This window comes from Homalodisca vitripennis, chromosome 1, assembly GCF_021130785.1.
Source record: "Homalodisca vitripennis isolate AUS2020 chromosome 1, UT_GWSS_2.1, whole genome shotgun sequence".
Classification (NCBI taxonomy): Eukaryota; Metazoa; Arthropoda; class Insecta; order Hemiptera; family Cicadellidae; genus Homalodisca; species Homalodisca vitripennis.
Window position 1 is genome coordinate 193,129,312 of NC_060207.1, and position 72,089 is coordinate 193,201,400.

At 33.7% G+C, this 72,089-nt stretch overlaps 1 protein-coding gene across 1 annotated transcript; it reads right to left on the minus strand.

The window, feature by feature from the left end:
• Positions 1-15,493: 15,493 nt before the first annotated feature.
• On the minus strand, positions 15,494-50,802 carry LOC124352962. The gene is made up of 2 exons (XM_046802719.1): positions 50,731-50,802; positions 15,494-17,440 (listed from the first exon to the last, which is right to left on the minus strand). The coding sequence occupies exon 2, from the start codon at positions 17,411-17,413 to the stop codon at positions 15,524-15,526; it is 1,890 nt and encodes a 629-aa protein (XP_046658675.1). The 5' UTR covers positions 17,414-17,440; positions 50,731-50,802; the 3' UTR covers positions 15,494-15,523.
• Positions 50,803-72,089: the final 21,287 nt, after the last annotated feature.

The window sequence follows — 72,089 nt, forward strand, 5'->3', positions numbered from 1 at the left end:
ATAATCTCTTTTATTTTATTAACTTGATACATAAGATTTCCATTTAAAGTTCTTTGTATAGTATGAACATTAAGGCATAACTGTAATGAAACAAGCCACCACAAGAATGTAACCGTATATTGCTCTTGTGGGTGTTAGGTGAAGCGTTAAGGTACATATTCATTAGTTTGGTACGTGTTCATTTACTTTTCAGAAGTCAGTTCTGAACATTATTTGACTGTATGATAGATCCTTCTACGATTTCATATGTTATTGTACCTCCTTAAGTATATACCCATTTATCTTATATATTTAACAACGCGATTTGAAATGTAGGGACTCAGAACTCTGATGCATTTGAAAATAAGATAGATTTTGTTACGAAGTGCCCCTAAGCAACTGATTTCATCATCGATATTTTTAGTAATCAATAACTAGATTATCGATACTTATTATGTAAAGTTGTTTTAAAATAATACAAATGTTTAATGTAATTTTTTAATTTTAATTGTCCAAAATTGCTTCAGTTAGTATAGATGAAAAACATTCTTTTAGTTAGGTGCAGAATGTTGGATTGGAGGTCTAAAACCCAATATTTTAACAAAGTGTTGATTTTATAAAAACTGGCAAAAGAGCAAACACGGTGTTATATCAGTGTAGAAGTACGAGTTTTTATAAGTACGAGTTTCTCGTTATTATTTTTAGCCAAGTTTATCTTTATTTATTTTAGTTTCTTGTTATTTGTTTAGGTTGAATTGTAGATTTGAAGCAATGCCAATAGATTATAATTTATTACAATTAGTTACGTGTTTTATAAATTTATAAAATCGGTGATTCTTATGTGTCAGTTTTTAGGTGAAGATCTAACTATAACTTCGTTTACTTAAATGCACCTCATATAAAAGTCTGCCACTGAAATCCTCGTATAGCTGTAATTGAAGCCTAGCAGGTACCAAACTACGTAATCAATTGCTGGGCAAAAGTACGTTTTTAAAAAAGATACTTTTTTTTATTTTTCATACTTAAATGAAAACTAAGATTACTGATTTTGTGGTGTTGCGTACATGCATCTACAAGTCTCAATTTGGAGATAATTTTCTTTAAAATTGCGAATAATCTACTTTTGTTGATAGTCTTTCCTGAGTTCACTAATTGGAGAAAACCATTTATGCGAATTGGTTTATAGTAATTTTATCTAATAAATTGTCCATTTCAATAATTGTTTCGGTTAGATAATTTTTCAGATTTATTTAAAACTACTTAAAAGACACAAAACTTAAACTTAAACACTTTAAGTATCTTTTTAAGTCACTATTCCTGCAGAGACTTTCAATAGTAGAATTTTAAAGTTGATTGTCGCATTGGACTCTAAAGATTTAATGGAAACATTCAACATGAAGAGATTTGCTAAAATATTCGCATTATTTTAAAAATAACAACATATTATTAACAACATTTTTTAATGTACTCGTAGTATTGTTACTGAACTCAGAACCAATCTCACCTTATTACGTTGTATTTAAAAAAAAAAAACATTATATTGTTATTTAAAGCAATATAAATCTAGTCTTTATTAATTATATATCAGAAATGACTTAATTAGGTTATTGTTCACATATATTGTGTTAATTTAAAAACGTCTAAAATGTGTCAGTATGGCTAGTTAATGATAAATCATTAACTATTTTAAAAAATCCCAGTGGAATTTTGCAATAGCATTCATGTTAATTCATTCATACAAACTTCTCACTGTGATAAGTTTAATTTCAGTTATTCGTTATTTTGGTTTAAAACAGTTACTGTATTTAGAAAGTAATAAACATTTTAATTTGATCATATAAATAACCAAATAACCAAATAACTATAGATAAATCAAATATTTGTAAAAAAAAAATTAAAGAATGCCTCAAGGTCAACACCAAAATTTGCGCTCTCATAGACGAACAAGGCAATAATTAGTCAAAGTAGTATGCAGAATTCCAAGCATCATGACTGGAACAAAAGCAAATGACTAGTTATGGGAGGGATATGGAATAATAAGAAATAAACGTGACTTCCGCGGTTCTAGCTATCTACTTGTTCCAACTTAGAAAATAATATATGTTTGGTACTTTTAGAAGATTGTCATAATGTTATCGAAAGTGATTTGACTTCAACTTACTCGTAGTCTATAGTAAAGTACTTAGTCCCACGCAATCCAAACAGGTATAAAGTAACAAGCTAAGCTGCATTCCAAGCTACAACATTTTTTTGCCTTAAACTAAATGGTTTTCATATATAATATGTCATATAGTTAACATGATCTTTGATAGTTATTTGTGATTAAGAAATACTGCTTAAAATATATAATAAAGAATAGCATAATTCGTGTAATTTGTTAAGGTTAACAAGACTTTACGCGTCTAAACGTCAACACTATGTTAAAATTTGTTCCTGTTTCCTAAACTTGTACTTCTGTTACTGTTGGTGTTTATTTGGAGCTTAGAGTTTCGGACTGTTTGCAGGGAGAATGTTCCAATTCTCAACTTTAAATATTTATTAAAGACTCTTCTCTGAGTTTTTTTTAAATCTTTGGAGTTTGTTGCTCTTGTGAACTCCTAAAATGCGTTTATTTTGCACTTAAACTTTTAAAACAAGCAACGGTTAAAAATATCAGCAGTCAAGAAAAGTTTCTAATTAAGTTATAATGTTTTATTTCATGCTTTTTATGCGATGGGGATTTTTTATAGCCACTCCTCATTGTTAAAACGTTTTAAATTCGTGATATGGTGTGAACAGATAAAAATGGAAATTTTGAAAGCAAACCCTTGAATAATAGGAGATTTTTTATCCCATGCTATTAAGAGGATGGGTATGTTTTACCTGCTATCTCTCGTTCTTCAAACCGGAAATTTCAATAAATTGTCGTGGTTAAATTTGGTTACAGTATGGTTAAAGTATCAAATATATAGGTATACTGATAGGATTAATAATAAAAGGTACAATGTTAAAAGATAACTATGAAGATTGTTATTGGATGGAGAAATGCTGAAGCAGTAAAATCAGAAAAAGGTATATTTTTTGATAACTGAAATAATAATAATTTATTCTCATGGGATTTACATGTACTCAATATACTGGTAGTTTTTCGGAATACAAAAACTCCGTATACGCATTCCAGAACAATTTTTATTTCTCCAGTACATCTGGAGTTTTTCCAGTCTATTACTTGTGACGTGTCATAAGAAATGTCTCCTTATGTAGTAATCCACCTTATTGTCTGTGTAAAGAACAATATGTTGAATGCATTTTTATGACACACATCACTATTTGGAGGCTCTTGCCTGTAGTATACATGGTTTGCAAATATACTGTTTTATCCAACTCCTGTCTTATTGTAACTTCTACAATATGTAAAGCTTGGGTAACATATACCATAATTGTGAATTTTGAATTATTGAATTTAAAACACGAGTCCTCCACAGCTAGAAGTCACTTTTTTCTCCCCCTTACGTTAAAACCGATTTTGAAAAGGTTGATTGATGGTACACTGCACAAAAGAGCACTTCAATATAGAAACGTGGAAGATGGATTATGAGGCGATCGTTACAATCATTTATGCGAAAAACGTTTAGCCGTACATGTGACAGCAAGTCACCAGTATTAGTACAACTCTGACTCCAATGTAAAGTATTATAGTTATTGGCTGAGCGTTAGCGAAGCCTATCATTGAAAGGGCTGGAAAATTTAATTTATGACAGTCTAACTGTTCGCACGACATTTAGAGAAGGAACTAACCTTTAGACTTGCCATTTGCGCTGAGCGTTACGGAAAATTTTTGTATTAGCCTTAACCATGATAACAACAAGAAAATAACAGGATAAATAAAATTGCACACAAGTTTTAATATGAGATACATTAGCACATGTAGTAACTTGGTGTGAATTTTATTAATGATTTAGTTTTAAACCCAAAAATGTGAATATATCATGTAGTAAAAAATTTCGAAAAAGCTATCATTCGTAGAATTAAAATTTTTCATAGAAATTAATTTATACATAGACAAGAATAAGTTATTTGATGGTGAATATTCATCCGTGGGATTTTGCTTGTGTGGTATTCTTATTATCTCATGTCACCTGCGCACCTGATGAGACAATGCAATGAGAACACCATCTATATACACTAGATGACTGCAGAGTAAACCAGATAGATCTCTTTGTATTGTAGTCTCTTATGTCAAAACCATGTAAATTTTGAGCTAATTAGTCGCCAACTATTTTTCGACCTCTTCAGACAATCACGACTCCAGATTCCAGGAGTCAATTATGTGACTGCGTCAGATTCCAGGCGCTGCATTAAGAGGAAGTTGATCTGGAGCTAAACTGAGGAGTTTGTTTTACTTGAAACTGTGGACTCTGAAGTATGGGATTACTGAAACGTTTATACTAATCTACTGTGAGGTTAGCTTTACGTTTATTTATTTCATTTAAATTTTAAAATTAGGATAAAGTTTATTTGAGTTTTCATGTCCCATAATACTCGACCCCTTACTACCATCACGATCGTAACATAGTTAAACTGAATCACTATGATTAAATGTTTTAGTCTTTGTCACTGTTACACCATACAATATCCATAAACGTCTCTCTACCATTTGGGTCATCTTTGGGTATCTTTATTTCTGGGTGGCTCGCAAGTATCGGTGTAAAACCATTTCGTACTCTTTTTTGTTAGTATCAAACAACTGTTCCTTCTCGAAAGTTGCAACAGCGATTAATAAAGCCACTATCATGAGGTTGGACCTACTACATCAGGTGATGACGCCACCACCATACATTTGGATCTACTGCATCACGGGGTGATACATAATGACGAAGAAGAACTTGCTTATTTTGAAATAACATTTAAAATAAAATAATGGAGATATGTTTTTAATTCTTTATCTATCATCAGATACAACATTAAAGTTTATATTTACTTAGTTTGAAGTATGGCACCAGACAGATGGCGTCCATTGTTGATATTACACTGCGCTAAATTAGACTGAAATTTCAGCTTCCTGCGTAATATCGACCGGTACATTGTCGATAGCGTGACGTATGTTGTTCTTCAGTAGAGCCAGGTTCTTGGAACGATCAGTATAGACCAGTGATTTCAAATAGCCCCTTTAACAAACAATCACATGGGACTAAATCAGGCGATAGTGCAAGCCAATGGAGGTCGCTCCTTATGGAGATAAGGCGTTCTGGGAAGTGTGGACAAAAAACAGCCATTGACAATCGGGTTTTGTGCGCTGTGACACCCCTTGTTGGAATCACACATCTCCCACATCCATCTCATTGAGTGATGAAATGAAAAATCTTTGAAGCATACGAATGTGATGGTCAGAATTCACAGAATCTGTCAGTTCGATTTCTTAAAAAGCTATGCACCAATTGTCCAATTCTTGATAGGGCACAGCCAATAGTAAAACATTGTGAATTTAAAGATCCTGATGAAGTTGGCTGAGGTTAGCCGAGCTCCAATAGAACATGTTCCATTTATTGACACTTCCTGACCTATAGAAGTGAGCCCTGTCACTAAAGAAATGAAACGTGCCTTGAAGCATGTCAAGAAGCGCCTAACATGAATTTTGTCGACCAAAAATCAAATAAATTATTTTTTTACACAAAGGCTAGTTTTTATTTCTTTATGATTAGCCTCACATAAAGAATTCACGGTGCCTAAATCAAATAAGCAAGTTCTTCTGTCCCCAAGGCAGAATTACCAGTCACAAACAACCTCCTTACATCTGTAACCTGACATGGCAACTCAAAAACTGTGATGTACTAATAATAAACCTAGCTAATTAGGTCCTCTAAGTGATAAATAAATTATATTACATCATTTTTTAATATAAATTTACACAATAAAATTAAATACTTTTTCTAAAAAGGAACCATAATAAAACAAAATGTCTTATCCTTTAAGGATATGTATTGTATCAAATACAAAAACGTGGCATCACATACAAATTTAATTGAAATTCCTTGATGAACGATTTAATATAAAGGTTGCAAGGAAAATACCTTTTAATATAATGCTTGTAAATTGTGTTTTAAAGGAGGAAGAAAGAAATATTACAATGCACTTGTGCAGGTTTAGTCAGAAGAGATAGTATTGCGTCCATTTACGAGAAAACTTTAAAGGATAAGAGGCTTTAAATGGATTAATGTAGCCAAGTTTGTGCTTTCAGTCTTAAGCTGAGTATCAATTTCAAGTAAGATTCATTTAAACTTACAAACCTTGGATTTTTAAATTACTTGAAAGCATTACATCATGGTTTATTATTCCACTGCATCTTATGGATAAAACATCCGATAGTTATTTATTATCTTATAAATATAAATAAATCGCTAAATGTATTGCTTAGCGCTAACCTCAAGAACGGCTGGACCAATTTGGTTAATTCTTGAAGTATTCTTTAAAGTCCATGGAAGGTTTATATGAAGAGAATGATCGTAAAATATTCTCCAAATACCTTAGAATGTGGAAATAGTGATAGTACTTATGTAACGTTACAAATGTTGCTGCCATTAAAATTGAAATTAAATTCTGTTGGCTCTTTTAAACTTTCTTTGATGTTCCAGCTGAAGTTTTACTGAGGCTGAAACATTAGTAAAAATTGTAATTTTATAAAACATTAAGTACACAATACTTAATGTGTCAAAACTAGACATTGTGATATTCATACGGTGGCTTAGAGACAAACAGAGAAGTGAACACTAATATAAATCAGCAAACTATTTAATACTTACCTGATGTATACTTACTGAAGTTTGGAACATATCATAGGACACCATCATATATATCTAATTAGGACTTAGATTTTTTTTAATGCTTGCAAAGTCCCGGGCAACAGCTACTTTCTTATAATTATAACTAGGTGTAGGTTTAACATATTTCTATTATTTGAATATCGTCTAACACCTTTTTACAAAGTAGAAACTGAAATGAAAAGTCAAAATAATAGTTTAACAACCTTTAGTGTCTGTAAATCTAATATTTTCAATAAATTTATAAATATTTAAATTATGTAAATAAAAATTGGGCACTTTCATGAAAATTATAATATTATTTATACTCTAACGTATCACTTTTTAATATCTTATTGCTAATTTTAATTTTAATCCAATGTTCAAGGACATAAATAAAACAGTCAACGGATTGCTTTTAAATGATTTGGATCTGAAGCAAACATTTGAATAAAAGTTTTTCAATCCCAAAAATACTCGAATTATACGAATATAACTCGAAAACCATATGATATGATATCGTATGTTCCTATATTAAATATAGTATTTAAAAGTACCTATATATTTTTAATCCCATATTCATTGAAACTATTCATCATGTATTCAAAATTATTAGCTTCTTGAATGAAGACTCCTATTACATTTCGTTACACAGTACCATGGCTAATTATCGATTAGGCAAATCTCTTAGCAAAGAAAGCCCTTTAAAATTTCGAATAGGTTTCTATAACCGTTTTAAAGTTATTGGCCACTGAGAATTTTTTAATGTGTTGAATATCAACCTTAAGCGATAGAACATCAGCATGGAAATCTCTCCCACATTTTGTATTTATTCCAACATTTTTAAAGTACTTTCACATTTTACACAGTAACTTTTGGGTTATTTACCTCTCATAGGTTAATTTTCAAAAGCTGGTTGAAAAGGTATGAACTACTTAAAGATTATTATTGAACTGACTAGAAAAATAATAGTTAAAATAACCTACAAATTGTTTAAGGTGTTTACAAGCTATAGACTATATAGTTAACAATATAATGGGCACTAAAGCACATGTGTGGAGAATGTGCAATGAGGTCTGGCACAGATTACAGTCATGTCTCGTTCAAGTTTCAGGCACATCTGCTCTACCTAATTGATACATGTATGACACAAAACACATTCAAATGAATTTATTCTCTAATTGGAGCGTGTGTTTCATGTCATATGTGGGTTATTTGTCGACGTGTCTGGACGAGGACAGTTTTTATTGTAGCGTACTTTATCTCATTTGTTGGGTCGTTCCATTTTGTCTACTCTATCTCATTCAAATATACTATGAAGAGAACATTTTTAAGTTAATGCTCTATTATGCATATAGAATCGTTTATATATTTGAACTCTTATACATAATACATGACGTTCCTTTAGTGTGTTGGCCTATTTTCTATCATGTTCAATCTGCATAGTAAAATTTTAACTCTAGAAACTGCTTAAAAATAGAATAGTTTTATTGAGAAAAGTATAAGGAACATACGAGTATATCTTGAAAAATTGTATGTTTTTAATTTGTGGCATCCCAAGAAAGGATGACTTCTGCCTGGTTTATATCTTCCAGAAGAACCTACACTGGGTACAGAAAAAAACCGATGTGTCACTTAAATCAGTAATATTGATGTCGAGGACCGAAATATCACGAATCGCAACTTTTGACATATTCTCCCCTTCTTCTAAGTAGACAAGACTGAGATTAATGTCTAAAAGTCACCCTCCTGAATCCAAAAGGAGGCAGCCCATACTCCCAATCTAGAATATCCACTCACTCCGTAAGCAGTGCAAAGATTCTTTGATTTCACGCGTAAATCAACCGAGTTTACTGAAATATTTCATGGACACCACCACTCCAGAAAAGGGAAAGGTAGCCTGATAACTAAGACAATGAAATTTCTTCAAGTCCATTTTCATACGAAATAACAGCAGGAAAGTCATACCTTTAACTTTGTCACTAGGCTTCAAAGCATGCTATACTGCTATGCTTATAGCCATTAAATTTAATTCTTTTTCTCAAAACCTTTTAAACTATAGACTTAGGGACAATCAACTCACGACCACGTTTCTGTACAGACCTTTTGGACTTTTTTAAATGTTCTCAATGGTTTCAGCTCCTTCTCTACCCTGTCTGTCCGAGTTTTGTCAAATAAACTGAATGTTTCTTTAAACTACTTATGTAATGCTGAGTCTCTTAGAGGGATCTTCATGAAACACAGCACACACGTTGTACTGCTAGCCACAAAATAAATTTAACTCTTATTTGTAAAGTTACCATGAAGACTTTTATCGTAAAAATGTTAAATGTAAAATAATTAGATGACAGGAACGAAAATATCGCCTAATTAAAACAAAACTTGATAAGTTGCTGTTTTAATTTACATCTGTTTCATAGACTTACGATAATTAATAACAGAGTAGCTATAAACAGTTAAAAATATGACATGACCTTGGGGACACTGTATTTTCCAGCTTACATCAAGGCCTCAGATGAAGCTGCATTCAGTTAAGACGACCGAAGGTAATACCATTTCCAATGATTCAGCTGGGTTAGGTGTCCCAGCTGCTATTGCAGCAAGGGGCGCTTCAGTATGAGTCACATTAGGTGTGCCAAATGTGCTTCTAATATTTATATATATACTATATATATATATATATATATATATATATATATATATATATATATATATATATATATATATGATTATTTAAATCCATTTGTTCACGATTTTTGTATTCAGACTTTTATGCATTAAAAAGTTTACTCTTTACTGTGTATAGTCAACATACGAAAGCGTAAATAGAATGTTTGAGGTTCAATATATTATAAACACTGTCTTAACAAATATCGCAAATAGGGTTTACACCCTAAAAATCAATCACTTTATAACCAAAAAACTTTGTTTCACAAATTTTGAATATGCGTATATATATATATATATATATATATATATATATATATCATACTGTGTGTATAAATACATTTCCTATCGGCATTCATGTGTTAACTCTTAAAATTTTGAAGTCAGGGGTTAATCTTTTTGATGCGGGCAGTTAAATATTCTAGTTAGCTGAGCATTAGCTAAGCCTTTCTTGCCAGAGACAGCAATTATCGATTTTTATGACGAGTCACATCACTCCACGTAATTTGGCTGAGCGTTAGATAACATTTATCCATTAATCTCATGGATAAATATGATTGCAACGAGAAAATAGAATAAATAAAAATTAAAGAAACTGAGTACAATTATGTGCCATTTTTATGTTTGACATAGTAACATGTAGCCTAATTGAAATTTTAATAGATTTTAAATTTTGCATGCGGCCTCAGAGAAGCCTGTTACATGGCATGTAGAGTTGTGTATTCCTCCTATCTTAATAAAATATACCATCGCATAATGTATTATTACTTTATACATCTAAATCTTCCTACAAGTGCCATATATTATTCAAATCTTTCAATCCCTTCAAAGCATAGTTAATGAATAGCTCATATGATAATTAGATAACAAACTTAACTACTTATTTAGCTCTTTACTGCTGGTTAATGACATAAGGGAGCAGCTAATGATGTTAGAGCTCATGTGACGAGAATTGGTCTGAGATGTATTCTCCACCTCGTTACTGCGTATTACGGCATCATATTCTTATATTGTATATTATTGGTTAGAAAACATATTGAGGTTAACTATCTATAAAAAATGCTAATAGAGGTTCAAGCAAAGTAGATTTGTATTTTGACAAATAAAAAGAAGATATAGAGTACGTGGTTTCTATAGATCAATTATTGATTCTAAAAAAGTACCAAGAAAAGGGAAAAAAAATCCGAGATATATTTATGTGGCCACACCAATGAAAACATGAGTGCCAATGCATAATAATAATTTACCATATAAGACCGAAAAAATTAACTTTATTTTTTTAGTCTTTCAAGGCCGATTTAATGGTTATGTACATTTTCAAGCCCAACGTCGGTATACTGACAGAAGAAGGTTTTCCAAATTAAGCCCAAAACTTTTCAAGAATTGTATAGTGTTAGCAATTATTCCTCATGAGGTGAATTGTAAAACTTAGACGTGAAATGAAGTAACCAAGGACTGCCTGTACAGTATGACAATGCAGTTAGACTACTTGTGTGTCCTTAAAGAAATACTTCAAAACAAATCAAGTGACAAGTTGACTCAATAAAAACTTATCAACGACACAGTGACGTTAGTTTTGTTCTATTCCTTGAGTAGGTCTCTTGAGAAGTTACAAACAACTTGCACTGAGAATCGGAAATTTCTACGATTTCTCGTTAATACAGTACGTACATTTTGGTTGTTACATGTATTTATTATTTGATTTTATATTCAAAATATTCTGCAGATGAAGAGAAACGTTTGAAATAATGTTGTGATTTTCTTTAATATCAACAGATTGGCGTCTGTTCAAAACAAGACAAATAATAAGAACACAACTATAGATATAAAAAATGTTCAGAATATCAACTATTTAGTAATTTTTAGCAGTTCCAAAGGTACTTTCATATACGAAATCTGTCATTGTATAAGTGTGTACGATCACTTTAGAGTATGATACACTCATGGTGTATACATGATATACAAGAAAAACACTCATTTGTATTTCATACATTAACAAATTCATTTTGCAACTGTGCCATATCTTCAAGGTAAACTCATATGCAAAACCTCAAGAGGTTTTTTTATGATACATAATGTCTCATGTAGATTAATAGAATAGTACACAAGTAAAATGTGGAAAGTTTAATTTTCATTCCACCCTTATCAAAAAGCGTCCATCCAGGTTTCTTTCTTGAAAATTATGTATGAAGGGTGCGGCTAATAGACACTAATGCATTACCCAGTGATTGTATAAGTATATGTGTATTTTCAGTTTCATTTAACTAAATCAATAATTAAAGAGGCCGTTTTGGTACGATGTATCTCTAAACTGTATATATATGTGTGTGTGTGTGTGTGTGTGTGTGTGTGTGTGTGTGTGTGTGTGTGTGTGTGTGTGTGTGTGTGTGTGTGTGTGTGTGTGTGTGTGTGTGTGTGTGTGTGTGTGTGTGTGTGTGTGTGTGTGTGTGTGTGTGTGTGTGTGTGTGTGTGTGTGTGTGTGTGTGTGTGTGTGTGTGTGTGTGTGTGTGTGTGTGTGTGTGTGTGTGTGTGTGTGTGTGTGTGTGTGTGTGTGTGTGTGTGTGTGTGTGTGTGTGTGTTTAGACTTAATGCCCAAAACAAAAACTCAAAAATTTACTTGAATAACATATAACAATACACATTTCATCGGCTGAGCTTTAACGATGCCTATAACTTGTGAGATTGGAAAGAATGTATTTGTCAGTTTATCTGTCTGTTTATCTGTATATCTGTCCTACAACGAACTAACCTACAAACTTAAAATTGTGCCATGAAGCTATTATGATGAACACTGTTAAATTTAACAGTGCTACATGGGAATTGGGTAAACGTTACCGAATATGTTTAGACTACATTGGTCATATGGGTAATCGTGATAGAAACGGGAAAATATTAACATAAATAAAAAAAAAAAAAACTCAATACACCTATAAGAGATTCAAATATGTAACATATTAACACATGTAACCTATATAATATGTGTTGAGATACCACACTGACATGAAACCCCATTAACTTAAAAAAAATTTGAATGTATTATCTGGAAGATAGGCCAAGAAAGATATTTTCATATGAAGCCTTGACATTTTGCATTAATGTTCATTTATACAAGAACGAGTTCTGTGTTAGGTAATTTTCGCGTCAAACTCTATTTTGTATGATTGTCTGTCTGTTTGTCCACAGCTTATCTTCAAAATGAAATGAGACATATATTTGACATTTTTTATGCAACCTCAGCGAATCCTGTTACTTGATCAAAATAATGTCAATAGATGAATTGAATCGAATAATAAGTTATCACGGTAAGTATATAAAAACGGAATCTCAGGTAAAACTATTTAATTACTGACACGCTAATAAAATGAAAATTAATAAAACTCAATTTTCTTTGGTTGTAATATGTAGTATTGCAAAACATATCATTTATGAAGTTGTAAAATAAAGCATACAGTTTCCTGGAGGTATCCTGCATGAAAAAGAAGTTGAAATGAATTATTATTATTACAGAATTTATCATATCACTAAAAGTTACTCACGGATTGCCTTGCAATTTCGTATGCTTTACATATGCTCGAGTACTACTTGTTCGAGTGAATTATATTTCCAACGCCGACGTAGCCTTGTTGGCACGAGAAAGAAAATCTGTCAAAATTGTAATATCGTAACATTAAATATGGCCATTGTAATTTAATGTTGCCTTAGCATTTTTTTCTTCCATAATTTTGTCTTCTATCCCGATCAAGAAAATATGTATACAGGGCAAGGAAAAGCTTATTTCTCTCAAGATAACTAAGATTGGTTTTATAACCGACTTTATTTAAGCTTATAGTAAGTTAGTTAGTGACTTTGTCCTTTATATTAGCGTCACAGTACTGACCAAGCACAGGATAATTAACATATTTTGCTAAAATTTAAAGTTTATTTTCACAAAAACTTGTATTATCTTATCTGGATATTTTCTTACTCAGTGCTAAACAGCGGTTGCAGAAAATGTAGAGATAAGTGATGCTACTATCAATCTCTCAGTATGTTTTCAAGACTATAAATGTAACAAAATTGAAAATATTGATTAAACTATATAGTTAACACACAAAATATTTTATTAAATTTAACAGGTCTTTGAATATATTTCCTTGCTATAATACAACTTCAGAGACCAATATGAAAGGACTAGCCTTGATAGTGAAAGAATTTATGATGTAATATGATGGAGCACTATAATATTTTTTCAAACAGGAATAGACGTATCAGGTACATATTATTTCAGTATCCAAGATTGAGATACTTTCACAGTTGAGAGGTATCAGCTGTTTGTTTGTTAATCCCGGTTTTTGCAAGCGTACCTTTAAAGTAGTCGTGCACCCTTCTACGTTGATGAATTAGTTGAAGAAGTACCTTTGGAATTGCTATAAGAATTGCAAATTAGTTAGCATCTTGTTAATGTTTCATAAGTGATGCAAAATAGCAACCTTTCAACTAACAAAATCAACCGCCGTCTCCAACTCGTTCCGAGCGGTAGAATTCTACCGGGATCCGTACCGATGTTATCTTTTATGCTGTCGTGTTTTTGTCAAACGCGATGTTTAGAATAATTTTCTTGATCGGAACAGAGTTGGTGTTGTTTAAACTGTTAACTATGAAAACCGACATGGAGTTTGCTTACGGTATGCATGCACCTATTTCTGTGTACCCGATCCGTCAGGATTGCTTGTTTTTTTTTCTTTCCTCAACCGGATGGTATATAAGCGGCGTGACCGTGGAATTATTTCTGTTACCATGGCAGAACTACTGAGGTTAGAAAGTCTGGTCTTCTGTCAATATGGCAGAACACATTTCTGAAAGCACAGCCGCAAACACTCTTACACGAGGCCAAATGTCCGACGAGACTCAGAGGAGGAGCGAAATGGACAACGGAGCTGATAGTCTGCCCGGGGCCGCCTCTGCCAAGCCGCCACCAGGTGCCCACCACGCCGAAAGAGGTGGAGGAGTGTTGGGACTGAGGATCGCGCACCACAAGAGCACAGTTACCAGTAAGCGTGGCAGAACTACTGACCTTCGATACTTTCGTGTTCTCTCAGTATGACAGAACAAATTTCTTCCGGCTCAGCCGCAAGCATATATACGAAGTATAGAAAAACTGGATACGACACCATTACCTGTTCGGTAATAAAGAACGTTTATTATCGAACAGGATGACGGGACAAAGAAAACTACCCGTCATGCCTTTTGTGCCGCTCGTATCGGAGAACATATATCAGATGCAGGGAAACACTATGCCAAAGAGCGCTAAGTGTTTTCTAGATCTGACCGGAGCACGCCCCAACTCCGTGTACGTGGTGGAGGTAGATTTCATAACACTACCTCGATAGAAGGGATTGTACTGTCAGAATGATTGGATATTATTAAACCGTGTTTTAAATAGTTCACTGTCTCGTTTTATTATATCTCCCTCGTTACCTTTTTGGGCATAAATTATTCTTACAGAGAAACCAATCTCAATACGACACTATAAGTTATCAGCTATCAGTGTTGCAGATTACCAGTATATTATAAACTATAGTGCACACGTATATGTACTACTTGTAGTAATAAAGAACATTTATTATTATACAGAACAAATGAGTAAAACTAAACATAAAATTATTCCATTTTATTACTCTGGAATGACCACTTCCACTACTCGAAAATACTCAGTAGTAGGTAGAGTTATACTGAGAATCTTGTAACATATTAATGGGTTCTCCTTACATTCTACTTCTTTGATATAATTTACGTTCAGCAATTTCTGTTCGTTGGCTACCTGGGATATATAAATCCATCCCCTCGATTAATGGGTTCATTCTATTTCTTTGGTATACTTTTCGTTCAGCAATTTCTGTCCATCGGTTACCCGTTCATCGGATATATAAATATATTCTCTTGCAGTGAAACCTTTCGTTATATGTGTGTATATCTCAGTTATTTTATGATTTAAAACATGAAATGTATTAATCAATATATTACGCGCATTTTTATAAAATATGGCATTCTAAGGAAGGAGTATAGCACACAGGTCAATGAAAAAGTAGTAGTTGTACAAAAGAATATTTATTAAACATACGTTAAAACTTAAGTGGTGCTCGTCCAAATTCTATCCCTTTGGGTTTTAACACTTCCGCCGAAGCTTCGACGGCGGCTTGCTGTTGGCCTTCTCGAAGAGTGTCCGTATGATGTTGTACAAATGTAACGGGAGTGGACACCTGTGCTGTCCCTATCTCTGCTCTCTGATCATACAGGCCAGGGGGTAGTTCCAACAGATGCATTGATTCTCCGAGTTGGAGTTGATTCGCCATCGCGTAGTTCGCGGCCATGATGCCGTTTCCCGCCAACGCCTCGTCCGTGGTGATGCCGAAGCACATCCACGTGAACAGTTCACTGGCATTCAGGGCCTGAGCCAAGAACTGCTGGTGCACTTTCATGAAATGGCCCATGTGCTTGGCGTACGTGTTGATGAATCTCATGCTTGACGAGACGATGTCGTCGGCGCCTTTGGCGTTGGCGTTGTTAATTGTGTTGGTCTTCTCGAAGAGAGTTTGGACGTTGTTGTACATCCGTAGAGAGGTGGACGCCTGCGTCTCCACGTCGGTCCACACTCTCATGGACGATGGCATAATGAGTGATTCGGCTTTCGTGTTGATCAAATCGGCCCCCGATTTCAGCTCGTAGCGGTCGTGCAACACTCGCACGTACTGCTCGCAACGACTGCCGTCCACGTACTGCTTGAGAGGAGACGTCTTGTCGACGGACGACTGGGTGAGGTACTTGCTCAAGTCGAGGCCGTTGCACTGGACCCTGTAGAATTCTCCCAATTTCTTTAGTAGTCTCAGCTCCAGATACCGGCCGCTGATGAACATGGGGTTCTCCAGTGACACCACCAGTGGTTCGGGATCGATCTCGTGCAGCTCCTCCGCGATCTCTTTCAGCGCCTTGCGGAACACCAGGTCCAGGGACATTTTCTGCGGATCCCGTTTGCAGCCGGGTTGCAATGCGTGAGTCAGTGACCTCTCGCGAAGATGTAGGTTGTGGTACAGCGTCTGGTAGTCGTAGCCGAACGATTGCGCTTTGCCACAGAACAGGTAGTTGTGGGGGTCGAAGGTCGGGTAGTCGGGACTCACGTAGATTATAGACCTGGTCGCCTCGACGAGCTCACAGTTTTTGACGGTATTCACCAATGTCTTCATGGCCATGATGGTCTTGGTGCACAGCTGCTTGCCTCGCAAGGTATCTAGCAGGCAACTCTCCAGATCGAGCGGCGGCCTCGGGCGCCTGTGAGTGGTGGTGGACACCGACGACATGTCGGAGACGAGCGATGCGGCTCTCGGGGCGGGATCCGGTCTGCGGTTCTGCATCGTCTCGAACAGCTCATTGGTCACAATGTCGGTCGCTTTCGGTGGATGCTGCGGGCGGGTCGGCGGTTGCTGTGGGCGGGTTCCTTTTGAAGTGGTCTGTTTCGGAGTGTTCGCACCGGTCCTTACAGCCTTGTCTCTGCAACGACGTTTGTCGGAAGACTCCCGGGGACGCGTCGGTGAGACTGCGGGAGACCGGGCCGAGGACCTCGACCGGCTCTTACATCTCTCGTGCGAACGCTGATTCTTCCGTTTGGGTGAGGGCGATCTCTCAGCCGACGACGACGAAGAGGAAGACAAAGAACGAGCTTTGGACGAACGCTTTTTCTTCTTTCCGTTTCTATCTTTCTCTCGATCGTCCGAAGGAGCGACCGGCGACTGGAACTCTTCTCCCTTGTCCGACTGTTCGTCGTCGTTGACGGTCGCGGGCGGGGGGTCGTTTCTAGAAATCCTTTTTGCGGAAACAGGCATCCGCTTCCCACCGTGTGGTCGTGGAGATGGTTTATCAAACTGGTGGCTCTGACTGGACGAGGACGGTTGTTGATAGTCTCCCGTTATGGTAAAGAGGTTTTGTTCCATGTCATCGTTTGTGAAACCCGAGGTCATGGCAACCACTCGAGGGATGTACTGCTCCTGCAAAAGAATACAATATTTTAATATACGGCAAAACAGTCTATATGCATTCAGGATAATTTCGTCTACAGTGTAATTCACGATACCGTGTTGTGACAAACAGTTAAATAAAAACCAGGCGCAACCTAAAATCAGGTGGCGAAACTAGTTTGATTGCAGCCCCAGATGCAAGTTCCTTTACCCTGGGATACTGCTTGTTCGCTACATACGGCCATTGTACAATCTCTCTCCAATTAGAGAAAGATATATGATATACTAGGTTAATGTAAGGTTAATCATCCTGTCTAAAATAGACGGAATTTTCTAATTTTTTAATGTTTTATAATCAATGGATTTATTTAATAACTTATGATGTTATGAACTTGTTTCACTGTTTGTTATTTTTCTTTGGTCATTATTAGTTTCAAACTTAGTAAAAATTGTCTAAAATCTAATCATTTTCAATCACCTGGTAATTGGTAAACTTACACACTAATGTATAAAATTTGGCAAAACGACCTGGTTAAATGTTAACACTAACCAATGATGACATCTTTTGGGTTTACATTTTACAATGTTTTGATTGTCAAATATTATGTACAAACAATTCAATTAGGGCTAACTACAAGATCTAGGCTCACATCTTACATACTTTCAATTAATTTATTGTTACTTTTTTAGGACGTTAAAATAAGACTCACTTCTTTATGTAACTTTTTTACATTTATTTTACCATTCTATTCAGTGGACATATAAATGATGTAAGAAGCTCCTTGGCTTGCTATAATGTTTAATTTTATGCTAAACATTGAAACCATATAGACATTTTTTTAATTGAGGGTACTTTAATTCCCTACTACCCACTTCCCTGACAAAGCCCGACGGCTCATTGTTTCCTAGAACCGACTAGCTAACCTTTATAACATCTAAAGACCGAGCTCTCTCATGTTTCAAATACTAATTACACTAAGGTCAACACATACTAGTAATTGGAACATAGCAATTTTCTTAAGTAGTCTCATAATTATTTTTAGTTTGGAAAAAGACCTTTCCACTTACGCCATTGCCACAGTTCCACGGGTAATAGTAAGAAACAATTATGAATGCAGTACATACGTTTGGCACACTTTGATGAAATAAAGCTTATAATTTCAATCAATAGATAATCAGCCCAGCATGGCTTGATTTGTGCTTTATTTTATTTATTCTTCTGATGTCGTCTTTTGACTATATATTCTAAAGCCAAATGACTTCCGTTAACTAAAGCATCGAGTTCCCGCATCAGATTCATATTTTTTACAAAAGTCAGAGGCTGACTGTACGAGTTTTGTTTCGTCCAGAAACCGTAAACCAAATTATCTGGGTTTAAAAAAAACTGAACGTGAGTCAGTTAATACATAAGACATAGAATTTTAAACCTTTCGTTTTAACATGTGAAAATTAAAATATCAACAGCTCTCACAAATAACCCCTAACTTTAAAAGCCAATGCCACAGGAATCACTAAACCTCATAGTCACTAGAAAAGTTCGTCAAAAAAAGTCCCTTTACTTTTACTTTTACGTTTGGAGGTCATTATGACGAATCATATATTCCACTTTAGCAGGCTAACCTCCTGGCTTTGATCTAGGACATCGTCGAATTCCTCCTCAGCAGAGAGGTCGTCACAGTAATTGGTAGGAACCCTTCTGAAGTGGAGATTCTTTTTGCATCGTCTAGATTAAACGTCGGGACCTCTTTTTTTTTTTTTTTTTTGTAGGGTTTTCGACCGTGATCTGGATTTCTTTTCTAAAAATTCAACCTTTTCAAACACTAACATCAAAACAAACTCCAAAAAGAAGTACATTTCCTTTATAAGACCAGAGTTGCTTCCTGCGAAATCATTGTTTCATTGCTTGAAGTCAAAATTATTTTTCGGATAGACCACTTCAGCACAGCGACAAAAATTTTACATTGGATTTGATAGTAAAGCTTCCGTACCTTGACGACCACCTAAGAAGGACAGCAGTTTTTTTATCAAGGTGTACACCTTGATAACACAGGAGTCGGTCAACTCTTTTAAAAACATTGCCATCTTGGTAGGCCATTGGCCGAAAAAATACATAAATACTGTTTATTTGTATCATAGAATTAGATGAATTCTTCTGAAATCCGATATCACACTGTCGTTTAAAACTAAATTTAAATTGTGGACCAAGCACAAATTGGACATACTCAGCGGTTAGGAGACTTTGATTTTATTTCTGGTCTGCAAGTCCTGTGTAAATTCCATTCATGACAGAAGGCGCCATCATAGCCTTGACCTCGCAACTTAGCCAAAGATATTTTCTTTTGCTTCTATAAATTTCATACTACAAGATCCTCTAGTCCTTCGGCTGACTGGTCTAGTACTTGCCCCAAAGCCTAAAAAGGCGAATTCCAATTTAATCTCAAGCTGATTTAGGTCTGGTTGTATAAAACCATATCTTAGCTTAAGAATTATTGGATAACTGATCAAATTTTCGAAATGTCTTGTGTAGTTATCTAAAATGAAGAAAAAAAATTGGAGGACTGTTTGAACATCAGTCAATTATTTTCACATACAAAATCTGATGAGATGTCAAATGAATAAGCTCGTTTTTGAATTGAAGGGCATAAGTTATTTTTACCCTACTACACAATCTTTCGTTTTTCCAGGTGATATTTCTTTAAAATGGGTCGTATCTAGAAAGGAGAATCAATAATATTCATGAAAATTTCCTTGACTCACTCCTTATACATTTTTTTTATGCTCTCAGATCGTGACCTCTAAGAGCTAAGAATTACAGGTTGACAATTGGTTATGATACACATCCAAAATTCTCTTTATTACTTCAAACCCAGTTTATCTTTCTCTTTGATCGATAGAAAAGAGGTTTTGATATCATCTATTATTTTTTCTTATTTCACATATGCGAATACATGCATTTAATATGGCACTTAACTCAACTTCGTGGTCCTTTTAATTTTTGTTGACAGAATTTCCTTCCAATCATTAATTATTACCCAGTAGAACCCATGTCATTGTTAAAGTTTTTTATCAAGTCCCTGTTAGCCAAACAGCCAACATGGTTTCCATCACAATACACGCCCATTTAAAGACGAGAGTAACAAAGCGCAAAAGCGGCTAAAAATTTATTTGACCAGTTTTCGTTTCGGAAACATAATAATCTTTCGAAAAAGGATCTATTTGTTTTTAATGTCCATTAGTGGTAATGGCCCTTATGCGGTACTAACACGGTTCGGAGTTCAAAAATCCGAGATTTCAAATTCATCATTGGTTAAATATCTTCTGAGAAAAAGAAGCTATGTCTGTACTCTCTACTCCAACCATCATTGCAGATTATACCAAAAGACAAATCAGTATTATCTGTACTGAGAAATACTTCCGCCAGTTGCTGAATGTAGAAGGAGGCGCAGTATATTGTAATATTTAAATCAGCAGACTTAACTCACATTTGGTGGACCGTTCTGAACGTTTGGTTTATCGGCAAGAACATTCAATTTCGAACGATTAATCATTCTGACGGTGGATATTTTACCCCCCAAGAGCCCCACATTCATGTCTCACCAACACTATCGGTCCACCTGATTGACTTCTTGAGAGGTATCATCAAAGCAAAATCCCGTTTTTTTTTTAAAATTCATTTTCTTCCTTCTTGTTTTCTTTTTCGGAACGTCGGCACCACTAGGTCCTTTTGTTTCCGTCCCATTTTCGTTCAATCACAAACGAATCATAACTAGAAATCCATTAAAAACGCACAAATTTATACGGTAAAAAACGGTCCACCTTGATTTAAATTGTATAACAAATACACAGACACAATACACACTACTGAAAACCGCACAATCGAACTAACCAAGGAACCCGACTGACAGTGACAAGCAGGTGTTGACCAAGTCGGTGTGAGTGCGCAGCGGCCACACCCTTCCCCCGCCGAGACTTGGACTAGCCCAGAGCACCCGGCACACGAGAGGGGATGGGGGGGGCCCCCCCCGGGGGGGGGGGGCCCGGCCTACTTACAATGCCGCATGAACCTTAGATGCGCATCCGGCGAGACTTGAGTGGACTAGGTTTACTCAATAATTTCATTTTTTCAAAATATACTCAACAATGAGAAAAATTTTAAATAGTGTATTAATAGTTCATATCTATTGTACTGTTAGAATAAACATAATACAACTCGGTGTCAAATGTTTTGTTACCCACAAATTTAGGCTTCCCAATATAAAAAAAAACACTTTTTTGCGCCCTATCTAGGGCCTGCGCCCCCCTGAATCCTGCGCCCCAATGCAAACCGCATATGGTTGCGATTGGCGTTAGTTACGCCACCAGCGTTAGACAGCCATTGTTGTTTAGCAAAGTTCTGGTAGTGAATGTGCCTAGGTTTAGTGAGTCAATGGGCTTATATATTTTGAGACACGGGATCGAATCATGCTCATTTTTCTCCCTCGCAAAGCAATCAAAAAGGAAAAAAATGGTTGAGAAGGTTTCTTAAAAAGTATCCCAAACATTCCGTAAAAGAAACCCTTCAGGAACACGATTGGCTAGAATAAAAGGATTTTTAGTCCAGAGATGTTAATTTGTTTTTTGAGCTATATGTGAAGCTTGAACCTTTCATTTTAAAATTATCAGCAATCCCATCATACTAAGTATAATGTTGAACCGGGAACTGGTAATTCAACGATGTGTGCGAACACAAGCGAGTTTAAAAAGTAATAACTCTAAAAGTTAAAAGAAATTTAGCAAACTTGAATTCCAACTGAATGGGCGACAACTGATTGCAGTTAATTGCCTGCAATGTTTCATGTATTCCCTCCTTTGATTCTTTGGCCAAGAAAAAAACGCAATAGATGAACGTGATGGAAATGACATTCACTTCTGGTTCAATTGCTGCTTCAAGGTTGGATTCAGAACCGACTATTTTTGGGTATGTAGTTAAATCACTATTGGAAATCAAACACTAAAACCGTCCTAAATGATGTCCTAATACTTCTTTTTGCTTGAACGGCCCAACAACTCCTGTACACAATGAAAGTGTATCATCCCGACACTTTTTTGTTTTTGTATATGACATGTTTAATCTTTAAAAAAATAATTGATTTTAGTTTTTAATTTTTATGTATTCATGTTTTTTTTATTATTATTTAAATTTGCAATAATACATTTTGAACCAAAATCAATACCATCTAAAATATTTACTAAACTCGGTAAAACATTAGGGGTCCTCATATTAGGGAACTCTTTTTCACAAGGCGTTTTTGACTTATTTTTAGAATATAATAAATAAAACATAAAGATCGGCTTAAATGTTTTTTAATCTAAAGAGGTTAGTATTATTTTTTTTAACAAAAAAATCTTTGGAAGATAATATATTAATTTAAACAAACTCACCAAATGAACATTAAAAGTTTTTTATATTTGTGAGGCCTTCGTACTCAATGAGTACATCATCGGACTCACACAAACTGAATAAAAGTAAATAAAACAATAGTAACCATAATGGGTAACGTTTTTGAAATATTTTTTTGTATATTATTTCGTTTCATACTTTAAGAAGAGATGAATTTGTACGGTCATTTCTTTCTAAATGAGCAATTCCGTATGGGACATTAATTTAAGAATTTGCTGTTTGATGAACTGCGTAGACCTCATGACTTGTTTGCGTGCGAAAGGGCACACAGGTGGTGAGGGGAAGTTCCGCTCCGCGATTTGGGCCAAATAGGTCGTATGCCTAGCAAACCGCAACCGTACTATTCAATGATGTTTTGTGTAACGGGGGCGCCACGGAAAGTCACTGCGCTAGCGCTGGTATACAACGCTCAGTAGCGTACTAGTTTAGTTTGTGAGAATTGGCGTCGGTGGCGTAAAAGAGGACAGACTGTGCATAGTGAAGCAAGAGAAGTGATAAGGAGGAGTGATAAAGTAAGTGTGAGACGAAGAAGCGAGAACTGGTAATTTGCAGCACATAATTAAACAGAGCAATTTGCGCTGAGTCAAGAATTACCAACTTGTGTTGTTTTTCGGTGAGGTGACAATTTCTAGCAATTAGATATGAAGGAGATTGCAGCCTGGCGAGACACCTTTAAACTACGCCTGGTTAAGAAAAAAGGCCGAGTACTCCGGAGGAGAAGAAATTTCATATGGATGATTTTGACAGAAAGAGTCCGTTCGAGAATGTGGTGGAGTGACTTTTATTTAGTGAGGAAGAAATTGCCCACTGTTTCCCTAAACTGTTAATTGCTTTTAAAAGAAAAAAAACTTGAACTTCCCTTGGGAAAGAAGAAACCCTTACGAAGACTCCTGCACTAAATGGGATTTTAAAGTGGAAACGGTGTAACCAAACTAAGAAAAATTCTATATCGAGCGGCTAGACATAGTTATAATTGGCGTGCTCCGTTATTTGAGAGATATCCAAACGGTTTCCGAACCATTAAAAAAGAACCAAATATTTTTACAATTGAATGAGACCATGGTGTGGACTAAGAATTTGAACATTCGGGAAGGTGCCTGGAGTAAGTGATGAAGTGCCTGGTGTGGTTTGACGAACACAAGTTCCATCCCCCCAACATGACTAACTGATTGTTGTAAACGCGGGTTTTCTTACAGATGGATTTCTTAAAGTGTGCTGCTTTAATTTTTAGGGCAGGTAAAAGCGACGGGGATTACTACGGACAAAATGAATGGTAATGAATTTTTGAGAAATGGCTGAAGAAACACTCCCTGCCTAACCTTCCAGAAAAAAAGTGTTTATTGTAATGGACAATGCACGACCCTATCATTGCCATCAAGAAAAATAAGAGCCAACAAAGTACGCTTGGAAAAAGGAAATGATTAGACCTGGCTGCAGAGTTAAACAACATACAATGCTCAGCAGGATATGAAGAAAGTTTCAGTGTACGAGCTGATAAAAAAGCACAAACCTAAAGGAAAAGATGTATCGCGAATCGACCGTGGCGTTTGAAGAGGCGAGGCCATGCGGTTCTCAGATTACCCACCCTACATGTGTGAATTTTAAACCCAATTGGAGGCTGTGCCTTGGGCTAAAATCAAGAGATAGTGGTGAAAGGAAACAACATAAGAGTAGACCTGTCACTAACGAAACTGGAAGAGGACAACACGAGAAAGCGCAAAGTTTTCTGTTAGCAAGATTCGACCTGGGAAGGCTTCACAAAAACCCCAAACACCTTGAAGCTAGAAAAAACACTTACTGGGGAACAGGACGGCTTGATTGGAAAGATGCCATCGACAAATTCCGTGAATTGAGTTTGGGGTCGGAATGGACAGCAGTGACAGTGAAGTGTCCAATGACAATGAGGAAAGAAACTATCTGACATGTGAACTGGCTCAAACCTCTTTCCAAGTACAAGTGATGATTAAAATTGTAAGTCGTAAAAATAGCACATTATTTATTTTCCTGTCTGGTTTTCCCATTGTTTTAATGTTTAGAAATCAAATAGAAATCAACTTCCCTGCAAATATCAACTTGTAACTTTTTAACATTAAAACAATGTATGTATTATTCGGCAAAATTACCGTACTGTAAAATTTACCACTTCTCTCACTTCAGTGTTTATAAAATATTTAACAAACATACTCTGGTTTATTATAGTTTTTTTTAATTATACATCCAACTATTATAATATATTAATCAACAATATTTATTATATAATGTATTATCAATATATTTCATGTATTTTCACCAACTTATTCTGGTTTTTATGTTTACAGAATAATAATAAAAGTGTCAATTATGAAATTGTGTTTTCCCTATTGCCAATTACCAAGTATCAAAGTGTTCATCATGAAGTTTTTACTCCAGAAATAAAACCTATTTATTTAAAAAAAAATAAAGTGTGTTGGAATAGGCTACAAATAGTGTAATAGTGAATAATATATTGAATAATTTGATTTCTTGCATATGAGAGGTATATTCAGAGGTTGGGCTGTCAATGTTGACAGAAACCGATGTTTTCGGTTGGGGTCCGTAGAACGGTGACGTGAGAAGCGCCCCAATCAAAGGGCTGCCGCAATTCCTCTCCGCGCCGCAACTCAATGCAGAGTGTCTTAGCAATACAATGGGCCCGCATTGAAACCATTTGAGAATGCACAGACAGTTACTGGAGTAAAACTGAGTTGTGGGACAGCGCGCTGCTCAGTAGTGTCCCCAACATTCAAACTGAAACCGTATCAGTCCCGGCCATAGTAACATCGCAGATAACCTAAGACTTGAGATGGACCTAGTTAATCATATTTTTCATTTCAAATATAACTCATCATCAAAAGAATATTTTATTATATAGTGGTATTAATAGTTCATATTTACCTATTGTACTGTTAGAATAACGAATACAACTCGGTGGTTCAAATGTTGTGTTACGCACAGAAATTTAGCTTCAATTAAAAAAAAACACTTTTGGTTGCCCTTCTAGGGCCTGCGCCCACCCTGAAGGCCCTGCGCCCTCAATGTAACCGCAATTGGTTGCATTGGCGTTAGTTACGCTACCGCCTAATAATACTGTCGGTTTGTATCGCATAACTCTTCCTCTAGATTTATACAACGCGTTGAAACTAATCGATGTCGTTTATTTCAGCGTGTCGAGACATAAAAAAGGACTTTTATGAACAGGCTTTTTGTAGTTGGTGAGTATGTTATGAACTATTCATATATTTTGCATGAGCATTACGTACACGAAATTAATTGTTAATTGATGTCTCAGAATAATTTTGAAAAAACCAGCTTGGGAAAAATATTTTTATAATATAATTTTGCTCTCCACGTCTTAAAGTTTGTATGCATATTGCATCCTATTTAAGTGTTTTTCAAATTAATATTAATATAAAATGGAAAAAATTTGCGCCCGCGAGTTATTAATGATTTATTACGAAGTCTATATGAGGAATAAGATGAGGATCTGAACTGATTAATAGTTCTTTTATGGTCATAAAACTTATTTTATTTGTCTTAAAATATGTCCAAGTTAGGTTGGCATCTTAAAATATGTTTCTAGAATAACAATTATATTTTCTATGTATTTTTACAGAATGGATTCTGACGATGAACACCGGAATAAGAGAAAGAAACTCTAGGGATACAGCCTTCACGATTTGGAGAATTTAAGAGAGAGCGAGGCTGACACGTTCTTGTTTAATATTACTGATGATATGGCCGAAAATTCTTTGCATGGAGGTGACAGCGAAGCAGATGATGAGATTGAATTTTCACGGCAACCATCCACAGTGAAATCTTCAACTTATACTGAAATATTATACTCAGTCAAGAGACATCTGTCTTCGAGAAAAACACGCAGATGACATGTATACTCTGAAAGATAAACACTGGTCTCTCAGAAAAGCTCAGTACTGCTGTGAGTTGCAATGTTTTATGCGTCCCATTACCTAAGTTGACGGTCGTGCATGCGTGTTGTGCGGATGTTACAGCTACTGTAGTTGTTTGTGTCGTAGTTACATGGGTGACCTTTATTCCCCGACAACCGTTTCGTTGACGCTGCACGGAATGAGCAGATACTGTTGCGAGCGGTGCTGTTGTCTGCTTAAAGAAGATGGTGACTTCGGAAATGGACAACGGAGCTGATAGTCTGCCCGGGGTCGCCTCCGCCAAGCCGCCACCAGGTGCCCACCACGCCGAAAGAGGTGGAGGAGTGTTGGGACTGAGGACCACAAGAGCACAGTTACCAGTGAGCGTAGCAGAACTACTTACATTAGATACTTTGGTTTTCTCTCAGTATGACAGAACACATTTCTTCCGGCTCAGCCGCAAGCATATACACAAAGAGAAGTGTCCAACGAAACTCCGATGAGCCTGCGCGTTTGCAGTCGCGACAAAAAACACGGTGTCGTAAAAGTCCCGCACGTAATTTATGTCCGCGTTCGTCGCGTACAAACATCGCAGTAACGTGTCAGCCTCCGCGTGTGGATCGTTGTACCGTTCCACACCGTTCGGTAGTCGTACTGCCGCCGGTCGCCGTGGCCGGACCGCCAGAGACGCTGCTAAAAAATCCCAACTTTTCCTTTTTCGACTGCGCTTGTGCCAAACGCTGATACTGGCCACCACTCCTCCCAACGCGACCAACGAGTAAGCATCGTGCACAGCTTCAACGCGCGACAATGCGTTCTTCAGAGCCAACTGCGAGTAGCCGTTCACGGAATGCGCTCCGCAACGTTCACAGCGTACAAACGACAGATTATTGTACGCCAAAATGACAGCGTTGAACAATTGAAATAAAAACTTCTCAGGTCTTGTGGTCAGCCAGTACGTGTGATAAAATAATTAAATTCATGGTTCAAGGTAATTAAGTACAACAATTAATTTAATAAACTAAATATAAATTGGTTGGTCAAGAAAAGGTATTTATACGAATTTATTAACCATTTCACAGACTATACATCAAACAAAATAAATCAAATTTCCCAAATAAATTGTTTTTATGTGCTTATGATTCTAGTTTGTGTAAATACTGATTACAATAGGGGAAATTGCATTCAATGAAGATGCAATTTAAAAAGGTCTAAAAAGTACTAAAATCCACAAAAGAATGTTGGAAGTGTACATGAATAATTATTACTATTTATTAGATGACTTTGAATAATGCTCCTCCAATAGCCATTTTGAAACTTTCATGATCATTCAGGCAAGCAAAGTAACTATATAAAATAGTAAACAAATTCTTCTTATAAGATATGTTGTAAACAACCAAAAGACTTTGTAGTATGAGTCATAAAATATTTATATTAATATTGTGAATTGGTTATGTATATTTTGATAAAAAATTACTGATCACTGGGAATCCTTAGAACAATGCCCCAAAAGATTTTCTTCTAAGTCTTTAAAAGTGTAATTTCAGTATTAACATCATACAAAACCATATTATGAGTCCAGAGTTAAAAACTACAATGTAAGTAAAAAATTGTGGTTATCAATTTATAGGTTTTTAAAGGTTAATGCAAAGATATAAAAGGATTAACAGTTTTCCTTATCCGAATTGTTAATTAAACTTAACAAAACTATAAGAAATAAATGCAAAAAATACCAAATACAAATTTCCTTATCCGAATTGTTAACCCTTTCGGTCATGCATTTTTGTTTTACATGAGCAATTTTTGAAACTTGGATAAATGAATAACCTATTTTTTAATGATTTTTAGTGCAATCAGAAAATGGTTATCCCTCATAGTTTTATATATAACATGTCCATTAAAATGATCAAAATTACGCAGGGGTATAAAATACTATGTAAAAACAATGTTATAATTTTTTTTATGTATAACTATGGGTTTACACTCATGTAATTAAGAACATTTATTTTTGTAAGTGAAATTCTTTAAAACATTTCTTATTTCGAGTTATGCATAAATGGACTTTGCATTTTCCACACAAAAAAGTGAGTCTTCTTATTGTATTTTTCATTCTTGCACCGTTTTCCATCTCGGTTGTCATCAAACTCTGGTATGAGGTTTTAATTTGCCCCGACGTACATGTATAAGTAAGTCACGTTAGTTCACCTCAGCAGTACATTTTATACTTAGCTATATAGAAATTATTATTGTAAGCATAACATTTCTTTATCAATATTTCACATTAACAATGGGTAAACAATAACCTTGATAAATAATACATGTATAGTCTATTATACTAAATTTACAATTTATTCTTTTAAATAATTTACTTGAAATTTATGCGTTATTACAAATTATTTCCTAATGCTTAATTCTAAACATTTTTTTAATTTTATAGAATTATTTATCAAGTGTGTTACTAATGTTGCAAAGTCTCACGGTCTTCTTTTTAATAGTAACATTATGTTACCTGAGGAAGGTACGAAATTGCGCCTGTTCAGGCGACTTGTGCCGAACGTACAAAATCCTCAGCTAGAGGCCGTGAGAAACGAGGCGGTCCCTGACCTTGAGCAGAGAAAGCAGTTAGAACCGGATTTTCAGTGGTGGGGACGGCAGACGCTTAGTTCGCTGCTATCTCTTTCGCAGTAAACATCGTGCCATACGCGCTTTACTAAAAACATTATTTTCTCGTGATATATACGGGTTGTGTGAAGTGCCAATTTCATAGTATTTAAGTACCGTAAGTTTAGTAAAACGTGTTACGTACCGTTATAACAGTGTGTATTTTACAATTTATATATACTTAGTAAATATTTTTTGTTATAAATTTGTGAATAGTGTCGAGATGGGTGACAACAGAAAAAGCAAGGTCGGTGGTAAAATTTTACACAGCCAAGCTAGAGAAATAATTTTTAAACTTGTACACTTTTATGAAAAGGGAAGCAGAACAAAGGGCCAATATTATTAAAACAAGTTCAACAGCGTGTAGCAGAGGCCACAGGAATTTCTAAAACTAGTGTAAAAAGAATTGTGAGTGAAGAAAGAACCGCGCCGAGAAATGGTCCACCTTTCTCAACTCCCAGAAAAACATGGTCGAAAAAAAATTAAAAAAACAGCTGTTGACGACTTTGACAAGACTGTTATACGGCGGACTGTTCATGAATTCCACAGAATAGACGGTCAGCGACCTACCCTAAAAAACTCTTCTTCCGGTATTAAAAGAAAAAATCGGGTTTAGAGGAGGAATAATGGACTCTGAGACAAGTTCTCAAGGAACTTCAGTTTAAATGGAGAAAATCTACAGATAACAGAAAAATTTTAATAGAAAAACACGAAATAAGAGAACACAGAGTTCGTTTTATTAGAGCTATAAAACGTTACAGAGAAGAGGGTCGACCAATTGTTTATACGGATGAGACTTATGTCCACGCTTCGCACACAAAGCCCCACTCATGGTCAGATGGCAGCAACAAAGGGCCTCTTAACACCTATTTCTAAGGGCGAATATGGAATAATTGTTCACGCAGGTAATGAGAACGGATTTATCGACAATGCATTGTTGGTGTTCAAATCAGGCCAAAAGTCAGGTGACTATCATGATTGTATGAATTTTTAAAAATTACAAAAAATATCTTGCAAGAAAAACTTATTCCAAATTTATCACCAAAAACCGTCCTTGTGATAGACAACGCATCATACCACAATAAACAACTAAACCCCGCACCTACCAGCAATTCCAAGAAAGCAGAGATAATTCAGTGGCTAGTTTTAACCATAACATCCCGTTCCATGACAAAATGCTTAAAACAGAACTCTATCAGATTGTGAAGCTTAATAAGAACCCGCACAAAATGTTTGAGATTGATTCCATACTTGCAGAACACGGTCCACTCCGCTTTGCGCCTCCCTCCTTATCATCCCGATCTTAACACGATAGAAATGTTATGGTCACTGATAAAAAAACCACGTTGCCCTGAAAAACACGACCTTCAAATTAAATGACTGCATCAAGCTAGTGAGAGAAAAAGTCCAAGATATTACAAAAGAGGAATGGGCGAAGAGATGCCAGCACGTTATAAATATTGAAAAAAAGTATATGGAACATGAAGTATCTATTGATGACATCACAGAATCTTTCATCATAAATCTAGAAGCCGGCAGTAGTGATGACGACAGTGGAAGTGACAGTGAACACAGTCTAGCCATAGAGAAGACAGTGGCGGTGAAATGAATGAGTGGAGTGGAAGTGCTTGAATAACATAAATGACAAGTAAGTGACGCAATTAATTTATTTGCTTATTAGATTTAATAAAGAATATTTTATTTTGCAATTCTAAGATAATGAAACGTCAATAGTAAGTATTGATAATAATAAATATATAGAAAAAATACAGCAAGTCTCTTTCATATTTTTATGATATAAAAAATAATGTACATTAACTTTTCATGACAATATAAACTAATAACATACAGTCAGACAGACAATATTATATATTTATGCTACTAGCTAACGTGTTGCTCAAAATCGAACAAAAGTGAAATGTGTAGTTAAATACTAAAAACCAAAAACATTTAGTAAACAGCTGTTAAATTGTAGTTAGTAGACATCGATATAAAAATTGAATTTAGTTTGATCCAATGTCGAAGGATAGCGTCACTGTAGACCTTTACTGTATTAAAGTGATACTGTGATACCCGTACTGTTTGTTTAAAGTTCTAAGAAGTATTAGCAAATCTAGGTAAGATACCTTTAATTTGACACCTCAAACGTTAATATCTATCAAGCCGTTATCGAATATTATGATTTCGAAGAAAAAACCCCTAGCGTATCAATACAACGCTCCTACTGGGCTAACTTTTCTTCCTAGAGTAGTACATCACTGGGCCGCTATCATACACTTCCCCTCCACTGGCGAGCTATCCCACCATTAACCCGCCTCTTCCCCTAACTCAGGGCTCAGCTCGTTACTCACGTCCTCTATGTTAAATTGAACTGGTGATAAAAGTGTGATCGTTCAGGCATCCCGGAAGACATCAAACATGAATATTTAAGGTTCAAAATAGCGGCTCACGTTAGAGAAACGCTTACTAGTCTCCGGCTTCGACGCTTTTCAATTTAAAAGACAAAGACTTCAATGTGAATTTTAGTAAGAATTGATCAAGGATAGAATTTGACTCGAGGCATCTTTCCCCCTTCTTAAGGACTAGCCCCCAGGAAGGATTGCCTGCAAGTGAGTAGCAACCGTCTTTTCCCCGATAAGAATACATTACCGACTTCCGCAAGATAACTCTACCGCATAACCATACTAACCAAGATACGGTCTGCTCTATTCCCATGCCCTAGGCGTGAGCAACGTTTAAGTGAGACTGAAGTGAAAAACCAGAACACTTTAATTAACATTGAAAGGTTCTTTATACATTTATTTTGCTAATTTGTCCCGATACCTAATGGAATTAATAATAGCAGCACTTTAATTTAGTGCTGGGTCCAGGGTTTTAATTTAGTGTTTTTGCCTGAACATTTAACTTGACGTGAATTTTGATTAATTGTACTTTTAAGTGTATTAATTAGGGCGTCGGAAGATAAATCAACATTATCACTGTTTGTTATTGTGTCCCAATTTTGATCTAACAATGAATTTTTCACTCCCTCCCAGTCAACTTTTGTGAGATATTCTTGGCTCTTATCTTTGATACAAGTTTAGGAGCCGTTATCTCTATGCCTATAGGATAATGTTCTGTAACAGATGTTTGTAAAACAAAGGAAATGACATTGGATGACTTTTTTGATTTTACAAAGCAATGATCTAGACAGGTTTTGCTCTCTAGCCGCGTGACTTTATCTATACAAGCCACGAACGCTTGAGTTCATCATTGAGTATATCTAAATAGTGTTCTGCAGATGAAGTGACAGCAACTTTTAATGTTTTAATAATGAAGTCCCCAGTTAAAATTTGAATTCCTTTACCCTTCATTCCCCCTTAATAAATTCAAAAAGCGCTTCGTTGAATGCGGGAAGACTAGAGTTCGGACTTTTATAAACTGCTAATAGACGGCCCAATCGAAGGTCGAAGATAAGGCAGTGGCCACACCGCCCAGGCTACAAGACGCTGATAACGAACTGTCTAAGTAAATGACAATACCGTCGTTCATATTTAGACTATTGTAAGATCTAAAAATGGTGTATCCATTAATGTTCATTAGATCACTATCATTTTGTAACCAAGCTTCTCTAAAAATTATACACTTAAACTTTTGTTTTAAACTACTTAAGATTATCAAACATTCATCCACGTTTCGGTTATAACTTCGTAATGGATAACCGAAAAAACATTTTCTTCTGGATTTAAACTATTAGCATCTAAGAAGTTATGAAAAGAACAAACGTCTACTACAGTACAATTAACTATTTTATTGTCTAGGGAATCCCACTCTTTATCAAGCATAATTTAAACGAACCTACCACCCGGCGCGGTCGCGTTGTATTTTAAACTACAATACAATATTCATTTAGTTTACAGATAATTAGTTATTTAATAATTCAAAAGGTATACTAATGACTTTTACCATAGACATACAAAAGTATAGAGTGATTTATACCGTTTAGGACATGAAAATCACATATAACTGTTTTTCAACGAAAATATAAACTTTGAAATGCAAGTGAAAATATAATACGGTATGTAGTTTGTAGCAAAAACCCTTAAATATATTAAGTTGTAAAACTTATATAAGCATTAGAAATGAAATGGAAAATAAATATACTAATAGTATCAAAATATGGCAGTTACAATTACCGTATATTAAATTAATCAACGTCTCTAATTTTATTAATAATGGAACATAAATAAAAATACATATTGTGGCAAATTAGGCACAAGTTATTGTATTTTTATTTTTAGTTTATATTAACATGATTAAGAGTAGAAAATTAAAGATGTATTTACATAAATCACCCTATGCATAATATGATTAAAAGTAATGTATGAAAAACCTACAATGATTGCACTCAAATAAACGTAAATATTTAACTTAGTTTAATCAGAAGCTGAAAATATATATAACGATAAAACAGTAATATTTCAACCAAATCTCCTAACCATTACTGTCCAGAATATTAGGAGTACATTATGTACCAAATAAACCAAATTACTATGTTATCAAGATATGTGTTACACAAAAATATATCAAGAAACACATACATAAAAAAGGAAAAACACTGGCAAAATAGCATTTTACAAATAAAATAAAGCTATACTTCAAATCTAACTTAAGAAGTGTAACACAGTTGATTTGTATTACTGTATGTTTTATCAAACATTTACAACTTAACCAAAGGTGCTTGTGTTTACCCTGTTGTTTTTTTTTTTTTTTTTTTGACAAATTAAAGGTACAGTAGAGTCCTGTTAATCCGACCTAATTGGGACCGAGCCCTATTCGGATTATGTGATTGTTCGGATTAGCCAGAATTACAGAAAAATACGGTTTTAAACTTGAGAATGGGCCTATTTTGTTATAGAATTATCAACATTGTTTATTAAAACATGTTTTCTGACTGTTGCATTGTATTTCTTGATAAATAAACGTGTTTGCGAATACTAAGCACATTTACCGTATTTAGTGTGAGAGTTATATTGTATGGCAATGTGAGCCATCCAATAAACTCTCTTCAATGCGACAGAAGACAATAACTGAACTTATGTCTTTTAACAATTAATATTGTACTCAATAATAATATCAGTACTGTACGTCCAATTTTTGTTTGATTTCACTTCTTAATACAGTAATTTAACTCATACTTAACCTATAAGTTTCAATTTGGTACTGTATTTAACTTATAATTTGTCTTAATAAAATACTGTATGTCTATTTAATTAAAGTTTTCTTTGTTTATGTACGAAATGATGCACCCATTTTCATTTTTTAAGTAATTAGTTCCTATAACTGTTCATTATCGTTATAAATAATTCCTCCTGGACCTGTTCGGATTAACCGACGTTCGGATTACACGTGTTCGGATTAGCGGGACTCCACTGTATTAAATATTTTACCTTACATTTTTTACTTTGTACCGTCATTGTATCAAGTAATAATGTTTAATAATTTTAACAAGTCTAAAAAATCTTAAAACGTCTAAAATTTTTGGATACGTGTTATTTAACAATTCTGAGTTAATGTTGTCTAACCCTGGAGATTTACAATTTTTTAAAGATTTTATCTCGCTTATTACATCTTATGGCAAAATTGGACCTAGAAACATGGACTTTGATGAAATATTTGGGTAAAATACTCGTCTATATTCTAACGAATCAAAATGTTTCGGCTTATTAGTTTTAATGTTTCATCTATATACTACAGACAAGATAAATTTATTCAATTCATCTGCCACTGCTGCAGATCCACCGATAGTATCCCCGTTAATTAGTAATTTTATTTCTGTATATTTCTTTGTTTTCTGCCCTGTGACTTCATTAACTACCTTCCATGTCCTTTTGGAATCTCCATTACAGTTGCCAAACAGTTTTGAGTAGCATGAATCTTTTAGCTGACGAATTTGTGTTTTTTAGCTATTATGTACTTTTTAAAATATTCTTTTAATTTGTATTGTCAGGATATTTTTTACTTTTAATAACAAATCATTTTTACCTTAATTTTCATGCATATATAATCATTCACCCAAGGTTTTAGTTTTTTTTTTAGATATGATCTGGATTTAATTATTTTTGTTCTACTTGAAGCAATGAAATTATAAGTTTACTAGTTATTACATAGTGTATTACATAGTATCTATAATAGTGAATTACAATAATAGAACTAGTGTAAGTTGCTTGTGCAGCGTAGTTAGGCAGAACGCTAGAAAAATACTTGGCACTTTTCTATATACCCACCCGATAAATACCTGGCACTCAAAGGGTTAAATAAAAAATGTTATTATAAAAATACAACTTGGGGTAACTAACACGTAAATAATTGGGTGTATATGTCCTTAAATGATGTATAAATGAATAATATCCTGTTCTTGTTGAATTCAGTTTCTGTGTATATTTAGTTATTGTGGGTAAATAAGACCCTGTTGATGAGCTTTGTTCTCACTCGGGCCTTAAAATTGTATGACAAGGTAATAAACTGTATAAACTATTAACTAAACAAAGAATGGTTTTCAATGTAGTAAGTACCATAGTTTTAAGCCTACTGTTCATATTTCATAACGTTTTAACAAGAATTAACCGTGAAAAACCAAACTTATCTATCAAGTGAACCGAAAGAAACACTAAAAATTAAACCTAATACACTCACGTTTGTAATCAGCGGAACGAGATCCATCGTGCAACGCAGACTCCAGTATCTAGGAGATTATGTGTTGGTGGTTGGTGGTCGACAACTAACTGACATTATTGTGAACGAACACCATTTTATAGTGCCGCAGAGGTTACCGGCAATGACCGGTTTTCCCGTTGTGGAGTAACGACTATTGCAGTGCAGTTAAACTATGTCGGTGCATTAGAAAGTATCGCAGTAGGTAACGCCTATCTTGGGTAACCAGGTTTCACAGTGTCGGTTACCTAAGATAAGCATTACCTGCTGCAATAGTTTTAAATGCACCAGTGGCCGGGAAAGGGAGACGCGCTTGCATTATCGGGTCGTCGGCAGAAAGCCGAGTATTAGAATAGTTAGCAATGTTTTATGGAGTGTTTACCCGATCCGGTTGGTACTTGTTTGTTCTATTGAACTTTCCTCAACCAGTTGGTGTATAAGTGGCGAGACCGTGGAATGATTTCAGTTACCATGGAAGGACTGACATTTGATACGCTTGTGTTCTGTCAGTATGACAGAAAACATGTCTGCAAACTTAGCCGAAAACACCTGCATGAGGCGAAGTGTCCAACCAGGCTCCTCGGGGGGGGGGGGGGGCTAAGTGGACAACCGAATTGTTGCCCATCCCGCCTCCACCCTCACGTCGCCCCTGATGGCGCACCACACGACCGCAGCGATCGTTGGGGTAAAATCAGCTGCATTACAGATTATAAGGTCGCTTTCCTCAGAACACGCAAGTACTGATGTTTCAAACGCAACTAGGACCTTAAGTCTTATTATTTCGATCACTAAGTCTTTTTCGATTTAAAAAGTTCTTACATAGTTTAGCATATGCTCGTTATACAGTTCATAAATTATTTTAGAACGATGGCCTGACTTATCTTGAATATGTACTATGGTCTAGTACAGAAAGCTGCTATACATATATGAAGCATTCGAGGTCGTGCAGGTCATATTCTTCAGCGATCTGAAAATTTACATAACTGTCTTAGAGGAAAGAGACCTTGCATACGATCAGCCAAAACAAGATATATTCCTGGCCAGCTACTGGCAGCGTGGGAGTTCATGTTTCTTGCACCAAATAACCTCTTATGACTGTATATACACACTTTCATGGTCAACTTATATGTTGCACTATTTCCTGCTTCATAAGGATCGAGCTTCTGTTAACAAAGCCTATTAGGGCCTTGTCGTCCCTTTTCAAAGGTTCCTTTCTGTTAATTTTTCATTATCTTTTTCCTTATGGAACAGCTGCAGAGTAAACTAATTATCCATTGTGTTGTTAAGAGAGTGACCTTTCCTATAGAGCTACAAAATCTTCATGTCTTGCTTCACATGCACTGAAACCGTACATCGCCGCTCGCACACCCACAGCAAACCATCAGGGAAGCGAGCGCCCATGGTGGCGAACGGGATGCCGGATCAAAACAAAACTAGGTAAAAAAAGAACACCGTGGTCAGTATACTCAGGTTCATTTACTAAGACACAGCATAGGCCTATCCAGTCAATATAAAATATATATATATATATGTACTATAAACAAAAAAAAATTAAAAAAAAGTGCCTGCAGTAGTATATACCTCAAACAATTATTCTTGCCAGGTGCACCTGCATACAAAAATTAGAAACGCCATAATTTGAAACAAGAAATGCCAATTCCACCCGGTATCCTTCAGCTAAGGGCGGGCTCCTAATGAAATCCAAGAAATAACTAAATAATATCTAAAACTAACTTAAAATTAAATAACAAAATATAAACTATTAGTCCAGGAGAAATAGCAGTTAAAAATGGTCAAATAAATAAATGTTTTCTTACAGCAAACTAATGGCACAATTTAGTCAAATACATCATAAATAAATTAAAAAAACCATTCCGAACCAAAATCGTCTATTAGGGGGTATAGGAGGGGTGGTTTTTAGGGGTGAAAATGGTTTTTTGCAATTTGTGAGTAAACAATGCATCCTATTGAAAAAAGTCAAATGTAAAAGTTGTTGGAAATGAAAAAATCTACAACTTATGTACTAATCATTTTTGCCCTAACCTCAAAAATTTCCCCAAAAATTCAAAAAACCGTATTTTTGGTTTTTAATTTTTTTCTTTTACAAAAATGGTTCGATTGAGCTGAAAGTTTGATGAAATATACTTTCATTTATTCTATAAATACTGTAATTTTTCCATTAAGAAATATTCAGCCGTTATAATAAAATTTCACTTTAAAAAAATATTTTGATAATTTTCAATCACCATTTTGTAACATTTTTTTTAATCAAAAAAGGTTCTCTGACGGCTCATTATTTTCGTTTTTTTGTCTATTTTGAAGAAATGAAATAAAAAATGTGTAGTTTAATTGAAAAAACTGCAGAAAAATTGAAAATAAACAAAATATTGACATTTTTCATTATACATTGTATTAATTTACATGGAAAAACTGTTATTATTTATTTAAATTATAATTTTAATAAATATAATTATTTATTATATTTATAACTCCCACTGAACTACCCTTACTAGAACCAAAACAAGAAAGGAAAAAAATTAAAGCTTCCAAGTACAAAGACCTTCAAGAACTTCTACCCTATGTTCCTCCTATCCATCATGAGTTTTACAAAAAACTGGACTATGAAGGAAACCCCCGTGCTAAAACCAGGAGTCAAACTATACAAGTTGAAGTGCCACAGCCTCAAGTATCAGAGCCAAACGATGAAGGAGCAGACTCTATAGAAAATGGTGGGAATTGTTATGAAACAGACTCTGACTAAGTAAAAAAACACTCTGGTTGTTATATATCGTGACTATTCAGAAGAAGAAAACAAAATAAATTATTACTTTGTATCAATAAAACAAAACTTTCTTACTTACACTAGTTTTATTCATTCCATGCTCTTTAAACCATCTATTTAGTTTGTGGTCAAGGGGTACAAGTCATGACTTAAACTTTTATTTTAATAATAACTTTACACCCAAAGCATTTAAAAATGTAAACAAGCATGAATAAACTTTTCAGTTACATAATCAAACACTAAAAAATATTTTTGTAGATCTAATACAATGGTAATAATTTTTTTTTTAACACTGACTTTAACCATGATTTTCTCAGAAACAAGTTTTTTGGACTTGTACCCCTTGGCTTATAAGCCCTTCAATTCCTCTCCTGGACCCTGAAACAAGGTTTCAGCCTAGTACCCTTTTAAAGTTAATAATAATTAATAAATAGTTGCCAAACAATATAGATTTTAATAAAAGTAAAGTTGCCAAAAGTTATCTATCAAGAATTTTAAGTTAAGTTAAATTACCAAAATTTCAAAATATCACAGACCAATCAATTACTGATAAAAATTAAAATAAACCTTAATATAGAAGCTGGTAACATTAGAAAACAATAAATAAACAAGATATTCCATTTAAAAGACTAAAGCAATAAGTTATAAAGAAATTTATTTGAGGTATACGCAGTAGCCTACCATACGTAACAATTTGGTTAAAACATTTTTAAAGTAGGCATTTATTGACAGAATTGGCTCAAAATTGGTGAAAAGCAGGGGAAGGGCATCCTGCACTTAAAATAAAATTCCCAACTCAAAACAACAACCCCAAAGAAAGTTAGTATGAAAATCCCCTCTGTCACAGAACAAAAAATTTAAGCGTTTTACTCTTGGTAAAAAAAAATTTAATTAGTAGAAAAAAAACTGATGGCCATAAGTAGCAGCCTATTAACAGGAATCTAAATTTAAAAGTTGATGGCAGAAGGCCTTAAATTAACCAAGTAGGCTATAAGGGGGAGTAATGGGCTAAAAGACCCGAAGAACATTACATCTCTCAGAAAGGCTTAAACATTTAGTAAAATGAACCTTCAGCAGTCTCTCTGGGTTTGTTTACAAAAACTACATAACAAGTGACACATTACAAACAATATTGGCTGCAGAATAAAAATGAACTGTAACATATAGCCTAGGACTGGTCCTCACTGAGAGACAGAAAATTAATTTAAGCCGAATAGAAAGGGTGAAAACTAATAAAAGTGTAAGAGAATTAATTTGAAAGCCAATTTAAAAATTTAGTTAACAGCCAGAAGTACTAAAATTTAATAAAAAGCAAAACTACAATTTGGAAAACCATGTGCTCTTAACCTTCACAGTTTGAAAAATAAAAATAATCACTAAAATTTAAAAGAAAGCAAAACTTACTCATCAGTGAGGGGCCGTAAACTTAGCCGCACATGTTAGAAGGAAAACAGCTCAGCAAAACTAACAAACACTTAATTAAACAAAACTTTAAACTGGAGCTACTCCTAACTTGTACACCACGGCTCGGAGTCTTGACGCCACTCTGCCGGAAAGGCCAAACGCCTTCAAATGGTCAGTGGCCTCTTCAGCCAATAAACCACACACACATACACTATATAAAACACACATGAGCCGGGGAGATATAGGTATTGAACCTGCTCAGCACGCAATATTTTTATGTATTCAATAGTCATCGTACGATGCGGAAATAAAATTTGGGACAGGATGTGCTTGAAATAATTTTAAAACACTGCAGTTTAAAATATTTTTCATTATTGAATGACTGAACGTAATGATATATGAATATACAGACGCAACTTTTATTTACAGTGCCCGAAGTAGCATATACTACTTGGTAATGTACTAGTGTATCACTAAATCTAGTAATATTTTCTCGTAAATTAAATTATATTAAACACGAGATTGTATCTTTTCAACTAGTTTAGTTCAACAGCAAAACAGATTAGCGCCAATTTGAACGGTCCCGGGCGACTAACTATCGGTCACAGCTTAGTTAGTTGATCCATGTCCCGGCTTAATAAGGTTTACACAGTTAACTCCAAACTACCAGCCTTCAAATAAAATTATATAGTTCAATCACAAACTCTATTACTCGTTTAGTAGCTTGACTATAACAGTAAACTGAAATATCTAATGTTGCTAGAAATTCTCACATATCCCACAAAATAAGTCCATGTTTATATAATGTTCAGACGTTTTTACAATCATGGTTTCAACACAAACAGCTTTGATTCTCTTCTCTTATCATACGTTTCTAAATTTCAGGAACACAACCTGCAAATTCTGTGTATTCAGAACAATATGTGCAATATACAGCTGTTATGTATTTTAGTTATTTTATGCGAGCCATGTTCTTCATTTACTTTTCTATATTAAATGAAATGTATTTCTTTATTAGGTCAGTTTCCTATTCCCAGGAGGGGTGATATTATACCTTCCAGTTGAACCTACACTGATTACAGCAACCATTTATCACTTAAATCTGGGAAACCTTACTGATGTCGAGGGCATGCACATCACTTAATAGGGATCTCAATGTCGAGCTAAGGGGAGGCAAGGAGAAATGAAATAAAATGAAGTTACATTAAAGATGTATCTTTGAACACAGAGAAAAACATATTCAATTGGCGATGTTAGGACTATTAAGTCCTCTCTTACACTTAACCATAAGGATAGATAGGTGTTCAAGAATAGATAGGTAGGGTTAGTTTACTGCGGGTGATTACTGCTGGAGTTGGTTTGGCCCCCTAAGTGTTAAAGCCAGTTGATATCCTGAACATCTAGACGTGTCACCCCCTACCCACTTTGACTGTAGAGGCTGGTACAAAGCTGGCATACCCTTCTTCCAAAGAGACATGACTGCGATTAACTCTCAAAATCCTTTCTCATGGATCACGAGGCGGCCTCTACCCCCATACTTACCCATCTAGAATGTCCTGTAACAACAGAGGTAGCGCAAAGGTCCTTTTAGGACCAAGTTCAATTTCTAAGTTTATTCTTCTAAGAGGACAACATTTTCTCATATTGGATCAAAAGTCTTCATATATGTAAATTTTTGAATCAATATTTCCGGTTTATTATATAAGCTTTTAATTTTTAATAATATTTTATATATCACCCACTATCATATCATTACATAAAAGAATGGTATTGAAGGAAATAGTAAATAAAATAATTCACTTTGCATGTAAGTATAAAATACTAGTATATGTTAGTTTGATTTATTTCAAATTATTATTTTTATTTTTACTTCATAGACACAATTCCTTATTTTATTTAACTGCAGGTTTCACTTTACTATTAATCAATATATCACAATTTATCTGGCCAATAATTTAATTTTCATTGGCAGTAAAATACAAAATTTAATGTAAAACTGAATTTAGGGAAGTAGTATTTTACTTGTCTATATTATCTATAAACGCATCAATGTATGGCCGGTTTGTGAGAGACAATTGTGTTTAGAAATTATCACCCATCATGTCAACTGCAGACCTAATTATTTGGCCCTCTGAGGCTCGGCATAATACATGTTTATTAAAACTGGCTTTTTATTGTTTAGAATGAATCGTCACCCCCTCAGAACCAGGCGTTTAAATACTAAAATGCTCTATTACAATAACTTAGGCATAAAAAATCAAATCCATCTATAGGCTACTACAGTCACATTTAACCCTCCAACTGGCGGTCATTTTTTCCTGTAGTGGCGGCATGTTTTCGAGCCTCGTGCAAGGGTTTTTTAAAAAATTTATTAAAAATATAAATTAAAAGTAATATATAGAAGTATATATTTTTGTGTTCAGAATTAAACATATAATAATATTAGTATTTAAATTTGGCCTTAAGAAAATGTTTACTAAAATTTTTTTCCCATGAAATTCAAAATTTACATTTTTTTTTTTTATTTGGGGGGGACCATACCTAGCAAACCAAGTTATAGTAAGAAAACTATAATAGTGAGAGTACCATTTTGTGTCAAATTTATTCTAGTTTCAGAAACACATAAGCATTATACAAATTTATGAAACTATAATAACACTATATAACAAAAAGCAGCGATGCGCATAAATTGTGAAAATAGGGTGTATATGTAAGAGTTTGCTAATAAAAGTTTTACTAATACAGTTTTACTTCAATACATGTTACAGTCGACTCTCGATAATTCGAAATTGGCGGGACATGCAAAAAAATTCGAATTAGTGAGAGTTTTGAATTACCGAGAGTTTCGATTTATTGAGAGGAAAAGAAAACTATTCGAATTACCAAGAGTTTTTTTATTAAACACACAATGTCATACGGCAAACTAACAAAACTTAAAGAACATTAAATTCTAATGATTAATTGAAAAAATCTGTTATCTTTGATTGCTTTTTCTTGTTGATTCGTGCCTCATCGACGACCTTGTTTAACACAAATAGTGCGTCGAACATAACCAACACTGCAAAGAGTATGCTCTGGGACACAGGATGCAAAGTTTCTTGTTATGACAGGAATAAGTTGAAATGCGTGTTTCCCACCGGCCGACTCTCAATTCGAATTACAAAGAGTTCTGTCGAGTGAACTTCAATTACTGCGTGTTCTGTATCGGCCTAACCTCAATTCGTTTACGTCATTTCGAATTATAGAGAGTTCCGCCGACAAGACTTCGAATTACTGCGTGTTCAAAATTAGTCTGTCTTCTGCGGTAAGTTCGAAATACAGAGTGCAGCTCAACTGACCTTTAGCTCCTCTTATCAGTACGAAAGATAGCTCAGTGGTATAGCTGTGTACTTCCAATCTCAAGTGTTCAGGATCAAATCCAACACAGGGCATAACTTTTTGCTTTCTTGACTATTCATAAATTAAATGAAACGAGCGATTGTTGTGTGAAATTGGTTGTTTATTGTTTAATATAAAACTTTTTTTTCTTTTCTCTCTCTTTCTTTATGTGATTAAAAATGACTGGACATTCTAAATTATTATGTATTTAGTTTTTTACAAACTAACAAGAAAATAGTGTTTGTTTAAGTAAAAAGTACGCTTAAGAAATATTTATGTATAAACAACTCTACATTAATATGCCTATGATTATGACCAAAACAAATTGAAAAAAAAATAAATAAATAAATAAAAACTACCTGATAAATTGAGAATTACTAGAAAGTTACTTATCACTAAAAATGGACACTGAAAAAAATGACAGTAAAATACCTAAAGGCTGGATAAGAGAAGAGATAGTCAGGAAGAAAGGTGTAAATAAAGGCAAAATAGATGTGTACATAAAATCCCCTAAGGGCAAAATATTTAGATCAAAGAAAGAGCTGGCTACATACGAGTATATTGAAGATAATAAACTACCTTACAAAATTGACATCTTTAACTTTTCTACAAGAAAGTGTAATGTGACATTAGAGGACACCTTCGACAAAACCACTGTTAGTACAAATACCTCAGAATCAGCACAAACTGAGACTGATGATAGTCTGAATTATAAAACTCATATCTCGCTTCCTCAGTATTCCTCCACATCGGCACAAACAGATGAGAGTTACAACTCCATTATGACAACAAATGAACTACTTGGTAAAAACTGGGTATCAGACTCAACTCTTTATCAATATTTTGATATCATTAATAATAAATTTTTAGAATCCAAGTCAGGACTAATACTGAATCCTGTTATAAGTCATGGCATAAAATGTTTGGATGATTTTGACCATTTAATAAACCCATTACATTTATCAACATACAAGTATCTGTTCATCCCAGTAAATGATGCAATAACTCTATATGAAGAGGGAGGTTCACACTGGAGCTTCCTACTCTTCAGTAGAGAGGACAGTAATCTCTTTTACTATGACTCTTTTAAGGGGAAAAATTATCCCTCTGCTGAACTTATTGCAAATAAGCTATGTGCACATCTGAGCGGTAACCATAAACCTGTGATCAAGATGATCAATGGACCCCAACAAACAAACTGTTATGATTGTGGTATTTTTACCTGCTATGTGATAGACTGGATTGTATACAATATTATTAACGATGGAACCCCAAGTCTTAACAAAATCAAAGAAAACATGTTAAGTGAGGCTGATCTTATACAAAAACGCTCTATCATGGCTTATATAATAAAAAACAATGTCATAATTGAAAACAGGACACTTTGGTCAATTATTTTTAAAGTATATGAACATGTGAAATCATCAGTTCCTCCTACTGCCAATCCCAGTTCACACAAAGCATTACCACATTCAACAGAGGAGAAACTGAATCAACAGACTGAAGGTAGTGTTCTAAATAACAACGAGTGGACTCAAGTTAAACATAGTAAAACCACGCCTAGAAGTAAACATATCAATGATAAATACACTATTCAGAGAGAGGTTGGCATGTCAAACAAATATATTCTGGGTCAAAGTAATAACGTTCCAAAATATTTTAAGAATGAAAATAAAACTCCAAGCAAGATTAATAATGGAAAAGATAACAAATTAAATAACAAAACATCAAGAAATAGGAATATTTATACTAAAGTGAATAAACTCAAGAACAGAATAAATGCAGAATTCTACTCAGATAGTCAAGGAAGAGGTATAATCGAAATAATTAATAATTTTAGTAAAGGAAAAATAAACTTGGATGGATTAGTTACTCCAGGAGCCACTATTAAAACTGTTCTGAATAATGCTGCAAAATCTCATTGTAAGCCACTTATAATAATAGCAGGAACTAATGACATGTTGCAGAAATCTACTACAACATTCTACAACAAACTAGAAAATGAACTACACATTCTTAGTAAGATGAGAGCCGTGTGCATCACAACGATCCCTCAGCGCTACGATGCACACAAGAATAACCCTATACATGATGACATAGCCTTGGTAAACAATTATATAAGAGAAATAACAATACGAATGAAGAATGTACACCTTATTGATTTGGATGTATTGAGACGATGTCATTTCACAACGCATGGACTGCATTTAAATTATCGAGGGAAGAAAAAGCTGTCCTATATGATTATTGATGCACTCGAGAATATTAATGAAAGCACTTGTCACTTGGAATCCGCTGATACAACTACTCAACCTATTTCAAAACCTGCTGATCACCTTCCCAACTACACTTCAGTTCAATCTCAGACAGCTAACTCTTCAGAGGGAAATATACAAATTATTGAAGACAATTTTAAAAATGTGATACCACAGTTCTTGTATAATGAGCAGGTTGCTTTTGCTCACTGCATTTCAGCGGATCTTGACAGTAAGAAGAATATGAGTGCAGGTGTGGCAACGATTTTTAAGGAACAGTTTGGAAAGCCTTTGTGCTGCCTTTCCCATCACTTATCACGTCAAAAGTTACAAAATGGTGCTACAATATATGGACTGATCACTAAACCTAAGTATTACAATAAACCTACTATAGAAGACTATAGTTTAGCATTTCAACATCTGACAGAAGACTTCATCAGAAGAGGATTGAAATACCTTATATACCCACCTATGGGTTGTACTAGAGACAAAATTTCGCCAAGTGTTTTTGCTGCAAACATAATAAAATTTCAACAACTTACTGGAGCTTCTATTCGAATAATCACATATAATGAACATTCTAAACAAGAACTAAGAAACGGACTTCCATACCTTGACTTTGTGAAGACTCTGAACAATTTCATTCCTCACAACTTACAGAGTAAGATACCTGCCGGCATTGTTGACCAGCCAGCCAACTTCTCATCCATGATGGAGTTTCCACCCTTACTTCCCTCGAAGGAAATGTCTACCAGCTACAACCAGAGTGTGAAATCAAGTTTCAGTGAGAGTGTCAATGTGAGTGAGGTGGTTAATCAGAGCCAGAGTGAAGTTGTGCCTCATTTTTTATTCCAAACCCCTCCGCAAAGGAATCATGTATAGACTTAACAACAACCCAAGAATCGTTTCCAGAGAGCATTTTGCACAATGCTACATGTTGTAATAAGCTAAACAATGTTACTGGTACTGAGATCAGTGTTAAGAATACTCCTATTGCCTTAAAATTATTCCACCAAAACATAAATTTTTTATCCGCAAAAATTGACCCGTTGGAAGTTACTCTAGATGATATAAAACCAGACATACTAATCGTTACAGAACATAAAATGAAAAAAGATGAAATTACCAGGCTTAATATTCTAAATTATAGCACTCACTCCTACTATGCTAGGTGCAGTATGAATGGTGGAGGTGTAATTATTTTGGCAAAAAACACCATTAAAATTAAAGAAATAATGTTTCCTGCAATAAAAAATTTATTATGTGATCAAATTTTTGAGCTATGTTTGGTTGAGGTTTATTGGGGTAATTTAAAAATATTATTAGGCGGTATCTACAGGTCTCCAATCAATGTAAATGTGAATATATTCCTGGAAAATCTGAATTCGGTTTTTAGCATTCTAACCAATAGGTACAAGTATATAGTGATATGTGGAGATATTAACATCAACACCTTGACAAATAATTCTTATGTGAAAAATCTAAAACACCTATTAAAACAATACAATATGAAATACTTAATAGACTTCCCCACTAGATCAACCAGCACTACTCAGTCAGCAATAGACAATATTATAACCAATCTCAAACAATCACAAATTCAAGTTGAGTGTGTGAATGCAATGTCGTCAGATCATGATGGCCAGTTAGTTACAATATTCGATTATGTATCTAACTCAGTGCAACAACAAAATTATTCATTCAAGTATTCCAGGGTATTTTCTGATGAAAATATGAGAGATTTTAATCTAGCATTAAGTTTAGAAACATGGACACAGCTTTATAAAGCTCCAGATCATTTAAAATATGACACCTTTATCCAAATCTTTTTATATTACTTTAATACTTATTTTCCAATAGTAAAGGTCAGAAATTACTTAGGTAAAAAACCTTGGGTTAGCGAAGATCTAAAACTAGAAAAAAAGAAACTAATTACTGAAAGTAATGCTGCCCGAAGAACAAAATCGCAAAGAGACATTGACAACGTAAAACTTAAATATAATACTTTTAAAAATAAAATTATTCAAGAAAAACAAAATTACTATGCTAACAAAATTAAAAGATCTAAAAATTGTCAAAGAGACACTTGGAAAATCATTAACTATGAAACAGGTATTACTAAACCAAATACAAAAAATATATACATCAGGCACAATAATAAAATAGTATCAGATCCTGGTAAAGTTAGTGACATTTTTAATAATTACTATGTAACTTCAATTGAGGATAAAGCAAAATTTAACACATCTCAAAAAAATCTTAGTTTTAATGCTTTTAATAATTTTTCAGATATTAATTTTCAATGCAAACTAATTGATAGAGATGATATTATTAGAATCATCAGAAGTCTAAAAAGTAGTTATAGCACTGGATATGATGACATACCAGTGCCAATATTAAAATATGCAATGGAATTTCTAACTGACCCACTGCTTCATATAGTCAATTCATCTTTCCTCTCTGGGCAATTCCCTGAAAAACTAAAAATTACAAAAATAAAACCTCTATTTAAAAAAGGCGATCAGTTTGATGCAGCAAATTATCGGCCACTTGCAATGCTCCCAGTTATATCCAAAATATATGAACGTGCAATGTCTAACCAGCTGGTTGACTATTTAGAAAGAAACAAATTACTTGATAGCATACAACATGGGTTTAGAAAAAGTAAATCTGTAGTTACAGCTGCCACTGATTTCATTGAGTCAGTGATTGATTCTGTGGATAGAGGGGAAAAGGTAATAGGAGTATTTATGGATCTCCATAAAGCATTTGACAGTGTTAGTCATGCTAAGTTACTAACTAAGTTATCGCAGTTCGGTATCCATGGGAAGGAGTACAACTGGCTAAAATCATATATACAAAACAGACAGCAGTTTGTGGAAATACATAATCTGAATAACAAGAACAATTTAACTAGTAAATATAATTCTATTTTAAAACAAACTTCTTATGGTGTTCCTCAAGGATCCATCTTGGGGCCACTTCTATTCCTCTGCTACCTAAAAGGAATTCCAGAGCTAGATAAATTATGCTTATACGCTGATGATGCCACTCTAAGAATTACTGCTTCATCTAAAGAAGAAATAGAGGAGTTTGCTTTTCTCAGCGTATCAAAAGTAAATCAGTTTTTCAAAGAAAACAACTTAATTTTAAATCCAACAAAAACAAGCTTATATGGAATTTTGTACCAACCAATGCAGAAATAAAATTAATCCTCATATAGAAATAGATGAAGTGGCTATAGTTAAAGAAGAAGAAGTAAAGTTTTTGGGTTTAACGTTAGACAGTTCGCTGACATGGAATAAACATTCAGAAAAAATAGTTTCAAAAATTAACTCTGGTTTATATGCTCTTCGCAGAATGTCAAAATTATGCTCACAAGAAATTCTAAAAATGATTTATTTTTCACATATCCATTCACATATTATATTTGGTATCTCATTATATGGATCCACATCAATAAAAAATTTAAATTCAATTTTAGTGATACAAAAAAAAACAATTCGTGTCATTTTAAAACTTAAATGGAATGAAAGTGTGAAGGATCACTTTCCTCAACTGGGTATCATGACGGTTTACAGTGCATATATATATATGAAACTATAATGTCAGTGATGAACCGTACTCATAGCTTAGGCAAGAGTGGTGAGACCCATAATTATAATACAAGGAATAGAAATAATATGGCAGTAGCTCAACATAACTTACACTTTTTCTGTAAAAAACCAATATACATAGGAGCTAAATTTTTTAATTTGCTACCAAGCAATATAAAATTAATAGAAAATAATAAATTATTTAAAAATAAACTTAAAAGCTATCTGACTGAAATGCCGTTGTACTCCTTTTCTGAATTTTATACAATTCACAATAGTTTTTACAATCATTAAAATTACATTGTATTATATTTGGTTAGATACTAATGTAAATCATATTTAGTAAACTTAACCATTTACTTTATTAATCATGTGACGCCATTCATGTACACCATGTGTAACATTCGAATAAAGATTTTTCTGATTCTGAGTGTATAAAAATGCATTGAAAAATTTCGAAATAGCGAGAGTTTTTCAAGGGACCGGCCATTTCGTTCGAATTACCAAGAGTTTTGAATTATCGAATGTTTGAATTATCGAGAGTCGGCTGTATATTGCATATTTTATTACTCAGAATGAAGTAAACTATACAGCAGTAGTAAAATAAATTCCATAACTTTTTTTTGAAGAGTCGAAAAAAGTTTCATTTTGTCATTAAGTTACTCAAAACTTTTGCGAAAAATGTTCAAACAGCAAAGTATAAAATGTGTTTCAAAGCTTGTATTATATCCAAATTTATAAATCTATGGTTTCCATCTGATGGAAAATGTTATGTAGTTTTAGAAAACCATAAACTGTGTCTAAATATATTACATATATTTTGATTCCACAACTACATGTATTACTAATATAACAGTATATAGCCTACGCGACTAACAATGACCCTGGAATGGTCCAAACAGTTATCATACATAACCAAAGAAATTACGGTAAATATATATTTGGTTGTGAAAATTGTTATTTCAGAACTAAAAGAGTGCCTACAATAACGTTTAGTGAGTGAAAAACAATAACAAACTACGTGAAATGAATTTTAGCAAAGTCATTTTGCAATAGCCTACACAGATTCGATAATTCATCAAACATATTTCAGTAAAAAGAAATTTATTTATTCTAAAATATATTTATTTGCACTACTGCAATATTTAACAATTTACCACACACTAAACACAACACTAAAACACAAATAAACCTACTAAAACTTACTAATAAACAAGACGCGTCACATCAACAACACTCAGAAGGCATCGACAACATGGCGGTCACAATGAATTGCATCATCTTCTTTTACGTTCCAAACTACGAACTTGGTACGTTGCAACTACAATACAAAGAGGAATAAAACTATAGTATTCCTTAGGCTTTTTTTCCCCAAATCCAATGGTGCATGAATCGAATCGATACGTTGCCGGAATATACTGTAATGAGTGATTATGCAAGGGAATGTTTGTTTATCAAAATTTTGATGAACAACAATCCGCTAAGGGTTATGTTTATCAAAATTTTGATAAACAACAGTTGGAGGGTTAAGGAATTGAGCTATTTCAAACTTTTGAACCATTAACTCTATATTAAAACTCCTTTACCTGTAGTACCGCTATAATATGATAATGTGTATATTTCAACTGGATTTCAACTATAGCAAATGGACTTACCAAGATTAAATAAAGTTTTCTTCATTCTGCACAAATAACATCTGTTTTTTATACTTAAGTTGGCCCATAAATATAATATTTTCTTCCGTGACCTCACAATAGAGATTTTTAAAATTAACTCTAACTACAAAATTTTATTTAAAACATAATTTTAAAATTATTTAAAATAAACGATAATAACAATGCATTGTGACAATTATTATAACAATTATGAAATAATACCCTTCATGTTTAGATATTATGCATAGCCACGAGCCGCTGTTAATGTCATCGGCATAATTAGAAGTTACATTAAATTAATTAGAATAACTCGGCAAAGTAAAGAAGTTAAACAGTTATAACTAGATGATAGCATATGTACTTTGAAACGAAGAATAACCATTGAAATACACAAGCCTACAATCAAAGTTTTTCAGAGCATTTACCTCAAACTGTGTTCTTGTTTCTACTAAGCCTTCGCTTTATTTGAAAAACACGATTGCATACAGAAAATAACAAATCTTGCTCCGAGTGATGAAAAATTCTAATTTGCAGCAATCTACAAGGTTTAAAGCAAATGCTAAACCGATCTATATATTAAAATAGCAGTTCTGGATTTTATTTATTACTCCGTAAGTAGTTCATCAGGATAAAACATTGATATATTCTGTCACATTCACTGTCACCTCATAATGTTCCAAACATGACTTGACCATTAATTGTTTAATTACTTTAATTAAGTTCAGTATTGCTAGGTCCAATTATTCTAAATTGATCAAAATATCTTGAAATGATGAATTTATGCTATCAGGAGAAATACAGTTGTGAAAAATGAGTAAGGTACGCAAACAAATATTACTACTGAATAAAAAGGCCTTGAATGTAATGTACTATGAAATATTACGGGGAATCCAGCATTAATACGAATATATTGGTTTTATTTACTTTCATTAGTCATTTACTACAATTACGATCATATAATCTCTTTATCCCTTTGACGTCGGCGCTATTTGACGTGCACTGTGCCTGAGTGGCGGTGCGCGCGAGACCTGCCTGCCATCGCTGGGCGGAGGTATTTCACTCAAATCTCACGTCCCGCGAATCGTTCTAGTTATTTGCCTCTAACTTTCTTGTTTTTTATTCAATTGGATCAAAGTAAAGTTTTTATTTTGTAAAACTTAATTACCTTTATTTTGAGTTAATCTTACGAATTTTCCGACGATTAATATATGTGTTTTACATTAATTTAGTTTGAAAAACTTGTGTTTCATTACATTTTAAACGTGTTTTGTGGTAAAAATACCTAGAATGAAGCTGTTTTCAAATACTTATCATTGAAATTAGTTTTAATATCAAATTATTTTTAGTCGAAAGTCACTAAGGGGCTTCTTTGTTCCATTTTCAGGTTTGTAGAGAATATAGCTGTTAAATACAGTGGTATTCAAAATATGAAAGAATAGTTTCTTTGCATGTAAACGTTCCAAAACAAAGTCAATAATTTCGATTTGTTTTTTGTAAAAAATACAAACTTTTAAGAAACAAAAAAAAACATTTGGCATGAAAAGGTTAGTTTGTTTAGGAGATACAAAATAAAGAACAAAGCACTAGAGCGCGGGACAGGAGGTGTCCCGCTCGCTACTCAGCCACCCAAGTATGCCAGGACAGACGCTGTCCCGGGCGCTGCTCAGCCACTCATCACGAGTGGGACAGACGCTGTCCCGGCCGACCTCAAAGGTTTAAAATTCTCGTTTCTGAGATTGAGGAGTGCAAACTGCAACGTGTTCCACCTTTTACTTCAAACCATTTCTACATCCTTCCTGTAATTATTGTAGCTTCCTGGTCAATGGTATGCCACGAGTATAAAAAGAATATCTACGAACTGAAGAACACGAACGTATTATGTTTACAACTTGAGGCAAAAAGATTATAGGTATCACTACATATCACATTCGATCAATCGATGTGGAAATTAGAAGAAGACTGGCCCGTCAACATTCATGATTTGATTAAACTCTACGAAATTGCAACGGCAATCGATTCAACCTGTAAAGTGAAGAAACGAGGTGGTTCAGAATATTATTCCTTGGAAATATAAATTAAGGCCAACTTTGAAAATTTGCAATACGTTCTCGTACGCTATGGTCATTTCATAATCATTTGATAATAAAAGAGATCGCTTAAAGGTTTTATTACTTTCAATAGCATTTTCTACTTTTAACATTATTTTATAAATCAAACAATATTTGACTTATAATTTATACTAGCTTGAAAAACCCCAGCTGGTACTCTGTTTGATTTTTATAGAAATGTTCTCTTAAAATATTCTGATATAGCAAAATACATATTTATTCATCCACTAAATGTGAGACTGTTATCCGTAATTCCAATATTTGACGAACCAATACAGAGCTCTCTCGTAACACAAGTGTGGTTTGAAATACTGACTCAAGTTGTTTCCGCGAATACATTTTCACAAAGGACGGGAATCAATAAGAATACCAGTTCATTAAAACAAGTCAGCCATTCAAGACGCTTTGAATCAAATTATGTGAAAGCTTCTTGAAGTACAGGAAAAGTTGAAGATTTGTATAACATGCTTCTCGAAAGTGTAAGATTGTTACATACCAATCAGTAAAAAGCTTAACATGTATATACATGCACATTATTATACACATCCATATATAGATATTGCAATTCCTAGTATTAGAACTAATACTTTCAGAGGAGAGATGGAGTTTTACATAAGTTTGTATACGAGTGACATTAAATATAAAAATTATACAATTTTCACAACTAACATTTTAATAGTTTTTTTTCCAATAATATTAATAAAGGTGTAGGCATGTTTTTGCTGGTATTTATTATAATTACCATATATCTTTCACTTTTCTGTTCATAGTACCTTTCGTCTACTTAATTAGTAACTAGAAATTAAATCGGTTGCTATGATCAGATGGACTTTTAGTTAGTTTCTTATTTGAAGGTTTGTAACAAGTTTCAAGAACCTTTATTTAAAATTAAATCCGTAGAGTGTTGATGCAAACTCTACGGAGTTTAACACAGAGTAAACGTGTTCCAGTTCTTATCCAAAAATGATAACATATAATTTGTATCAACAAAAGGGAGAGAGTATTTGCATCCTCCTGACGCGCCTTCCACGGAATCGGCTGTAGTGTTGAGCTACAGTTCATAACAATATTCACTAGCTGGCATCTAGTGGGGACAAGTGAGGAGAGAGAGAATGAACTGAAGTAAGCATATTTTACGTATGTTAAGATAAATTGTTCTTGGATCATATTTTTGTCTTTGCCCGTGTAGAAATATTACTGATTCGAAAGAACTATATTTCCGACGCCACGATTTGCTTTGTTATATTGATCAGTAAAATATGTCAAAAAGTGTATGTTTACAACCATTTAAATTTAGATCAAGAATATATATAAATATGCAAGTCTGAGAAGTCTACCTCTGTCAAAACAACTATTGAAAGTTTTACAACTTTCTTCAAATAAATATACACCTAATGTTTGATACTAATTGTGTATTCGATATCTGCATTACACTGTTGGTCAAGTATTGTATGCTTAATATTAGTTAAAAGCATACTTTATTGAACTTCTAATTTTTTAACTGGGTATACTCTGTTTTTGCATAAAGATTGCATAAGAATTGTTTTTACCATCAAGCTTACTCTGTACTTTCAAGGCTATAAATGTAAACAAATTTAAAGTAGTAGAATACATAGAAAGGTTTATTACATTGTGACAGGTTCTTTAATTTAATAAAATGTGTATACTGCAATGCATTTCTTATGGAGTGTTTGCGGCTTTAGAGGCCATAAACCTATATTATAAATATCATGTCTGTCTTTCATGGTTTTAGCTGGGCGTTGATGAATCAGGTAGTCAGAAGATTTCCTTCTATACATATAGATTAGATTGAAATCAGCGAACGACGTTAATTTTTTCACAACAAATAATAAGTTTGGGTTGTCTAATTGTGCTAGTTAAAAATGTAATAGGTTTTATTTACCCTGTATAATAATTCCACGAATAAACTATATAAGTCAGTATTCGGATCTGTCTGGAGAAAATTAAAGTATTCTTTCTTGAAAATAATTATTCATCGTTAACGTTTTCAGCAGTAACTGGAGGAGCAGTGATGGAGTGTTGTGGAGGATAATATAAAGGATCTCTATGCATCCTAAATAATACTGCAAGATAACACTTGTACTGTCTTTAAAACTAACACACAGCTGGATTATTTAACTAAAGGAGCATAACTGTGTGCAAATTTCCGGCGAACTAACAATTTCTACTAAAACATAATTTAGCTGATTAGATAAAATTATTTGTTCTTGATATACTGAGAAAATAGGGTAAAATCAAGTACAAAGTTTTTGTAACAAGGTTCATATAATTTTCAAACACAAATAGATTTCCACTGAAATGATATTGCAGGTAATCGGAATAACTGACGCAATCATCTTTCAATTAATGGAATATTTGGCCGCAATATCTGTTGGAATTTACATTCATAGAGCCTTTGGTAGTCAAAGGAATCCAATCTAACTCTTCTTCGTATTACTACCAGTATATAATAATGAGTATTAAACGAGCTTTCAATCGATATATACTTTGATATTTATATTTAAAGAAAGAAAAAATTAAGCATTTGGTCTTTATACACAAGTGGTCACAACTGATCATGATTTCTGTCTGTGATAGAATAATATGTCTCGATTTCAAATTATTACTACATATTCAAATTCAATTATATGACAGTTAACACTGTTTTCTTTCACAAATAAAAGCTACGAGAAAAAGTACAGTCACTATACTGTACAACGGATCTGGTAAAAATTGAATACAATCCTTTCCATCGGTATATGACAATGCAGGGGATAGCGAGCGATGATAAATGAGTCCAAATTTTACCGGTCAAAATTTTCTTAAATGGTTGTCAGTTTTTTTCTTGATTGGGGTAGTTACTATGATGGATTTCCTTAAAGTTGGCAATACTGAGAACATTTGTACGTTGACTTATGGCATATTGTTAGATGTAAAACAACGTTTTTGCACTATGTGTTATTTTCCGTCATGTTTCAAACATTGGGGTTTTGTTATGAGGGACTTGAGGTATGTATCCTTTTTTATATTCTACTCAGCTTCTGATGAATTACATGAATAAAGTATTTTCAGGCAATGCACCCTCTGAGGAAACAAATTCTGAAATTAAAATTAGCTTTTTTGTTTTTCTACATTTACTTTTGCTTGTATTATTCAATCAAACTTAATTTAACACCTGTGGCTTTATGTTTGATACAAATTGAACAAACAAACCCTAAATATCATGCTTCTAATAATACACATAAAAATTGAAATTTTCTTGATTTTCCAGCAAAGTTTAAGAATAAATAATAAGACTTTTACTCTTCCTTTCAAGAGTGGGCGCGTTTGCTCTCTGGTTTTTAAATCCCATAAAAATACAAATCTGTCTCCAAAGGTTCTCGCCTAAAACAAATATGAACCGTCCCATCAATATGCAATTGTGTAGAGAATGGGGAAGAGATGAAAATTATTACAAAACCGAGGTGGTAGTGAGGTAATAAGTATTTACACGATTTTAAAGTTTTATTGAGTGGAAATAATTTGTCTTATGTAAATATTGATTGTCGATTTTCAAATAATAACTATAAATTTGTTTTTGTAATTTTTACAATTTGTTGGAATACGTAGGTACTGATTAGTATGTTACGCAACTTTAAAACATTGAAAAATCAATTTAATTATTTATAAAATAAATAACATTATTTTTTGCCAATGTACTTGCTGTCGTAGATCAAAATTTGCCACAATGAAAATTAGAATTTTCAAATATTCGTGAAACTCAATTTTAAAACCCTTACTCAGTACCTAATTACCATTCCTTTTTATAAAATACCTAAATTGAATTTGTATTCATTGTGCGCGATAATTCCCTGGTTTTAATAGGCTATGCGCCAATTATTAAAAATTATGTTAAAAATAAATTAGCACTTCTGAGGGTTTAACACTTTTTTATACAAACAGAATTATTCATGTGACATCAGTAGGAAAAGCTGACGCCGGTGTTCGTGCGGAACATTGTGTGGGCGACGGAGGGTGCGGCAGAGTAGCGGACTCCCAGCAGGGATATGGTGGAAGCTACTGAATCACTTTGCTGCTGACGTTGCTGCTGAAGTGGTTGCTGTTGCAGTGGTGTCTGTTTCTGAAGTTGCTGCTGGAGGGACAACTGTGGTTGCTGAAGCTGTTGCAGGGACAACTGTGGTTGCTGAAGCTGCTGCTGTTGAAGTTGCTGATGTTGGTACAGTTGCTGCTGCTGAGAACTGCTCAGGTACTGCTGCTGCTGATTCAACAACTGAGCGTAGTTTTGGTAGTGCTGCTGAAGAAAGGCTTGCTGCTGCTCAGGAGTGAACAGTGACGGTTGCTGCTGCTGCTGCTGAGTGCGTGATGAGCTATCCCTGAAGTACTGATCCTCCCTGGACGGTTCTTCCGTCACTGGTGCGAACTGCTGAGGACCCCGCTCTTGTACACTGTAGCCGCGGTCTACGGGGTATCCAAATATTTGCTTGGGTCTAACATCCTCCGCCTTGGCCGACCCAGACTGACTCTGGACTTGTCCAACTGCGAGAGTGACTACAGCAAAAAGGAAGACCTAAAACAAATATTCAGTTGGTATCAAAACCAAAATAAATACTTTTACTTTTATTTGACAAAACTATATATTAGTATGTTAATAATGTTTACAAATAAATGTTAAAGTTCCATTTAAAACTGTAACATATTAAAGTTTATATGCCTTAATTTTTAATTTCAATTGTTTCGGCAAACTGAAGCTAAAATAAGGTTTGGAATTATCGACGAATATATAAAAATATTCATCATCAATAGGTTGATTCTATAGCCGGATATGACTGGAAGTATACATTAAAGTTACGTATTGTACGAAAATAATTAGGTTATAATTTAAAAACTAGAGGTGTATTTTTAAATTGTTTTAAGTTGCATAACTATAAACTTTGAGTATTGCTCATTCACATCGTGTTTTACGGTTAGGATTTTTAATAAATAAGATAAAATTATCTGAATAATCTCAGGAGCTTCTTACAATATTCTAAAGCAGGTTTTACGTTCAATTTACTTGATGTAAATGAAGGATCTATATTTTTATTTAATAAATCTGTTCCAATAAGAAAACACGTTCAGTCTTTAGGTTGTTAGAAAATTTCATTCAAATACATAAAGTAAGGACAACAAATTATGTGGTGGATTTCATATCACAACTAAAAAATATTTGAAAGCAGTTTTAATACAAACTGATACATCCTGAAATCCGTTTATTTAGCGGGTAGTTTATTATTTATCAGAGTTCTGATAATCATGCAATCAATGTTATACTCATACTCAAAGAGCTAACTCTTAATAGCCTTTCATAAAACTAGATAAAGAACTTGACTGCTTATTGAGCTGTAAACTGTCAGTTAGGCTAACAGCCTAAAGCAGAAATTAATGAAGCTAAAGCTCCTACGACAACTATCGGGTAACTGAGCTTTCAACTATTTTCGTTACTGTGACGCATATACTGTCGTATTGTCCTTCAGTACACAATATCTTTGAAATTTTTGCTAATTAAAACAGCTGTTTACTTTATAAAATGTGCGTAATTTGGTATTATCTAGAGGCAAAAATTTATTATTCTTTGCCATGGCGTTTCTTAACGGGAACCCACAAAAAACAACGTTATTAGAAATATCTTTATTTTTATGACTGTGAAAATGATATGTCATTATCGCGATCTGTTCTGGTATTTTTTCAAAACTAAGGTATGTCGGCGAGAATTAGGCCACTCTGTCCCTCTCTATGAATTTGTATTACACTATATAATTAGGTTTGTATTAGGTTATCAGAAATATAATACTAGTAGTACCAAAGATAACTTTTACGAGCCTTAACGTGATCTGAGTTTCAATATGGGTACTATCTCGAGGAATGTTTTTCTTCTCTTCCAGAAGTGCTGTATGCCGCCGAAGGCACCAAAAAAGCTCGCACTGATGTTCAGGGACATTTCCGATCGGTCCTTTCTCGATCTCATACCACGTTACAGATCATCTGCATTATTTGCATTATGAAACGTTTTTCAAATATCGCTATCTGATGTTACCTTAAATATGCTATGATTACCTTAAAATCTTATTTCTTAAAACCACTTGGTTCCTAATGAATAGCTGATAGGCCCAAAATAATGTGCAAGGTATTATTAGATACATAAATATACGTATATATAAAGTAGAGAAAACGATGGAAAACTACTAATGAAAAACTATGGTAAGTACTGTATTACAAATTTGAAATGAAAAAGATAACTTAAATGTGATGCTATGTACTTAACAACCAATGCTTTATTTATAATAATAATACTGTGTAAAGTAAATCAGTCAAAAATTTATGATACAGACTCTGCGTTAGATAAAATTAAGTTCATCGAGGACAGGATTAACCTTATGGAAGGAATTGCCCTCTTGAGGATTTATCAATGCCGAATAAATTTATATTTCGGGGAAAAACGTTTTTAAATTCAAGTAATATGTCACTAAGGTCAACAGCAAATGAGAATGGAGACTGCCAATCAAAACTGGGCTCTAAACTCGATTATACGACGGTACTGTGTCAATCTAACCTCCATCAATTACCATCGGTCAATTTGGTTGTGACATATGTTCTCGTATTAGTAACACTATAGTATACAATATACACGGGTAATATTCTGAGTCTAGACAACTGTGTTTATTGTTTAAATTAACGCATCTTATTGGGCAGAATAGTTTTGTGGATAATTATTTTACAACTATAAACATGTGTCCGAGGCTCCAAATGTTCCTGGTTAACAATTGAATTTAATTGGTTGAACGTTAGCGAATCCTATTACTTATGGCTGGGACAATTTAATTTCTCCCAGTCTGTCTGAGAGAAAATAGCAGAATAAAGAACTTTTTAAGTAAACTGAGTCTAGTCGTATGAGATGTGAACATGCAACCCAGGTATTAGAAGAAAAAAATTGATTAAAATTTGTGACAAGACTGGATTGCAGCGCACTTTTGCGTTACAGTACCATCCCTAGCGTTGTATTATTTAAACACTCTTTTTATGAAATACGCCTTAATGAACAAACATGTAAATATGTCATGTGGCAATAAATACCGAGAAACATATAATTTTTTGACATAACACTTTGGCAAGAATATTCCTTTTCACGTAGACAAGAACGATTTATATGATTGTGCATGTCCAACCATGGACTTTGGGTGAGTGTCATTGAAACCTCAGTAGGCTGAAAATTTGTTTTTTTCTCTCTGGGATGTATACATTTCTGAGTGAGTGTCTATCTGTCCCAGGACATCTCGAGAGTGAAATGAAGTAAAGACTTGAAATCCTGCATACAATCCTGGATTTTTAGTGAAATCCTGCATACAAACCTCAGCGAAGACTGTTACGCGAGAGGTGTAATATTACACACTCCTATCTTGCTTATTTTGTAAGAATCTACTAAAGTTAGTAAAAACATAAGTCATTAAATTAAGATTGTACACGATTGTACGATTGTTAACATGGAAAATGTGAAAATTTACTTAAAAGCATTGAGCCAAATGAAGTAAGTCATTTAATCAGTTGCTTGATTGGTTTTAAAATGGAAATTTAAGATATTGTCTCAGAACTTGAGTAAAAGTTTCAAAATGTTGTTATATGTTACTTAAATGGACTCATCTGTAAAGAATATCCAACAAATTTCTTTAAATTTAATAAAAACGAAAGATAGTTTTATTGATGATTCTCCTCTTATATAGTATTTTATAATCATAATTTTCACAAATCACTAACGAGGAACTTTCACAACTCCAGGACATCTTTTCAACCCCTACGCCAGCGACATTAACGTGCCCTGGTAGTGTATATACATATATGTATGTATGTATGTATATAAACGAGATCACAATCACAATATAAATCAAAATGAAGCTGCAAAAGCTTGATCGTTAACTGTCAAAGCGATTCAGTGCTTATGGGATGTTTATAATCAGAAGGCTAGGTTTTTGAGTAAGTTCTAGAAACATATATAATGGGCTCGAGCATGTCTAGTAATTGAGATTGAAATGTAAACCAGAGATATATATAGGGATCAAGGGAATACGAATTGAAACTAGGACATTAAGCCTGGGATAGTGACATACCAATTTAGATTCCTACCCTCCCCCTACCCAAACCCCTCCATCCACCATGCTGCCTACTATGTTATTAATCTTTGTCCACTAGTAAGCTATTGTACCAACACTCCCTTATACTGATGTGCTACCTAACCCCAAACTTATAACAGTGACGCCCTGATTTATAAAGAAAATATTTGACAAATTTTACTCATTCAAAAATAATGAAACATGTGCGATTGCTATACTTTTTAAAAAGAAATTCTCCGTCTTCCTTGATATGGCTGTCACTCAAAAATACGCGGTAAAGAAAGTGAAATGCATAGTGCCTTTGCACATTTTGAAAGTGAAACCGTTTAACATTTGACTGCAGTACTTCAATGGTGTAGTAAACTATATTAGCTAACATTACTTCTCTAACTGTAGTAAAAGATGTAACTAATAGTGCTTCACGAGCTGAAGAAAACGATAAAAGTCCCTAAAGCACTAAATACCAAACTATTATAGAATAACCAGAAAGAATTATAAACTCTAGGTTGTTTGAATATAGCGTAATTAGTGTTAACATTCAACCCACATGGTTTACAAAAGTATAAATTGAGGAAGAAATACCTATAAGTATGTATTTTATCATAATATGAAATATATTCTGAAATACTTAAATTAAGAAATTATATTCTGACGCTCTGATTGAGAAAATTATAAATGTGTGTTAATAAAACTATTTTGCGGATCTAATTTAGAAATAATTTTGTGAGTGATTGGACGATGATATTGGAAGATAATTAATTATCTATACTATAAAGCAATTTATTTGAGTTTTGATCCAAAATAAATACACAATCATATGTGTGCAGATGTACGTAATTGACTATATATTATTTATTTTCCAATTTGAGCCCTCTCCAAATAATTTACATTTATCTCTTAATTTCAGTGTTGACAAATATAACTCGGCATGTAAAACAATACTCATTAAATTTATAGTATGCTATAGTGGATTACAATAGTTATACATGAATGAGCCAAAAGTGTTGATTATAAATTGTTTATCGACTTGCACTTATCGCGTGGACTTCAAAAAGCGGCATTTCAAACCTCTTTTTCGGAGTAAACCGAAACTCAGAAATGTTGTAGACGATATTTTTTATTGTGTACAGTACTCTGCTAGCTGTTACCCGCAGTTTGCCCACAATCTCGTGTAAAAAAACAGGTATTTCACACGCATATATATTTTAAATGGTATAATAAACTCATGAGATAAGTAATAGTCACTGGAAGATATTTGAATCTCCTCATGCACTTCAGAATAATAGGTCTTTAAGTTCAAAAGGCGATATTTTGGGACCCTGAAGTTGAAGAGTGAAAAAATCTATATGATTACCAACGAAATACGCAAATTTCTCCACAACACGCCATACTATTTGATTGAATGGCTACAAAACTTTTAGTATCAGTTAAACTTTTATAAATCAGCTAGGATGAACACTTAATCCATCGTAGTCTTAGTAAAAGTATTTATGGTGAAATATAATTGGATTCTAAATCACTTATAAATGGAAAATAGGCACATAAAAAGTGTATATTATTTCACTGGTCATGTTTAAGAGTTTCAAACATTAAGCAAACTTTTCACTGGTTCTTATCGTAGGTTTAGTGTGTGAAGTAGCATTTCTGATTTGAATCAGTTATTTTTGACACGCCATAAAAGAGTTTGTTTTGGTTACTACGATCAAAATAATATATTCATCTCGGCTTGAGTAGTCTTTATCAGTCAAAAAGTTTCCACTACCGGCTCTTGTAATTTACTTTTATTCTAAGTTATTATCAGTAGTATTTACCTTTGTGCTCCGCTAAAGAAAACATATAAATACCTTGATATGTTTACTTCTGTCAAAAACGACTAATTTCAATCGAGTATTTCCCTTGCTGGTAGTAGTGTTTCTCCAATCAAGAAAATGTGTACATACATAGATCAGAATATTAAAATTTGATCAAGAAGTGATAGGTTTCGGCCAATGGAATTTACTGCCGGCCTAAGATATTCCCGGTGCGGGTAGTCTGTTAGTATTGTGAATACACGTGTTTGTCAAATTTCATCTCTCTAGGAACGCGGGAAATTTAAAAACACATTTAAAGCTATTCTAGGGATTGCAAACCTATTAAAACCCGTGTGGGTGGTTGATCTGCATGAACAACCTATTTTGTGTTGACAGCATGAGTCATATTTAAAAACAAAAAGATAGTGCTTCTTGGACCTGCAACCCCATTTTAACCCCCTGGGGTGGTTGATTTTCATAAGACATTTCGTATTATAAGACTAAATATATATCTTAAGGAGAGCCTTGATAGTAAAGACTTTCACCTTTTCTCTTTATTATTACAGTTACAAGCTCATTTTTACAAAAATTCCATTGATTAATAATTCCCATTAACAGTAAAACCTAGTAAGGTGATATAAAAATGTGATAAGAACAAAGTCCAGCAGCAAAAAGTATTAACAATTTTGAAACTTAAGTTTAAAAAAGCCACTATGATTGTAGAAGAAGCTATTTCACGAGAACATGAATACATTCAGTTCCTTGGGTTGCATTTTGCTCGAGAACTAACTTAAAAAGATTAAATCGACTTTCTGCTCAATCATCTATCTACGTCATCTATTTATATCTCATGTAATATGGTAAAAGTTGCATTGTTATCGTATAATACTTGACTTGAAATATTTATTTTGTATCAGTAATGTTTATATGTTTTATTAGAAATTGAGGCTACTAATGTAATTGTGGTTTTGTGCACAAAATAATATATTATTATATTATCTCATATAGCCATTTATTAATTCAGTAATGGGAAATGTACGAATAGAAATACACACCTTATAATAATTGTTATATGATTTATGACTATAATTTAAAAAAGAATTTAATTAAACTTTTGTCTTCAGTAAAAGATTTTAATTCTTTTCGGATACTGCTTAGTAATAAATAATATAATATATGTTAAACTACACACTATGTATGTTTCCAGAAAGTCAAAATAGACCTGTAATTTTCAGTATGCTTAAACATCTAGTTGTCCTTTATACAAGTTGTAAAAATCTAAAAGCTAGAATTAATAAATTTGTATATCATAAAACTAATATATGTGTGTGTGTGTGTTTTTTTTTATAAAAAGCAGATATATTTAAAATGCGATATGAAGGAGTACAATATATTTAATTCCCACTGCTGCAGAACAGAATCTGAACAAGAAGTACTAGTGGGAGAAATACGTGTTCTTCATTTATCAAAGTTACAAAATCAAAAATCTAGTAACTGATGAGTTTTGAATTTGTTTGAACGCTTTCAATATGAACATATTACAAAGTTTATGTGTGTATGTTGCTGTGTTTAACTTCCCCATGTAACCCTTAGGGATTGTAAGTCTACACATGGTAGAATTAACAGATTACCTACCGTAATGCGGTGTAAACAATTAACTGTCTGTTATGGTAAGGGAACAGAATGCCTCAAGGGAACATCTTCATGGACTGTGCTACTTAGCAATATTAACCAGACATACCTACCACTGTACTACTTGTATCTTCATTATTTTATAACTGTTAAGAAAATATCTTTCAGATAGAGTTCCATGTCAATTTTTATACATTTGTCATAAGGTCGAAAACAAATGTACAGTACAGTTATTGTAGGGGCTGTTCTTAAATTGCGTGACGCCCCAGGGGGATTTTCAGCAGCGTTACGCAACCGATACAGGGGAGAGGCGAGTTCAACGCAGCGTTACGTAACTATTAAACCTCAAATATTAATTACTTTAATTCTTTTCCTGGTTACAACAAAGATTTTTAGTTATTGTATTTTCTCCCATAAAACCGAACTAAAAAAAATCTGAATCCCCTATGCAAATGCCTCTTTAATGCTAAGCATTTAGTTTAAGTTTCTTTTTGTTAAGCATTTTTGACTGATTATGAGATTGTAACGTTTGCTTACAGAGTTCGATAAAAACTTTAAAGAAACTATAGTTTCTCCCTCACTCACGCGCTCGGTTGTAAGAGCCATACTATTCGGACCGAAAAACCGCGAACGATAGTCAACAGCAGAAACGCTTGGCTACCAGGACCTACGTTACCTTACGGTGTATGCTATATTAACAAACATGTCGTGCCGGCAGACGAGGCAACAAGTGGAGAGGTGGAATTTACGCCAAGCAACAATTTGGCGAACTGATATTCCATGTATCTCAATGAACGAGTCGAACTCTGGTAGAACGTCTGCGGGCGCCCCACGCTGGTTGTGATTGAACCACCAATCAAATAACAAGACGAAAGTTATATTTGTTGTTAATAGTTTTGGTGTAGTTTATTCCTAACATATTAGGCTCGATAAAGGAATTTTATTATGGAAGTGGAGCTCTGTTACAATGTTAGCTGTAATAAATAATGTATAAAAAATAAAAGGGCAGATGGTGGGCTGAAGATAATCAGATCAAAACTTCACGACATACAACCCTGCAAAATCAATACACCGACACAAACAATTATTCCTCAGCCATTTCGACAATGACTTTAAAAAATTAATGAGCGTTCCGTCTGCATCCCAAAGTATGAAATGCCGAAATTTAGCACATAATAAGTGCTGACTGCTTACATAGTCACGTTAAGTTTGGCTGGGCAAAATCGTGGTTTTTTTTGTATGAATAATATTTCCTTATGAGTACAGTGAGTCCCGTGTGGTGCAACTGTTCAGAGATTGTGTTGCTACATTAGATATTTGTTAACATGTCTACAAAATAGATAGGAAAACTTTTATGTCAATGAATCAAGTTTAATTCCGGAGCATAAACTGCATTAATTATAACCAATTTTCAGACTAATACAAATTGGGGCTGTATTGTTGGTAGGGTTACGGAAGGATTGACGTGGGATTAGTGTTTACGTTAAAAGCCCATGAAAAGGGGGTGGATGAGGTTCTGAATGGTCCAATTTTAGCGTTATTCAATAAACTTACGCTCCCTTACACAATTAATAATGAAATCTTATATTTTAAAAACTATTTCCGGCAGAAAAAGAAAACTTGGATAGTAATTCCATGTCATTGTGAACTATTTTTTGTATTCAGTTTCAATCGCTCTGAAAGGATTAGATACCTCCAAACTTTCATTTGATTCGTCACTAAATATGGAACAAACACCATGATAAGCATGATTATTCTATTTTTTTACATTCAAACTCGAATTTTGAATTAATGACTATGTGAAAATTTTAGTCCATACAAATAATGTTTATATTAATGTTATTATTTAAATCACTATTATCAATTTTTTTTACCAACATACGTATCAAAGTCTGTTTTTAAATGTATGCGTATAAAATATGAAGTGTTTGATGAAATCTACTAAATATTTTCATTAATATATAGAAACCAACCACCAGTTTGCGTCAGGGTGTCTGGTTACGACGTGACAATGTTAAGGTGGGAGTCTCTAAATTGTTAGTCATGTTGGTCTAATTAAATAAATATTTGCAATGTTTAATTTATACTCACATGTCATAAAAAATGTAGTTATGGCTTTTGATACTTCTGTAGCACAAGACAATGTAGATCCGTTCCTCTTTCAGCCTCTTAGAAGTGATCTAGCAAAGTGTACTTTCTACCACATTGACCAAACTCTGGCCAGCCTCACTCACCTCTCGCCACCCGCAATTTCCTGACTCGACTGTTAACAATGTGACGTGATGTTACGTCAGTTGGCTTAGAGGTGTTACTTTCCCGCCCAATCACACGTCCGTGCCAACACGCTTGGTCACTCTCGCTCTGTCTACCTCCTGGCGTGGGCGGGCGTTCGCTCAGCATTTCCCGATCCTTCCATCAAGATTACCCAATCACGGTTAAAGCAGAATATAGATTACTCCAGTCATTTTGTTCTCGAACTAACCTTAAACTAAATTAATGAAGCAGTTAAGATATCAGTATAAAAAAATTTAATGTTTGTAAACATTATATTCTCCTGCTAAAACTGACTTAATTTGGGTTGGTAAATAAGGAATTATTGTTTTAAGCAGGTACTTTTAGTGATCATGGAAGAAGGTCTTCTTTTCAATATAAGTTACACTTTGAGAGAGAATATCCATCTTATAGGATCATGAATTAGATAATGGAATCAAATTAGTTTCAGAAATTCATTTTAGGTAGTACATAAAACGTGTATTTATTTTGAATATTACCTTTCGTACCGCACCTCTCACGTTGGCAGAAAAAACTGTATTGTGCTTAAACAAATACATTATTCGAAAATTCTCCAGTTACAAAATATTAATTTCTTTTATATTTTTGTACTAAATACAAGTGTAACAGGCCTCCCAAAGGTTTCATAGTAACTTTTAGAATCTGTAGTTAACCGTGTTACAATGTCACATATTAGAATGCTTTATTATTTTTATTATTATTCTCAGTTTGCTTACAAATTCATTTATTCTTCGATTTTCTCGTTATTATCATGTTCACCCATAACACCTAAACGCTTGTTGAATTTCCTTGGATGTATCACCATCAAACTCTTCGTTCTCGACATATTGTGTGATATTGTGTGGACAGACTGACATAAACAGAGAAATGGATTTTTTGTGCCTTGATTGGTGGCTTCCATATTGCTTAGCCAATTGTTGTCTTTAATTTTTATAAATTTTAATGACATATGTAATCTATAGACAATCTAGTTGGTACTATGACATTCAGATTGCGTCCATTACAAATTACAACACCTAATTTGAAATCTGTTTTGTTTAATAAATCATAGTATGCTATTATTATATAGCGCTACATTACAACATTTTAAAACAATATTGTGGGATATTTCTTATGTAGTAAAATTTCATTTTTTTAAGATTATTTTTATACTTTTGATAAATTAAAATATGCGTTTAAATGGATAGTGTAATTTACACTGCTCTATAAACTTTAATATTACTGCTAAGACGATATGTAAATACAATACAAACATTTACATTCTATTTAAATCAAACTCTGGGTTAAAACATAAACGTTACATTATTATTAGAAGCTTTTTGCTGGTAATCAAAACATTTATTCATTCATTGCTTATAATTAATTAAAGTAGTGCTCTATTTAAAAACAGGACGTTTGTTTAGCCAAGAATAAATTCAGATTAATCATTAGCGCTTAGCTGCAACAGTGTTTAATTATCCCAATTAATTCTATTAACTATCTGTCGTATTATCCATCAATAAATACTTTATCATAATTATATAATATTGTTGATGCATATTTTAAAACGCATTTGGTACAGTAATTTTTACACCACATTTATTTATTAAAAGTATGCACAGTTGAACATATAACCTTATATTCGTAATAAGTTTATTCATAACTTCTTTTTAATCTTATAAACCTTATAACACCATAAAAACATTTTTATTTTTTATTTCTTTAATTTTGTTCATAGTTTTACTTCTGTTACGATATTTATACATTCTAATGCTTCGAGTTCAATTATTCTTAGTTTTAAACAATGTAAAAGTAGGCCATGAACTTGCTGTGTAACAAGCTCCGCTGGGGAAGCATCCAGCAATTCAAGTCTGTTGGTCATTTTATGATGCTACATGTGTTACCATGTCCTATGTTAAAACATCAAATTATTTTACTCAGTTCATTTATAAATTTATTTATTCTGCAAATTTTACGTTGTCATCATGGGTACTCATAAGGCAATATAAAAATATTCGCTATAATGCTCATATAAATCCTTTGTAAAAATGAAGTTTCATGTAAAATTTCAAGTCTATAGGTCATTCGAGATATGCGGAAAAGAGAAATTTTATGTTTTCAGTTCTGCTGAAAATAGTTCATATCTTGGCTAACGCTCCCTCAAAAATTAATTACCTATTTTCTATTAATTAATTTTTTAATTTGGGAATTATTATTTTTTACGTCCAAAGTAATGACAGTATTGTTTGTATTGAAAAAATAAAAATGAAATGAAAAATGTCTTTATTAGAGGTGAAGTTAGGACTATAAAGTCATCTCTACCACTTAATCTCAAAAGTCATTGGTGAGTACCTTATTAAATTTTTCGTTTCCAATTTAGTTCAGCTAACACTTCAAATGAACATACGTTATTTTAAGTTAATTCATTACCCTAATACTTTTTATGATTTCACTAGAAGAATTATTTAATATTTTAGATTTAATTAAAATTGATTTTCCAACCATCTATTCCATTTTGCGGTTCACCATTGTTTTCATTTATTACATAATTACGCTTTATATTTTATAGAACTGGAAAAAAGTACAATATAATATCGAAATAAAAATCAAGTTGAAATAAAACTTGAAATAAAAGTTATTCATGACTATAATTTTCTTAATAAATGTGTCTTGTTCAAACATTTCTGTTGGATAGTGACCACTTACCTGCAGTGCAAGAGAAGTCATTTCGCCAGATGCGAGGCCCAATGTAAGCCCATCCTATTTATTCGCCATGGACTCTCTTGGCAGGACGTGAACTTTCATTTATGACACTTTGCCAAACACGTCCTTGTGGACAGTGCGCCACTTCCTCCAACATAGCAATCATTAAAACTGTTTAATAACCTGATAAACAGTGCATTATATAATATTTTTACTACGCACGATATGATGAACATTTTTCTTTGTATTTCAATGGAACATTCACAAATAAAGCAACGAATGTTGAAAAGATTTCGTGAAATATCTTACAAGTGCTATTGGTGAATAGTCACCAGATGTATCATTTCTGTCACATATTAACTAACACAATGATTTCCAATCAATCTGTTAAAACACACTACTTGTTCTCTTGTATATGTCAAGCAGTGCTAATGTTTTCTCAGGGCGAGTGATCTGTGAAGACGACTTTGGTGAGGCATCTTAAGGCAATATTCCTCTATTTAACCTTTCCTGTCTGTACCGATTGAACTTTCCAACCACGTCTAGATATACTAGTCTGTTTTCTTTAAGCGAAAATAATGTAGTTCATTAGTATAGCCTGTCTAATTAAAAGACCATGGCCTTTAATTTATTTCTCACTCTTAAACAATTCAACGACTATATTCTATTAACAATTTAAACACTATTTTCAGTATGTTTACTTATAGTGTGAGAGCATACAGTAAGCTTGGTAGTAACAATAATTCTTATTTCAACCTTTTCTGCAATTGCTGTTGATCACAGAGTAAGATATGTCCTGATAAGAAAATTAAATTTCAGTAAAAATATATTTTTAACTATACATTTTAACAAATATTAAGTATGGAGTGCTTGGTCAGTACTGTAATTCAGATATAAAACACAAAACGTCTTTATCTGCAATTTGAATAAATATATAAAAAGATAGAATATAAAATGTTTGCTGTAAATTTAAATTATAAAATCCATCTTAGTTGCGTTCCTTGACAGCCTTCTCAGACCTGTGTATGTATATAAAATATTTTCTTGATCGAAAAACAATGTAAAATCAACTATGGAACAAAAATGCCAAGTCTGGTGTACATTACGATGGACATAATCTACAGTTTTTAAAATTTTATTCATCGTGGCAACAAGACAAACTCAACATGCAAACGTGCTCTTACTCAAAATACACGTGTCAAGTCTGCAAAATCGTGACTGAAAGTGGAAAGAAAACACACCAGACACATCTGCATTCAATCAAATACATTAGTGTGCAAAATCAAGTGCATTACGATGCAATGCAAAGTAGTGGAATTTGGGCAAAGCCGCGGGTAAGTGCTAGTGAGGAAATATTCTAGCATTTAGAATTTATCTTGAACATTAATCATTAAAACCTATCATTAGTCATAATCTGAGTAATGTTACATTCAAAATAACACAAACCAGTTTTGAAGATGGGTTTTTCTACCCATTTTTTTAGACTATGTTTTTAGACTCGTAAACCGGTATATAAAACGAGTTCCTAGTAAAACCATTTAATAGGTCAAGGTCGAGAAAGTATTTTATGAATCGACAATAAGTCGTAATAGTCAATGGCTGCTGCATAAGAGTTTATAGCCTTCTTTGGTGGCGGTATCTACGGTTTACGGTCCATCATGCACGCCACTCAACGCCCGTCCCTACATTTTATGTTTATAGCCTCAAAATCGACCCATCGGCCATTATACGTGGTGACGCATTATATCTTATGGACTATGTATTTCGATAGTTCAGAATCTTGAGGATTACTCTATGCACGCTTCTCTCAATTTAATTATTATCAACTTTTCAAGGTATAAAATATAAATCTTACATGAAACACGTTTTATAATATTTATAATACGTAATTATGAAACTTTCAACATTAAAATCAACCTAAAATTTGGTTTTCTGCTGCAACTAACTCAATGTGGCAATCTTTAAAGGATCAGCGGACGATTTTTAATGGAAAAATATTTCTAAGATTCTTGATGACACATGAACAAGGAAGTCAAGGCCCCAATCTAATGAGATCTTTGGCATTAAAATTCCAATTTACCCCTTAAAAACGGCAAAATAAAAGGACTTTCAATATTTTCCACATTCTTCAGCTCTCACCATGAATAAATTCATGTTTTTAGTTGAGATTAATAGAAATAAATATGTCCAATTATGATCCCATTTAATGTAATTCCACATCTCGTATTATCCAGATATTTAAATTAGTTTTAAGAATTTGGTTTC

Bases quoted from the DNA above. Each gene is read 5' to 3' on its own strand.
- LOC124352962 (XM_046802719.1), bottom strand. From the start codon at position 17,413: ATGACCTCGGGTTTCACAAACGATGACATGGAACAAAACCTCTTTACC.